Raw genomic sequence first — 72,089 nt, 5'->3', positions numbered from 1 at the left:
ATTACCAGTAAGACACAAGTTTTTTATGATATTCCTGACACTCCTGATGATGTTAGAAAAGGTAGCAATACATGTGAGCATTGCAGAATTTATTGTAGGCCAAGTGCTCTTGTGAATTCGAGTAAATTAAAATTCTCCAAACCACATCTGAGGGCCATATGAAGGAGAGATGAAGAGGCTATGTTGGAGTATTAAGATAGATATGGTACTAAGGAAAAGGACATATTGCTAATAATTTTTCTTCCAATTGCAAGTGGTAGCTTATAGAGATTCTCTTGCATTGCAAATGCATCTTCTAGCTTTTTTAACTGCTCATAAAAATTGATTATTCCATTATGATGTACTATTTCTACTTATATATTCAATTATAAGCTTTTCATGTTGTGATTATTTCAAATTTAGTTATTTAATTACCTACATATTAAATATTATAATTTTCATGATTCAGCAATACTTATACAAATTACAGTATAGTTCAATGTTAGGCCAAGATAAATATGCCTAATCAAATAATCAAGTTTTGATAAATAAATTTAAAAAAATAAAAAAACTAAAACCAAACATATCACATGATCGAATAAGGTTAATTTAGCTAGTCTTTTAAAAACAAATAAGTACCTTATGATAATAAGGTTGCTTCCTATGAACAATATAGTGTCTTACAACAAACGTGAAGACTATCTATATATCTATTTTTGCATATGCAACAAAATGCACAAGCTTGTGCATCCCCAAGAGCTTTCTATCCATAAACTTAAATTACTTGTCAAATATCCTACATCAAAAGATAATGTATCAATTAAAACTTTTGCAGATCTAAAATGTAATCACTATATAGAATGTTAGTAATACAAGCCTAACCTTATATTAGAGTGTTGCTGTATTCAATTCCATTATTATCCATCTGAGTTACTGTCGGCAACATCCACAATACTGTGCTCAACTTCTTCATCAAGGATCTCCCTCCACTAAGATACCATTTAATTAAGTGTAATTCCATCTATATCAGTTCGTATGACCTCCTCATACACATCCAAACTTACATCATCCATGTTTTGGGTGCACATGCTCATCATAGACAGCCACCACAAGATCATATAGATCACGATGTTTGATTCTATTACAGTGTTGCTGTATTCAATTCCATTATTATCCATCTGAGTTATTGTAGGCAACATCCTAAATACTGTGCTCAACTTCTTTATCAAGGATCTCCCTCCGCTGAAGTACCATTTGATTAAGTATAATTCTATCTATATCAGTTTGTATGACCTTATTATATATATCTGAACTTACATCATCCATGTTTTGGGAGGCACATGGCTCATTATGGACAGCCACCACAAGATCATATAGATCATGAGGTTTGGTTCTATTTGCTACATGTCATTAGTTTCAATGGGATCCTGAACATAAAGTACTTGTTCTGCTTGGGATGCAAGTATATGTGTGTCACCATCATGTAGAAGTTTATTAAAGTTAACCAATATTAATCCATACTGGTCAGTCTCCAACCCTACAGAGTTTCATTTGCTGTTAACCCAATCACAATCAAACAGTACGATATTTCTATCATTTTGACAATCCAGATGATATCCTTTACAATCCTATAATAGTCAAGAATTCCATGATTTTAATTATTGTTATGCCTAAATGACTAGATGATTAATGTTGATCGAATTAATACACCACTGTTCTAGTTTTTCTTCCTCTTGTCAATCCAATGTATACGGACTCTAAAACCATTAATGACGAAAAAATTGTGCTTTCTACACCAAAGGTCTGGACCCCTAGCTAAAGCATATAAATCCTTGTTAACATTGTTATCCGGGACCATGTTCAACTGCATCACCTGATATTGAAATGCATACATCAATTACAGAACATTAATATGATTGAGCAAAAGCATTTATAAACAAGCAAATGATAGATATGAATTTATAAAAATTAAATAATAAATATGAAACTGATCATTAGATAAAAGGGGCTGCCTATATATTACTTTAACCAAGCTAAAAAATTATTGTGAGATGCTTGGTCACACTCATACAATGCTCGCTTTCCTTTCCTTCTTCGGGCATTTAGGACAAATTGAAGGAGTTGTGTCCTAAAATAATCATTTTGATGTAATTATTATTAATCAAAATTGTAAGTTTATTGTTCATTGCTTATATTTAATATCTGATTGAATGAGGTCCAAAGAATATGAATTAAAGAGAAAGTGATCGAAAGAGTTAGATGTGTGAGACCTTTACTCTTTTACACTCTTATCTTAAAAGGTCCTAGTCATAAGATTATCATTGGGACATTGATAATCCGGAAAAACTAGCACATACTGTGTATGCTCAATATGGAGGATGATATGTCTCTTTTCATTCGTGTAGAGACAATAATACAAGTATGCGGGTGCTCTTATCTTAAAGAGTACACTAAACTCGATCATTAGAGTTCTTGTATGGAGTTTTACTTACATGTCAAACTTGAACTCTAAATTGCAATAATAATAATTAGTCTTTTGACCTGAGACATCATGGTTGTCTTATGAGTTAGTGAATTAACTCTCGATGATACAATAATATTATGTCCCTTAATGGATATGATTCATGCATTCATTGGTATAATCAATTCGGTCATAGACACATTTGAGTGTACAATAAGGAATCTCTATCCTTAAGTAAATAAGGTGCATGTTCAAAGATGTGATCCAATTAATTTTTTACCAAAGCATTGAATGAGATTAAAAAAGAGTTTCTAATTACATTCTAAAAATCACATAAGATAGAAATCACATTAGGGGATTGATATATCAATTCCATACCCTATTGATATGATTGAGAATATCGTATAAGAGAAGGGCCGTATTGTATTGTAATTCCAATTGAATAGGTTCTTTGTTATTCTATATTAACTAGGGTAATCATGATATATTTCAAGACGTCACTCATGAATTGTGAAGTCCAAGAGGATTAGTAAACATTTACAATCCTAATAACAAGGGAAAATCAAAATGGAGTTTTGATTCGTAAACAAAATAGAATGGTTCTACAAACTTCACTACCTTGTTAATTATAACCTAAGAGATCGCACACCATACAAGTGGATCCTTGAGATTGTACATGAAGAAGATTTAACAAGAGTTGGTCATGACCAAATAATTAATTAGATTTATTATTTGGACATAATTAGGATTTTCGGGTAAAACCGAACTTATTAGCCCTAAACGATTGTCGGATACGTTTTTGGTGTGGTGAGCTTCACTAAGTGAGACTTAAATGAAAGCCCAATACACATTTGTAGTGCCTAATAACATGTCTAGACCATCCAACATATTGTCTTTGTGAATGTCAATATTTTACTTTTAGTACTTGGAATTGTTTCTTACTATATATAAGGTGAAAGCATGGACATAAGAAGTAAGTGTCTTCACAATACTATCTTTAGTTGGTAAGAGAGAGTTATCTTAGAGGCCATATCCTTTTGTGGCTCTACTTATTACATCAAGAAGAAGTATAAAAGCACAAGAAGGAGTTCTAAATCTAAGGTGCTTCAAAGTGGAGGAAACACACACAAGAAGAGATCAAAGAGAGAAATTTGGGTGGTTCACTTGGATCAGATTGAAATCACGCTCCAAGGGTGAGTAGAACATAAACTCTCTCTTTGTTCTTCCTTACTTTGCATGCTATGTTTATATACATATCACAACAAGCCAAGTCAAAGGTTAAAGGAATGGGTTTTATGTTTAGTTAGTAGCTTAATTGTTAAACTAATTCCACACTAATTAAAAAATTTTGAAATCCATCCATTCCTTCATAAATTCTCTACCATAATTAAAACACTGATAAGTACCAATCTATAAACCATTAATGTAGTTGTGAATATGATGCATCTCGACTTCCCTCATTGAATTTGGTCTCTCAAAACATGAAAAGTCAAAAATGAAATAAAACAACCAATTTGAACTATGGATAACTATTTTTAGCATCCAATAAATCTTCTTTGATTGACAGAAAAAGATTACCAAACCAGTTAACTAAAACCAAAAGACTTCCACCTTTAGAACCAAAATAGAAAAATACACTAGAATCAAGTTGGTTTAAGAAATCAAAATATATTTGCTTAGAAGAAAAGCAACCCACACAGCTCAAAACAATAGATAAAAATTGAACCACTATGAACACACAACAACCACCTCACTGCTCATGAACTCAAATATCATGAATGGATTACTTGAGCCAAAGTAATACATAACACATAACCATTGCATAAGATCATGATTTTAAATCAAAGCATACCGAACAGAGCAATAAAGAAACCAAAGTAATATAAAATAACGAAGTCACTCACATCTAACTTTCAATATGTTTAAAAATCAATTGAAAGACAGTAACAAAAATAACCAAATCAAATTAATTCTAAAATCAAGTTAAGGAAAAGAAACATTAGACATGTTATGATAAGTTCACTTAGAGAATGGGGGTTTTCATGGCTCATTTGGCTTATTCATTATGGATAATTATACCTTACATCCAAACTATTCTTTAAACCCTCAATCCATACCCTGCATCTCTCATGTACAAAATCAATTGAGTTGGTATAAGCCACATCATTTGGTAATTAATTTTGTTATAAATATTTGGTTTTTTAAGCATTTTCCAAGAGTTTATTTTATTTTTTCTTATAAGATGGAGACATAAGAGCAAGTCCAGCGGTAGTGCAGTGACCGGCAAGAACCAAAAAGAAGGCTCCACCAGCACAAGATTGACCAGCCAAAGTTTGGTTTTCCTGACCAAGGCCAAGAAATGGGCGAGGCCCGTGACTTTCTTTTTGACCTAGGCTTGGCCGGCTGCCAGCTCGGCCCAGTACCCTCATGGCTGACGTCAGGTTATTCGATAAAGAGAATGACAAAATGAAAGGTTTGCGTCTTGCCCAGATGCTTGTCACGTAATGCCGAAATCGGTTAAAACGCGTGAAACACGTTATTTTGTCGCGTAGCAACAATTATAGGGATAGAAGGCTGCGACGTGGCAGAGGACCGTTGGTGAATTTCGATTTTTGAAACCAACGATCAATTAATCTGGGCCGTTGATTTCAATTAAGATGGAAACCCGACGGCAAGCAATTAATATGTATGTATACATGCATGTAATGTTAACAAACGGTAGCAAAAAAAAATCTAAAAATTTCTCTATAAATACATACCATTTATTTTACATCTCACACCCAAAAAATTATCTTTCATAGTAACCCAATTTTGTTCTTCCTCCTCTTCCTATAGCTCTCATATTCCAAATTTTTTTATTTCCAATATGGCCGAACAAAGGGGAAACACACGTCCAGTGGCCCGACAAGGGAGATCAAAGTGAAGATGAAAATGCAGAATCCGGGAGGAGATGGACGAAAGAGGAAGATGTTCAATTGTGCAAGTCTTGGAAATATGTATGCCAAAATCCGGCTTTGGGCAAAAATCGAAAAAAAAAAAAATACCGAGATATGGAGGGGTGTGAAGCAACACTTTGCCGCAAATTGGAGTGGAAAGGGCCGATATTCTTCCTCTTTGACCAGAAGGTGGAAAATTTTGAAGATTGAACTCTTTGAGTGGCATTGTGCATTAAGGCAAGCTTGTAATTGGTACAAGAGCGGTTCGAATGCGGTTGATGAGGTATGCATTTGTTGATAAATCATTTAATTTGTTGATACATTATAGTTAAATATTACTTGATAAATAATGTAGTAATTATAATATCGTTATAATTGTAGTAATTGTTTTTCATTGTCATACGACATACATTATAATTAAAATAATTACTTGATAAATAATGATGTAATTATAACTGTGTTTATATTTGTACTAATTGACTTTTATTGTAAAACGGTGGGATACTTTGTTATTAAAATTATTACTTTATAATAGAAGACCCTTCATAATAGCGTTTATATTTGTACTAATTGAATTTTTTATTCTTTTTTGAAATAACATAGCTTGAGGAAGCACATAAATTATAACATGTAAGGATGAAGAGAAAAGGGAAGACCAAAAGATACAATTTTCAGAGTTTTGATTGTTACGCTGTTGTGGAGGGCTTTGCACAATTTAAAAACATCATTAGCCATACATCCGAAGGAAGTCAACAGACGCACACACAACCAAATGCTAAAAATTCTCCCATCAACTTGGACAAGGATGTAGATGAGGTAATTGTCGGTGAAACTGCAGATCCTAATGTGAGGCCTCAAGGAAGGAATACTGCGAAAGAAGCAATAATTCTGAAAGGAAAGAAGGCAGTGAATGATCAAAGTCCTTAGTTAACCGTTGTCGAGAGTATAGTGAGCAACCAAAAAGAGGCAACCGCTGACAAGAAAAAGTTCAATGAGGAATTTGCTCGAAGTCTCCAAGACAAAATCAACGAGCTTGTATTCGATTGAAAATGGATATGCGAAAAGAGGCATTCCGAGTACAAGAGATGGAAGAGCGAATTAAGGAGAGGGAAGAGCGAATTATGAAGATGGATACAAGTCAGATGACGTCATCTAAAAAGCGTTATTGGTCAAGAAAGTAAAAGAAGATAGCGGAGAGAGAAGATCTTGGTGAGCAGACGCCGCCTTCTATGGGTGGATACTATCTGTAACCCAATTTTTGTGGTGCATTCCCACAACCAAATTTTGGTGGTGGATTCCCACAACCACCTTACCATATGATGGATTCCCACAACCTCCCTTCACCGGTAGATTCCCACAACCTCCTTACCCCGGTGGATACTATCATCAACTACCTTACCTCGATGGATATCCTACACAAACACACTTTTCACCTTTCTCTACGGGTGATTCCACCAACCCTCACCCTAATGATGACCCTTCAAACACAAATTGGATTCCTAGAGAGGATGAGGATCATGTTGAGAATAATTATGTGATTATGCATGTTGTGTACACTACAAAAAAGAATTCGTTTGGCTTCATCAGTTAGCGTCAGCGTCAGAATGCCACCGCCATTGGTCTAAAATTCGCTACGGCAAATGTGGCGCCGCAAAGAGAAAAATTATTTGCCACGGCATGGCGTTGCCGTCGCATAAATATGCCCTCAATGGCTACGGCATATTCTTTCCGTCGCCAAATTTCTTTAATTTTAGCTACGGTATTACGTGCCGTCGTGTATTTTCATTTTAATTTTCTTTTGTTTTATTTTTTGACGTTTGGGTGGATATAGGTGCCAAAATTAAACATGTCGGCAAGCTTTTTATGTTTTTGGGTTCATAAACTTTGTTCTTGTTCCCGCTTCCTCCATCTGCTATTTCCCGCTCACTCCATCCAGTCCCAACAACGAAGTTGACCATAGCAATCCGCAAAATCGACATCTGCTAGTTTAACTCCACCACCTTCCTATTTTTCTTCCTTTTTCGGCATATTCAATCCGTTGCTCAGACCCTAAACTCTAATACCCAGAAATCAATCAGATCTGTCTGTCCCTTGCATTGTGGCCTGCATCTTGTCTTGTGCTTTTGAGTGGGTATGTATATTATCTCCCTTGTTAGTTTTTGGAATCAATTTTGTTTATTTTGGAGTTGTGGGATTCAGGAAAGTTTCTTTCTAAAATATGCTATTAGAGAATCAACCATTGGTTATCGCTTTTCTGAAGTTATAGCTGAATCTGCAGTATTGAGTACTCTAATACCCAGAAATCAATCAGATCTGTCCGTCTCTTGCGTTGTGGCCTGCATCTTGTCTTGTGCTTTTGAGTGGGTATGCATATTATCTCCCTTGTTAGTTTAATTTTGTTAGTTTGTGGAATCAATTTTGTTTATTTTGGAGTTGTGGGATTCATGAAAGTTTCTTTCTAAAATATGCTATTAGAGAATCAACCAGTAGTGATAGCTTTTCTGAAGTTATAGCTAAATTTCCAGTATTGAGTAGAACAAGGCAAGAAAAGCATCGCCTTAGAGTCACATTGAAATTGATTGAGTGAAGTATCCAGTAGAGATTGTCCGAAAAAGAAAGAAGATAGATTTTATGGACTTATAGACTCTGAGTGCATTTTGTATTGCCAGCATTTCAGAATCTAATTTACATCTCTGTCAAGCTGTGGTAATGTTGTCAAGTATTAAACTTGTGGTACATAAGGTTACAAAAAAATTGTGAAACATTTGAGATGGGAAGTAGAAGAAGAAAAGTCAGTTGCTGAAAAGATAGATATGTTCTCGTGAAGACGTGTGAGAGGTAGGTAATCACCTTGGTGAGGAAATTACTGTGAGAGATACCTCAAACCATAATGTAAGCATCCTTTAATAAATAGACTGAAAGAAGTGTCTCCCTGCTCAATATAAACTTGTGTCATGTTATTTCAGTTATGCTTAGTGTTTGTATTAGCCTGATTAGTTCAAATGTGCCTACTACTGTGCTAGACTCTGGTTGTTTTCATTTCTTGAAATGTTTACCTAAACTCAAGTGAACAGGAATTTGATACATTTAGTTCATGCTTGAATTGCTAAATTGGAGAATTCTGTATGAAGTTAAATTGGTATTCAATAAAACTACATATTTCTGACTTCTTCTTTTTTCAACTTTCTGTCATTAGGCTTCTCACTCCCCCAGAAACTCCACTTTTCCCTTCATCAGATGGAAGTGAATCTCAACCAATCTTAGCTGCTGCAAGAAGCAGTGCTTTTGTAAGACCCCGGAAATTCGTTATTAATTTCTAATGGTTTCCGGGAATTAATAAAGTGTTTGTTTGTACGAGTTCGTGGTTCAAGGATGGAGCAGAAGTGTTTCGGATGAATATTTATTCGAAGAATTTGGTTTTAGGGGGGGTGTAAAGGTTGAATTTTTATACGTTGGGTTTATCCGAAAACTTTCTTCACGAAAGTTGTAGAGCGCGTCGATACGAGTTCGTGGACATATGGAACGTGAGAATCGGAGTTCGTATGAGAAAGTTATGATCGATTGAAAAGTTGAGAAATTTCTATAAATAGCGAAAGTTCCGGATTTTTCATTAAATCCCAAAATTTCCAGTTTTTGTGTTTTGGCCCCCCCGGCTTTTCTCTCTTCTCTCTCCTCCGTGCCTCCTCAGAACTGACGGGTCTCTGTCTACCTGACCTATGTTTTCCGACTCCGTCGTGCGTCCTCCGGCCGCGGACCCAGACCAGACCAACTCGGCTCGGCCTGATCGTCCTCTCTACGGTGTCAGCTCGCCCCGCCGTCGCCCCCAGACCGAGATCGAAGACCACAGTTGAGTCGATTAGACCCGGCCGGAAAACCCTTTTCCGACATCCCCTCGGCGATTGATTGACATTTTTGGAATCGTCTCCTCATGCTGATCATCCCCATACTCACCTTTCATCACGATTTGGAGTGTATAGCGCTAGATCAAGCGTTGAAGATTGGTGGGCCGTGTTGAATCTAGAAATCTGATCGTGTAGCTGAGATTAATCCAACTTCCAAGCTTGATTTAGGACGATGTAGACCGAATCTCACTTAGCTCCAGGTATGAAAGTGGCTCATCTCTTCATTTTGAACAAGTTTGTAGTTGACGACTTTTGCATCGGAGGTGGTTGACTCGGTGTTGACCGCCGCCTGCTAACCCGTCGCTTGTGGCGGTGCGTGGTGGCGCGTCGGTCATCCAAAATGTGTTTTGTTTTCAGTTTATCCATCTACACATCGATACGATCGTTTTGATATATTATAGGATCTTATTGGAAAAAGGTTGATGCATGCTAGATTTACGATTTTACGTGTTATCTTCGGTTTGCGATCCGAGAGGATCCGACCGTCAGATTTACTTCAAATCGTGTTATGTTGATCGTCGAGTTGTTCCGATGAATTTGTGTGGTCACGGATGAGGATCCAACCGTTGGATCGCCGTTTAAGTGTGTTTATTGAATCGGTTGCTAAGTTAGGATCGTATTTTGATTAGGTGATTGACGGTTTTGGTTGGGCGGACGGTTGTGATTGTGATTTTGGGCTGGATTGAAGACGCAGCTGGATTTGAGGTGAGTAAATCTCACGGTGTTTCGGTCGATAGATTAGCTATGTTTAATTTAGTAGATTTAATTGTTAGTATGCAAAATCATATTTATCAAAATAAATTATTTGTTTTAAAATATATGAACTTGATCAACAATGGTTCATGGGTAAGTTAAAACAATGTTTTGATATAAATGATTTTCGATAAGTATATTTTATAAAACTATAGTTGGTATTAGTGGTCATTCCTGCGTGAATGACTACGTATATATATATTTACGTGGAATATATATATGGATGGTGTAGCATTGTGTGAAGTATAATAATTGTGATTTTATTCGGATTATTATATTGGAGCATTTATTCTTGTCGGAAATGTGAATTGTTGATTTATATTGTTGAAAGAGTGATTTGGAGTTGTGGTGTGACAATTGTGAGTCGGAAGGTTTCGGTGGTAAACCTGAGTTTGTTCTAAGGGCCGAATGGTCCGAAGTCCGAAGGTTACAGTGGTAAACCTGGGTTTGTTCTTAGGGCCGAAAGGTCTGAAGTCCGAAGGTTACAGTGGTAAACCTGGGTGTAAAGATATCATAAGGTTGAACCTTGGCCGAGGTGACAGGTTACGATTCAGTTAGAGCTCTAGTCTGTCTGCAGTTGTACTTCTTGGGGGATAACTTTGTGTTATGGCACTCAAGGGTACATGTTTTTAAAAGAGAGTTTCGAGTGTGAGTTGAGATAATATGATTTATTGGGAGTTGATGGGTGATCATTGACTTTAGTTTGGAGTTGATGGGTGATCATTGACTTTAGTGTGAGTTGTTTGACTTCTTCATTGATTTTCCTTTTCTTTCTAATTGTTGAATTTTAAGTAATCTCCTGAACTAAGTTATATGTAGGGATTACTGCCTTTTGAATTGTTTGTTTTAATGTAATTTCCTGAACTAAGTTATATGCAGGGATTACTGCCTTTTTTATTGTTTGTTTAATGTAATCTCCTGAACTAAACTATATGCAGGGATTACTATAAATTCTTTTGTTTGTTTTCATGTGATCTCCTGAACTAATTTTCTATGCAGGGATTACTGATTTTACTTAATTCTTATTGTGGGTACAGTTGTGGGTTGTGATCTGTAGTGATTGGAAAATGAATTGAGAGACAGAGCATGTGGGTTTTTAGTTGGGTTGAAATTATTGAGCATGTTATTGTTTAATTTGAACTTGACGTTTTGTTGTGATAATTAAATATTGTTGCTTTAATTCTTCTCACGAGTTGAGAAATTATAAGCATGCGTGACGTGAGTCACTTTATTTGAGTTTACTCATACGAGATTAAAAAGCTTACCAGGATTGTTTTGTTCAACCCGATGCACTATTATATGGTGTAGGGTTTATTGTGCAGGTTAGAATATCGATTAATCGTCGTCGAAACTGAGGGGTATGTTCGGTATCGTGGACGTCGAAGGGTAATCTTAGTTTTAAGTCTTCCGCTGTGTAGTGAGTTGTGGTGGGTGTGTTTACTTATTGAATTGTCATTCAGTTTGATCTGTAAACTATCTGTAATGTAATATTTGACTCTAGAGAACGAGTCGGTGTTGACATCGTGAGTTCAGTTTGTTTGTTGCTTAGTTTAAATGAAAAAATTTCTAAGTGTCTTTTTGTGATTGTTTGTTCTTGCGTTTCGGATTTGAATTCCTTTATTCAAAATTCGGGCGTGACAACTTTAAATAGATCAACTTCCTCAGCCAAGCCTTCAAGGGTATGTGTTTCTAAATTGACTTTATCCATGTTCCATGTCAGTTTCGAGTTAGATATTAGATAGACTTCTTTAAATGAACAATATTTTATGTTGTAGAGTTTAGAAAATGTACTTAATTATTTTCTCGTCTTATGTCATGAAAGTGTTGACGTAATGAAAATTGCATGGAAGTAATTATAGTTCTTAATCATCTGACATGCTTCTACTGCATTGAACGAAATTTGGGATCTAGTACTGATATACATGGTTTTGTCATAGTTTGATGTTTGCGGTTACATACTGTTGGCTTAATTCATACTCTTGTTGTTTAAAATCACAGTGTTGTTGCGTGGTGTGGGAAGCTAAATGCCATAGCTTGTGCCTCAGAAACTGGTGCAAGAATTCCAAGGTCAGTATTGTTTGTCACTCATCACCCTGTAAAGCTATTGTCTCACTACCTGTGATATGTTGGATTTCTTTTATTATGAGATTATGAGATATGTGTGATTACTGGAAGCTACAATTTTGTTTTATTGTTTGCTTCTAAGTTTTAATTGGATATGAGAAAGAACTATTCAAGGAAAAGGGAGGTTTTCTCTTAGAAGATTTAAGAATCGTAGCCAACTTTTTAAGATTAGAGAATTGTCTTCATATTCTTCGAAATTAAAGTTATCTTAGGTATATTTCTGGTTTCCCCTGCACTTTATCTTGCTTTAGAGTCCTATATTCATCTGACTATGTGATTGTGTCATACAGATGCGGTTCATGATGTGTCTCAGCATATGGAAGAGGTGAGCCATGATATTTTTATAGGAACTGAGCTACCAGAAACCAATCACATGGGCCTCTTTGCCATTAACTTTTTTGGGACATATTGTGCTCAGAGCATTAGAACCAAATGATAGATAATTGAATGTAATTTGAATTATGCTAATTTCATTATGCAGGATGGTCTGGTAATTTGTTTGGGTCGTTTTTCTCAAATTCCTTTTAGATTAATAGGCATGGCTTAATTATTGTTGTACCTATAGCTTTGTAGTTGCTTCTACATTTGCAAGGCAAAAATTATTTCTGGAAAGAAGTTTCTGAAGAAAACTGTATGTATTTTTTTTCTCTGTCTTTTAAGACTCTGATATCTAGGTAGCTTACTCTACTGCTGGGAAAAAGATGATGTAGGCCATCATAAATTTTTTTTTTTTTTTTAATTTTTACTGCCAATAAACCTTGCCTTAAGAATAAGGATGACTGAGATAAGCTCTTTAAAAGTTTTGCCGTTTCTTGGATTTCTTTTTCATGCAACTGATGTATTATTGTTACTGGTCTCCAGCTTTTTGGTCTCTAATGCCTCCTGATCAAGGTAGAATATATGCCCCAGTTGAGCTTTCGTCTTCTTTGTCATTCAGGTCAGTTCACGTCACTATATTTGAACTGCGTTTATCTTGCTTATAGTACAACTGCTGTATGTACGATGCCTTTTATATTTCTCAATTGTACTTATGTAATCTCTTATGTTAGATATCTTACTTGTCAGATTGTCAAACTAACTGGTTAATTAAGTGTTCAATCTATAGATTGTCTACTTATGTATATTCCAAGTTCGAAAACATATCTTTTTTCTTGTCTGGACATTATTCTGCCATGTTAAAAGAAAAACCTTAGTTATCACTCTTCATCATATGTTAGTGTTTTTGATTTTGATGAAGAGACTTAACCAATTTGGTTTTTCCATACATATGACTTTGCCTAAATTATTTTTTATTGTTTTTGGTTACAGGTTCTTTGCATTATAATCTCTTTGAATGGTGGCATTTGTCTTTCTCTTACCATAAGCTCTATCTACTGTGTTTTGATTCCATGTAAGGCTCCTCTTTTTGTTATATTGTTGTCCATGACAATATTTGGTTGTAAATGTGGTGGAAAGTTATGCCCTTGATCTTTCTCTGTTGTATTTTGTTTTAATTGGTATGTTAGGTTTTGATATAAAATCTATGACAGGAATTCTATAATTCTTATTATTATTTTAAGACAAAATACTGTTTACTCCCTATACTTATAGGGAGTCGACGTTTCAGTCCCTCACCTTTCAATTTCACCTAAATACTCCCTATACTCTCCAATTTCATACAATAGGTCCTTGCCGTCAAGCCACCGTCAGAAAAACCGTTATCTTGCTGACGTGACAGTAATTTCACGCCAAAATGTCTATTTTACCCTCTATGACTTCTCTCTCTCTCTCTCTCTCTCTCTCTCTCTTTTCACGCCAAAATGTCTATTTTACCCTCTATGACTTTTCTTTCCCCCTCTCTCTCTCTCTCTCTCTTCCTTCCAGCTCTTTTTCCTCCTTTTCATCTCCTCATCACTCTCCTTCTTCACCTACAGTCGCAGTGCTCTGTTCCTTGGAGATAACCAGTGAATGAATGGCCTCCTCTTCAAGCTCAACACCAAAACCAACAACATCCACATCGCAATACCCGACCCACTTTCGATCTTAACTAATTCCCACAACCCAGATGCAAATATCCGGACCCATTTCACAAATCCATTTTCAACACTTGAACCTCACTTCTGGAAATGATGAAATCTACAGTAACCTTAAATCCCTCCATCCTCATCTTCAAACGGCAAAATCCCTCCACCCTAAACAAAATCAATACCAAAACCACAACCCATCAACACCTCTAAGTCGCCAAAATTCGAGAAAAACACACACCACCACGAGCTCCTCCTCATCCTCCGCCACGACCCAGATCGCTCCATAAGAGCTGTAACCGCTGCTGCCGGAGTAACAGAGATGCGGAGGCACGCAGGTGGTGTTGAGCGGCGGGCGAGTCTACTTCCGGGTCGACTCGGTCAAATGATGAACCGAGGCTAGGTGCGAGATCAATGGAGATCTGCAACGACTCGGAGATAGTTGTGGTATCGACCCGGCGACTCGACGATTGCTCGATTAGCTTCTGCTTAAGAGGAATTAGGGTTAGCATGGGGTCAGCAAAGATGAGCTTGGGGATGGAGAGCAGCCCATGCTCGAATGGCTCGCGCTGTAGGTGAATCAAAAAGACTGGGTTTTCTAGACTCAGATTTGTGAGTTGCATATCTTCCAGAAATGAATAATGAGAGAGAGGTTGGGGAAAGAGTGAGGGGAATAATCAACTGTGGCCAGGTGCTTCGGGGTTTCACTTCGAATTAGAGAGAGAAGAGATCAGAGAAGAGGAAGAGAAGGCCGAAGAGCAGCAACATGGTGGAAGAAGAAGAGGTAAAAAAAAAATAAAAAATCATAGAGGGTAAAATAGACATTTTGGAGTGAAATTACTGCCACGTCAGCAAGATAATGGTTTTTCTGACGGTGGTTGGACGATAAGGACCTATTGTATGAAATTGGAGAGTATAAGGAGTATTTAGGTGAAATTGAAAGGTGAGGGACTGAAACGTCGACTCCCTATAAGTATAGGGAGTAAACAGTATTTTGTCCTTATTTTTATTCCTCATTGTCTTCTCCAAAGTAATGAGGCTCCCTTATTGTGCATGTGTTTTATCAATTTGCATATACCTGTGCACATTGGATTAATTAGATGTTAATCTAATATACATGCTGTATCATTATGTGATAGGTTCAAGATGCATCCAGTGGCCATGAAATTAGAAGGGAGTCCATAGGAGAAGGAGTTCATCCAGATTCAACTATTGATCAAGAAATTGAGCACGCTCCAGTACTCACCAAGCCCTCTAGTTAATGATAAATAGTATTGTGGTCAAGTCTGCTTTTGAACAATATTAAGTTTGGGAATGTTTCTTCCAAAGTTTCAGTTATCTAGTATGGTAGATTCTTATAATTATGAAAGACTCTGGTTTGTTTGGTTAATTTCAATTTGTACTTGGTAATGAAATATAAATTGGCACATATCAGTTGTGAGATAGCTATGAATGAAAGGATTATTTTGGTGCTTTATATTGTTTTACTATATCTTTTGATTGTGTGTAAAATGGGAGAAAAAATTGGGTAGCCAATTGGTTGTCGCTAAAGCTTCATATGGAAAATACTTGGGGTGGCGACAGCAATGACGCCGTCGCAATTATGGAGGGAAAATTAATTTCCCGATTATTTCTAATAAAATGTGGAGGGAAAATTTCATTAAAAAAAAAATACATAGTTTATTACAAGCGATGGCATCTGCCGTAGGTTACTTGCGACGGCGTTTTCAGTCGCTACATGCCGTCGCCAAATAAGCGACCAAATCATTACTATGCTCGTTGCCATCGCTAAATACGGTTGCGATGGCATTTTGCCGTAGCCATGAGCAGTGGCAACGCCACCAACAACAACGACGTAATTGCCGTCGCCATTGGTCTTTTGCGACGGCAAACAGACTTTCCGTGACAGCACAAAGCTGTGGCCAAATGAATTTTTTTTTGTAGTGGTAATTCTATTGTACTTATTCCTAGTTTTTCATTTATGTAAGCATAAATTTTATGAAATAAAAGTTGTATTTGAAAATTACATTTATTAAAACACACACCTTACATTAAAAATCATAGCACATAAAGAACATAATACAAGCCAAATTAAAAGCACACAAACATAAAAAAACATAGACATTAGCCAATTATTCAAACATCTACCAAATCTAGATCTCCAAGTTGCCTTGAATGTTCCAAAAACACTCTACTTGCACATCTAATGGCATTGTATCGATCCATGAATCCGTTGAAATAATAACCATCTCTACCAACAGGATCAAAGTCATCACCGGTCGGTCCTTCCCAAACCGTAGCCAACTTGGGCCTCATATTGTTATCCTCTTCTTCATCGGACTCCAATTCCTCATCGCTATCCTCTGGTCTTTCATCTTCGATTATCATGTTGTGTAGTATAATAAAAGTCAACATGATGTATCGAAAGTCTTTTCTATCCCACCCACGAGCCACTCCTCTAACAATACTAAAGCGCGACTGTAAAATACCGAAACATCTTTCCACATCCTTCATGTTCCCCTCTTGAGCCTGGGAAAACTTTAGATGATTGAGTCGTGTAAGCCTTGTAATTGATTTCTCGAAAGTCTCCCATCTAGGATAGATACCATCAGCAAAATAGTAGCCTAAATTGTGAATTCTGTTATTCACTTGAAATTGGATCTAAGGGGCTCGGCCAGCAGTAAGCTAGTCAAACAACGGGGACTTTGCCAGCACGTTGAGCTCATTGCATGACCCATGCATTCCAAAGAAGGCTTGCCATATCCATGTGTTGTAAGATGCGACTACTTCGAGGATGATAGTGGGGATACGTTTTCGACCGCTGTATTCTCCAGCTCTCCAACCCAACTTGTTGGGCAATTCTTCCATTGTCAGTGCATGCAGTCGATGCTTCCAATCATCCTAGGAAAACCTCTTATCTCAACTTTGGCGAGCAATCTTCTGAGGTATGCCGGAGTAGGAGCCCGGAGGTATTCTACCAAGTACAAATTAACGATTCCTCTTGTAAATCGTTGAAGAGCCTCGATGGAGGTAGATTTCGTCATCCGACAATACTCAGCGCATTGGTCTACCCCAACACGATAAGCAAGCATTCGTAAGGAACATGTCAGCTTATGCTTGGGAAGTAGTCCGACTTTCTTAACAGCATCTAATTTCTGGACAAAATACCGGCCGGTCATAGCAATAAAGATCATTGGAGATGCGGTTAAAATATTATGACTCATCTTGTAGCGTGTCCGAAATTCCTCATATTGAAAACTGGACGCTGAACAAAGTAACCTTCCATCATGTTTTTGCCTCTTGATTCCCTAATCACTCCTCATTCAATGCACGCCCCGGTCGAGAACCCCCTCGTCGTGCTTGATTAGAAGGTTCAGCTTCAGCGACTGTTGCAATCACAAAGGTATTAGTCGTACACATCTCTTTATAATCTTCATCTCGAGATTGTCGAAACTTAGCCCACAATCTCTTCATTGAAATGAGGGAATGAGAGGAAATGTGTTGGATCTGGAGATATGAAAAAGGAGGAGATTTGCTACTATCAGATTGTGTGTGAATGAAGTGCTACCTCTTTCTCTATTTATTTTCAATTTTCACATTAAACATGATCAAATGATAAGGACACGTGTCCACTCCTAGTTTTACGTAATCTAATCCAAAATCTTAGATAAGATTACATCGACAATAACCGTTAAATTGAATAGTATGCAAATGATTTGGTCCGTTCAAAGATGTCGGTGGTTGTTTCAAGCTTTTCAAAAAAATTGTCGGGGGTTGCTTCACTCATTTCAAGAAAAATTGTTGGTAACTGTAGGTGGCTCATAATTTGTCCACCGAAAATATCAGAAAAATAGTAAATTGCAGTTTTAAGGCCCAAAACGATCCCAAAAGCCCGAAAAATCCCACACGTCGTGGTAAAGTGACGAGTTCTCTTCCTAACATTGTTTCCTTTCTGAAAAGCTAAAGCAATCACAATTCTGACATTAATTATCCATAAATCTCCATTATTACCATCTATTTACATCAAATATATTTCAATTTTACAACAAACAAATTTTTTTTAAAAATTCAATCAATAGTAACTGACCGGTCAAGAAACAGAACGGGTGGAAACTCATGTCCAGTGGCAGTAAACAGTTTCTTGACCGGTCGACCCAATGACCCAATGACCTTGACATTTACCCCCAATGGGTGGACTTGCTCTAAGTGATTTCAAATAACTACCTTCTAGTAGTAATTTTAAATTCTTAATAAAATCGAGGTATAGATTTGAGTAAGATGATTTGAAATCTAAATACACCTAAAAAAATATGCCAAACAAGTTGATTTGGTTCATTAGGAATTGAGTAGATCTGGGCATTTTAGCCAGAAAACCCGGATTGGATCGATCTGGACAGTCGGATCTGGGCCGGGCTTTGAGAAAATAAAAACACAAAAACATAAGGCCATGACCGTTTGAGCCATGACCGTTTGAGTTTTAACGGCTAGTCCCAGATCCGGCTCGTAACAGTCCCTAAGAATGAAAAACTAAATTGGAACCCGGCCAAAGATATTCGGGCTTGGTCTCGGGCCCTGCAAAATCTATACCGGGCTTAAACCGTGCCCAGGCCTAGAATTGAGGAGTCCAAATCCAGACGGCCAAATCTTCAAATCCAAACAGGCCCCAAGTGTTGAGATGGTATTATTACCCCCACGTCAGTGACTTTGGACGCAGCCGTTCAAACGGAGAGTTTTATCCTTCCGTAAAAGAAAAAAACAATATATTTTCTTTTTCATTTATCATCTCAGACAAAAAAAAAAAGAAATTAAAATAGAATTGTCTATCAGTGTTGTCTCCACCACCTCCATAGTGGGTGAGAGCTGAGAGACCAACACGGTCCAAAACCTCCGGCACACAGCATAACTTTCTCCAGATACTCTCTCCTCAAAACACTCAGTCACACTTGTTGCATGTATTCTTATTCAATTCAATTCCCCAAGAGAGTATAGCAACAAGGAAGAGGTAGTGGAGTCATTCATTTCCTCCACAATGGCTTCCTCCTCCACCCTTGTCCTCTCCACCCTCTTCTCTTCTCTCCCTCTCCAAAAAACCCTAAACCCAAAAACCAAGAACCCCTTCTCTCTCACTTCCCACAAACTCCCTAGGCCTCCTTCGTCCCCCACCCTCAGTTGTTCAACGTTTCCGAAACCCAAAACCCATCACAATCAGATACAACTGTGCAGGAGATTTCGAGCCCGCACCACCATCAGAGATGTCGATAAGGACGAGGAGGAGGAGCAGGCAGTTGTGGGAGAAGACTCGGCTGAGTTTCTCTTGTCAAAGCAGAAGCTGTCTTCCTGGCTTTATTTCACTGCTATTCTCGGGACTGTGCTGTTTGTGCTCAACGTGGCTTGGATTGATAATTCCACCGGATTTGGGAAGCCTTTCATCGAAGCGGTTTCGGGACTTTCGGATAGCCATGAGGTAAATCATCTTTTACAATCTCATTGTGCTCGTTTAATTACCAAGCAGTCAATTTTTGAGAATGTTGCATGATGCTCAAATGCTCAAATGTTGTATGTGGATTGAAGGTTTAGATGGGTTTGTGAAGGGTATGTTGTTTGAACTTATATATGAGTGAATTCAGATTAAGCCGAACCGGGAATTGCTATAGAATTTGTAATACCTGCTGCAGAGAGAGAGAGAGAGAGAGAGAGAGATTCTCATTTCCTTTTAGATTCATGGATAACCAACATGCTGGTTGTTCAATGGAAGGATTAGGTGGCCATGTCTTTTCTTCCTTTTCATGGTTATATAACTTATTAGTAGGTAGAGATGTAAAATTTGATAGGGTGTAGTTACAAAGCTGAGTTTTGAAATGTTATCCTGCAGGTTGTAATGTTGCTCCTGATTCTCATATTTGCCATAGTCCATAGTGGTTTGGCTAGCCTACGAGACGCTGGTGAGAAGCTTATTGGAGAACGTGCTTTCCGCGTTTTGTTTGCAGGGACATCTTTACCATTGGCTGTTAGTACTGTTGTGAGTTCTCGCTCTGTTGTTCTTTCTTTGTAGCTAGCTTACTTCTTTATTACCATATGTTTGAATTCTTGTCCAACAGTGCAAAGGAAAATTTATCCAACCTTAGTTTCTTGACTTTAAGGGTTTGTGATTCAGGTATATTTCATTAACCACAGATATGATGGAGTACAGTTATGGCAGCTCAAGGATGTATATGGTGTACATGAATTGGTGTGGTTGTCTAATTTTATTTCCTTCCTCTTCCTTTATCCATCGACTTTCAATCTACTAGAGGTAGCAGCTGTTGACAAGCCCAAAATGCATCTTTGGGAAACTGGGATTATGAGAATCACCAGGCATCCACAGGTAACAAAATCGTTTTCTTAATGTGGTCATTTTAAAGTCATTTATGGAGCATTTGGGATGGAATGCTAGTGTCGGTTCCAATGATCTGTGTTGATTTAATTGAAATCATTTTTATACAATCAATTGTACAAATAATATTAGGACCATTTTTATGTTGAGATTTGATGTTATGCATTGGTCTTTCCAAAATCACTGGACTGTGTTAGTATTGCATGGCGTGATGATTTGGGATTTTGGATAAATATGTGGAAATGAAGCAATTATTTATGTTTTCCACTTTCTTAGTGGTGGCTATAAACGTAACTACCAATATGATAATTACGAGCATCTGTATTTGACTATATGTTTTCAATCTGAAATTAGATTTTCTCTCCGTTAGGATCTCTGAAAAGAAGTAACAAACATTTTACTGAGATGCTATAATTTTACTAAGGTAATTTGCTAATGCATTTGTGTTTGTTTTAGCTTGTAGGGCAGGTGGTTTGGTGCTTGGCTCACACAATTTGGATCGGAAACTCGGTGACAGTGGCAGCTTCTATTGGTTTAATTGGGCACCACCTATTTGGTGCTTGGAATGGTGACAGGAGATTAGCTATAAGATATGGGGAAAACTTTGAAGTTGTGAAGAAGCGAACAAGTATTATACCTTTTGCAGCCATTATTGATGGCCGTCAAAAGTTGCCAAAAGATTACTACAAGGAATTTATTCGGTTGCCTTATTTTGTGATCACTGCATTGACGTTAGGTGCATACTTTGCACACCCCCTTATGCAGGCAGCCAGTTTTGGGCTCCATTGGTAGGAATAGGTTTTAGAGGAACAAGAACGGATGCTGGAGAGTAATTGTTGTATATATATTTTGTACTGTATCTGAGAACATTTAGGTTCCTCTGCATGTTGAGAACCTATATAGGTTCATTTAGGCACAAGTATGTTGTATGTTGTATGTCAATCCTAAAAGAAGGTATAAAATTGATGTTGCCGAACCGATAGGTATCTTAGTTTTGAAGTAAAGACCATGGTTAGGGTCCGTTTGTTATGCTGGATGCTATTAGCTCTCACCATTTCCATAGACGGTCATGGACTCTCATGGCCTGGCTTAAACTGAACTATGTTTGGTAGTGTGAGAGCTAAAAGCAACTCCAGTGGTTATGTCAAATGCCAACCAAGATATCCTATGTTTCTACCTTGATCAAGAGCTATAATTTAACGCTATGAATATTAAGAAATTTCAAACAAAGCACATGAATAAAAGCGAGCAAAATTTCGTGACCTGATCTTTTGGGCACGATAAATAAGAGCCACTACTTAATGAAATTTCACCTTCGACCTGTAAGAGATCGGAAATCGGCTCTTAGTATTCAGTCGTCTGCAACCTGCAAAATAGAATCTAAGACCAGTGTCATATCGGACACAGATCCTCTGACGATCAAGTCAGTAACAAACTCAGAGCAATGGGCCAGTTTGGTAGAATTCGTTATCAGAGTTCGGTGCGTTGTGCCTCCTTATATGGGAGATATAGTATGTAGGGGTAAGATGGTCTTTGCGTAATCTAGCTCTGGTTAGGTTATTTGTCATTCAAGTACAGAAAATAGAATTGAAGTCTATTTTCCTTTACTTAGGCTATACGAGGTTAATTCAAACACCACAAGTCTTTAGGGTTAATTACATATAAGTGCATATTTGAATGTTTTTTTTAATCATAAGGCCACCAACTAATTTTTTCCCTCAGAAGGCCACTAGATTAAAAATGGTGTTATATCTTGAATATAAAAACCAACATATTTACATAAATGCCACTAGAGTAAAAAGTCAACAATCATTCTCTCTCTCCTCTCCGGCGAGGTCTCCGGTCAACTCCGGCGGGACTCCGGCCGACCTCTGGCTAACTTCCGGCGACCACAAAAACTACTGTGGCTAGCAACAAAAGCTACTCTGATGAAATTTCCGGCAACCTCTAGTGAGATCACAAAAGCTACTATCACTAGCAATAAAAGCTACTATCACAAGCAACAAAAGCTACGCTGGTGATATTTCCGGCGAGGTCACAAAATCTACTATCACCAGCAACAAAAGCTATTGTCACAAACAAAAACTACACTGGTGAGATTTCCAACGAGAACACAAAAGCTACTGTCACCAGCAACAAAAGCTACTGTCACCATCAAAAACTATACTCTCCAAAACCAAAAGCTACCATCCCCACCAACAAAAGCTACTGTCACCAATACCAAAATTTACTCTCACCAGCAACAAAATCTACTCTCGCATCACCAAAACTTAGATCAACGCCAAAAGCAATAATCAAGTAGAACAAAAGCTACTTTCAGAGACTGAGAAAGCTATTCTCAGAGAATAAGCAAAACTATGGAAATATAAAGGATACAAAAAAAAAAAAATACTACTAGAATCGAGAAAACAAAAAATATTCAATGTTACAAAACGTATGCAGGGTTCAACAATAATATAACTATATAAAAAGCTACATCCATAGTTATAAAAAGCCACTATCATGTTGTGAAAATCTATTACAATAGTTGTATAAAGCTATTGTCAATGTTATAATGTTACTGTCATTTTTCAATGGTGATGCTCTAAACCCATATGCATCATTTGCCACCTTCAGCACGAGCCTTCATTTCAACATTTATTGGTTGGCCGAATGATCTCTTGGTCAATGGAGGCTTCAATATCCAAATTCACATGATTTTCGAAATCTACTACTACAAATGCAAAGGGGCAAAACTCTGCAAGAACAAAGATACAACAAAATATTAGTACTTGAAATAAAAACCAAAAATAACAATGTACCGCTGCGCCGCAAACATCGCACTCTTTATCAACTAGATAAAAAAAAAATAAGCAATCTAAAAAGCTACTGTCATAAATACAAAATGTTACTATAACGCACATACAAAGCTACTGGATCAGTAATAAAAAGTTACTGGCACAGGTACAAAAAGCTACTATAAAACATGTACTACTGGACCAGTAATAAAATCTATTGACATAGGTATATAAAGTTACTATAACACATGTACAAAGTTACTGAACCAGTAATAAAAAGCTACTAACATAGATACTGATTGCACAAAACCAACTTATTATACATAGTGTAACACAAATTCCAACAAGAAATGCTAGAGATACGAAATCACAACAAGAAGAAAATTGAATTTCATTCAGAATCATGCTTTTCCAATTTGATAAGCTATTGACAAAAGACCATTTGATATCAAGCAAAATGAAAACAAAAAGTTACTAACATCAAATTTAAAAGATACTAACATAGAGATAGAAAGTTACTATCACTATGTTAAAAAGCCACTATAACACTTACGGAGAGCTACTGACTTGAAATCAATGAAAATGAAAACAAAAAAATTACGGACTTCAACGTGAAAAGATACTAACATAAGGATAAAAAAAAAAACTATCGCTGTATTGAAAAGCCACTATAACAGTTATAGAGAGCTACTGACTTGAAATCAATTAAAATGAAAACATAAGCTACTGACATCAGCTTAAAAAGGTATTAACATAAGCACAGAAATCTACTATCATTGTGTTGAAAAGCCACCGTAACAATTGTTACTAACTGCAACAGAAAATAAAAGACTTTTAAAAGATTAATTTCTAGAAACACTCACTTTTTGGGAGAGTGCTGTTATCTAGCATGAATGTCATTTATTGAACTGAAATGAACCTACACTTACTATGTTTCAAGAACTATGGTCAACAAAATAAAAAAAGGAAAGAATGGTTCCGCCAACATGTTTGATCCAAATCACATAACCAGATTATGGAGGAAAAAAATAAACAAAACAAGATGGGATTACTTGTAATGAGTTCAATAATCAATTTCCAAAATAACAAACAAATAGCAAACTATCACTTAGATCCAATGCCCCCACTTCCTTACACCAAAATCCAATCTCAGATCCCAACCACCAAATAGGCAAATAAGCAAAACCTTCTACACAAAGATAGGCCCAAAGAACATCAAATCTGATAAAAAAAAAATGCTTTCTCTTCCTCATCATACAAGTTTAACTCTAAGCAAGCCACATTACCACAACATTCAAAGAAAGCCACATTCCGAAACCTCATAAATTCCAAGATTCAATTCAATCCTAATCCAAACCAAAAGGAAAAGAAAAATTTCAAGGCAAGAGTTACCGGATTAGAGTGAGTGGATTCTAGATATCCTGATCCAGCAGCGGGCTTGGACCGCAATAAACTATTGAATGTCTCCGAGCTTGTTGACTCGCCCATTACCGGAAGATCACGATCGTCCGACTATTAATCGAGCTTGAAGATCTCGATACTTGCGGAGGAGCTGAAGGACAAATCCACCGCTCCCGCCATCGTCACGGTCGCCATGTACGATGCGTTGGGCAAGACCGCCACTGACGCCGATCTGTTCACACAAAGCTTAATTATCAGAGAAATAGAAAAATATAGGTGGATGGATCTGGTGGAATTGGAAATCTGGCTTTTTCTAGGGTTTGGTTTTGAACCTGATCTCCCAAAGCGTACTCAACGGTGCGCTGGCGAAGACGCATGATCGAGCAATTGGATGCCGGCGGAGACTGGATGGTGCGCCGGCAGAGATGCATGGTCCTTCCAGCAAAACGTATATAGAGAGAGAGAGAGAGAGAGAGAGAGAGAGAGAGAGAGAGAGAGAGAGAGAGAGCGAGATCTGTTTTTGAAAAAATCAGCAGTCAGCTCTATCGAAGAAAGATAGAGAGAGAGTTGAGGGTAAAATAGGTATAACAAAAAAGGAGCTTATGGTTTTGAGTCATAAAGTGGCCTTATTTGTACAAAAAATTTAGGTGGCCTTATGACTAATATAAGTCTCAAAATGACACTTACATGTAATTTTCTAAAGTCTTTAGGGAACCATATATAGGTCCAACCCATTAATTTTCTCGAGGTGCCCTTGGGGTATTATATATGTATTAAAATTCTTTCCCTTCGGGGTATTGTATAGTATACGGGCCGTGTATCTCTCTTCGGGCTTTCTCTTAGGCCTTGTTTGGTTCACGGAAATAAAATAAATTCCTTTGTATTTCATATGGAAAGGAAAGCTGGTGGAAAGTTTGTTCTCATTTCCGCTGTTTGGAAACGTTTGGAAAACAACAACAAAATGTATGTGTTTTTCCAGTTTAGTGTTTGGCTTGTGCTAAATCATATTAAGATAATCGTCATGTATTAAAATATAGAATTATACAAATCTCATAAATTTTTTGAATAAAATTGTCAATAATAATTTTCAATGAGAATATAAATGTAACTATAGTATGTAATTAATGCTGGGAAAGTAGAAGGGAAAATGAATCATTTGGAGGATGGGAGGATTCAGTTTCCCTCATATTTTCCCTTCTTAAAGGAAAGTTGTTTATTTCCTTGTGCACACCAAACATAGGAAAGGAATAAATTTCCTTTCTCAAGTCCTCAATTCCGCGAACCAAACAAGGTGTTAGGAGATCCCTGCTCGTCATGGGCCTTCTTGTTCCTTAAAGTATTCTGACTCAAGTAACCTTCTTACTAAGAACCAAGATGAATTCTGAACAAGCCAAACTCCAGTTTCACAAACAAACTAGCATTTGAGACATCCTACTAAAGCTAAACCAATAATTTAGATAGACTGTTGACTCAATCGTTTCACCGTAAGTGAAATTTTGTTAAAAGATTTAAATCGATTTCTGTAGGCAACCATTAAACTCTTAAGTTAATTTTTATCAAGGGTAGAGTCTATAAGAACCAAAGTAAATTAATCATGCCTGCAAATTCGAATGTATGGGACAAAAACCCTAATATATTTTGTTTATTGTAGACTATTGAGATTCTGGTAAGCATGCAGGCTCCTGGTTGCTCAGGTTGGCTTAAATATTATAGAGGTGTTGAATTTCTGTGTTCGTAAGATTTTTGGTAGTTAATTTTAAGGGCAACGTTGCTGAGTTTTTGGTAAGATCTCACCTAAGGTAGGTCCTACAGAGCTATTTTAGATTACTTGGTGAAATCTAGGGCGGGTTTTGTCATAGTTTCCACTTGTACGATTTTCAACCCCCAAGAATTTATATACCGTCTCAACATGAAAACGTTGTCTTATACTAGTACCTTTCTATGGCAAGTAATCACCGGATGTCACGTCAACATCAAAGGAAAAAAACAAAGAGTCGAAGAGCCAAATGGATGCTTAAAATATATGATCCAATAATTAAATGACTGTAGGACGAATGCACAGGATACCCTCCAAACTTAGATTGGAGACAAAATGAGAATCTTGTAGGCTAGAAGATTCAGTGACTAATAGAAGATTCAGTGACTAATATAGCATTGTAAACTTCCTACCTAATTAAGTTTTAGAATTAATATGTTGTTCACTTTTAAATTTAATAAATTTTAATTTAGTTACATCACTTCATGTTCCACCTTAAAATTTCAATCACCTCAAAATCTCATCATCTTGAAGTTTTTTAGAATTTTCATATCTTTTTCCCACACGCTTCCTCGGTATACTTGTATCCTGATTATGTATATCTACAATGTGTCTAACACATGTAACTCGAAACTAAGAGAAACATAGTGGAATACTTACAATTTTTTTTTTTTTCTAAATATTCAATATTCAGTTAACTTTCTAAACACTCAAAGTTTCCAATCACCTTAAAGTTTTTTGAAACCTTCATGTCCCTTACTCCAACACTCCCTTAATATACTTGTACCGTGATTACGTATATCCACCACGTGTCTAAAACATGTGGACGTGTCAAAGATATGTGGCTCAAAATTAAGCGAAACTTAGTGGAATATACATGCGTAATCCAAATAATCCATGAAAAACAGGTGTCTTTAAGAACATCGTTTAAGGAGTAAAGATGTCCTACATTTGTTGATAGCATATCCAGGAAAGCGAATTTAGGGCTTGTTTTTTCTTCAAAGTTTGGATTAGATATTTGATTTTGAAAAATTGAAACGTCCACGTAAGACGAGGTTCCGCACCAATTCCATTTTCCTCTTTGGCGAGTCACTGCCAGCCAAGCCTAAAACCAAATGGCTTCTTCTTCTTCTTCTTCTTCAACTCCAGCGACGACCACGACGACGACCGCGACGACGCCGTCTTCCGCCATGAAAAGAGTCGCGCTCATTCTCACAACGTCGTGCCGGGGCTTTCCTCTTCTCTTCCTCCTCCTGATTTCCACCAACATCACCGCCGGCGTCGCTCTCGACAACGCCGTCTTGAGCGTCAAGTACAAATACGCCGGCCGGGACCGCACTCTCAGCGCCCTAAAAGCTCACGACACCAAACGCACTCTCCGATTTCTCGCCGGCGTCGATCTCCCTCTCGGCGGCTCGGGCCGCCCTGACGCCGTTGGGTACTCCTCTCTGATATATGAAATTGTCTAAATTTGCGTTAGAATTTAGCGATTGGTTTATTGAATTCTTGTTCTTGTTGTGCAGATTATACTATGCTCAAATTGGAATAGGAACACCTCCTAGAGACTACTATGTACAAGTTGATACTGGAAGTGATATTATGTGGGTCAACTGTATTCAATGCAAGGATTGCCCTCAAAGAAGCTCACTTGGTGTATGGCATTGACTCCTTTTCCTGCTTCTTTTTATGCTTTCTTTTTCGCAATCCGAATTTCGGTAGTTGTTTTTGCTTGTTTTGATTGTTGGCTATATGTGACAGTTTGAGCTATCACTATATGATATCAAGCAGTCTTCCACTGGTAAACTGATTCCTTGTGATCAAGAGTTTTGCATGGCGGTGAATAATGGTCCATTGGCTGGATGTACGGCCAATATGTCATGTCCTTATTTACAAATTTACGGAGACGGCACCTCCACTGCTGGTTACTTTGTCAAAGATATTGTGTTGTATGACCAAGTGTCGGGTGACCTCAAGACTAGCTCTTCCAATGGGAGCGTCATTTTTGGGTAACTTCTTCCTTCTTGGTATTGCTGCTTTCTTCTTTATTTTAGTTTATCATGTTCATTTTAGGGAGGTTTAAGTTATCTGAGAGGTTTGCATTGGTATCAATCTTGTCTGTGCTTAAGTATGCTCTTTGTATGCTCTTTTCAGCTTTAATTCAGCAATTCGGTGTATAGATATTATTGTCCAACTAGACTGATCAAATGCTCTCATTTTTATCTTAAATTTAGTATTGGTAGATTGTTTTGATTACTTAACTACCCGAATGATCAGTTATGTTGGGACATGGCCTATTGGTTGTCCGGTTATTGGACTATAATCTATATGACTTGATTTCTTCATAATGTGATAAATAAAGACTAGAATTGATTCAAATGGACTGGTGAGGACTGTCACTGGGTTTCGTGATAGTTTGGGCAAACTCAACCAGAGGATATGTGTAGTTTGAGCCCCAACTACCCCTCTCTAGCCCCCCAATTGTTTAGTATTGGTTTTAGTGTATTCAATACTTGCAAGAAAGTGACATCCATTCTGCAGGATGCTACCATCTTTAGTAGAAAAGGTTCATGGTGAAACGATTAAGCAATGTAAAGGAAAGTGAACACATAAGCCTTTTGCAAGTGACAAGATACCGCTGGTAAATGCGTAGTGGGTCAGGTTTAGGCAATGTTTGGTCTGTGGACTGACTTGGACTAAACCGTCAAAACACACTTCATTGGTGCACTATATTGACTAATCTTTTTGTGCAAAAGGAACTACTCGTATCATCACTCATAGCGGTCAAAGTGAATAAACAGCAATTACTTTGCTATCATGTATTTTCCGATGTAGTTGCTTGTAATTAGAAGGATAGGATAGTTTATTTTTCTTGTATTTTTTGGTTATTTTTCCACTGCTGGAGAGTGATATTTTACACCACTCTCGTTATTTTTATATAAATGACTTTGTATTTTACACCACTACTGGACAGGTGCATGTGTATGAGTATTTTGTTGGTATTCATGTGGTGGTTCTGATGTTTGTGCAATAGGTGTGGTGCTACACAATCTGGTGATATAGGCTCATCTGGTGAAGAAGCACTTGATGGAATTCTTGGCTTTGGAAAGTCCAATTCATCCATAATTTCACAGCTAGCTTCATCAGGAAAAGTGAAGAAGATGTTTGCTCACTGCTTAGATGGAAAGAATGGAGGCGGTATCTTTGCTATTGGGCGTGTTGTGCAGCCGAAAGTTAACATGACTCCATTGGTACCAAACCAGTATGTGATCTTTTTCATTATACTGATAGTGTTGTGTGTTTATTCATTTTGTTAGATATAGCTGGTATTTTCTAAAAGATATGTTTTCTTTATGATTAAGTGGTCTTTCTTTCTTTTCTTTGCATGTTAAATATAAGCTTCACTATATGCTATCACAGTAGAACTTAAACATATCAAGTGTGCTATGTATTCTAGTTCTAGTAACCAATCCTTGTTGAAGGCTGTATGTTAGTGTATGTGTTTATCATGAAGTGAACGGAACTTGAGGAATATTATTAGCAAGCAGTGAGCAGAGAGTAGCTATTATATGGACCGGTTCCCATGAGTCTGTGAGAGCAAGAGAGTGATTTTAAATACAAATGGATCATGCAATTTTTTTCATTGAAATGTTTGGAAAAAAAAAAAGTCGTATGAAGTTCACTCTTTATCGTCAAAGATAGGATGTCCTAACCATCCAACAGCAATTCCCTAAAGGTGGCTTATTTAATATATTTAAGTATTAAAGAATTATGACAAACAGCTGACCATAATTCTGAAGAACTGCCTATGAAATATCTTTACATATTTGGAGACTAGATGGTTGCAAAATGGGTGTCATTCCAGGGAGCTCATGTTGAATCAGTTGGTCTTGAATAGCCTTCTACTTATTTCATTTCTTTTTGATTGCCAAGGTTTCTAGTAGCATTCAAAAGTAACAAGGATTTTTCTATTACAAGGTAGTAATGACAAAAGGAAAGTTCATGTAATAAACAATGTCAAAGGCCAAAAATGAGAGGGTTAGTCATTGGTAGCTTTATGTTTTCCCATCAGCCATACCTAGCTGACTAAAAAATGAGTAAGGATCTGTTGGGAAATGGTTGTGCCATTCTTCTCTCTAGAACATGACCCCTCGTGGTATGCTTTACTATGTTTGAAATGGTGTTGCATTATTTTTCAAATCCTCACTCTGTGGCTGTTGCTTTTTAGGCCGCACTACAATGTCAATATGAAGGCAGTTCAAGTTGGCCATGCTTTCCTAAATATTTCTACAGATGTATTTGAAGCGGGAGATAGAAAAGGGACTATAATTGACAGCGGTACAACTTTGGCCTATCTTCCAGACGTGGTGTACGAGCCCTTAGTAAGTAAGGTATGTGATGTATTAAACTTCATTCTCTTGATGATTATCATAAAAGTTTTCCATTATACATTTCTTTTGTATCTCTTTATCACTATTAACAGAAATATTATCTTGTTTATAGATCTTATCTCAGCAGCCTGATTTGAAAATTCACACTCTTCGTGGCGAGTATACATGCTTTGAGTACTCGGGAAGGTAACAGATAACTGCATTCTCGTGTGTTAAAAAAATAAATAATAAAATTGTTTATCATGTCTTGAGTGTTTGATTCCTTAGTTAACAGCTTGTATTGCATGATACAAAATTCTAGACTAAATTGAGCGTAATGACTAACTGGAATTTGATAACAGCAATTACTGTTTCAGAAAAGAAACTTCGGCCATAAATGTTAAGAGATCATAGATGTGAATTTCATATTGTTTGCATGTGAACAAATTTATATATAACCGTCTTGCTAGTTCATTGCAAAAGGTATCTATAGCTATATATAAAAATCATCAGACAATAGGTAACTCCTCTCAGATGCTTCCGTGTAAAATTTATTCAATAAGTGACTGGTATTTTTTTAGTTTTGATAATGATGTTACATTACGCTTATTATGATTTTGAGCTGTACAGTCTGTCACCTGAATCGCTTATTTCCAGCTTGATATATGTCTTTGTGATCTCTTCATTAGATGGTACATTGATCTGCAGTACTACAAATTGATCAAGTATCATTTTAAATTGTCTAGTACAGGATGCTTTCCTGATATTTGTACGGTTTGCTTCTACTTGCAGTGTTGATGATGGATTTCCTGCAGTCACCTTTGATTTTGAAAATTCACTTTCTTTGAAGGTTTATCCACATGACTACTTGTTCCCCTCTGTAAGTATTAGGAACTGCAAACATAACCGTTCATTATTATCCTTTCATATTTCTTATGGACCAAATTAGCACTTTTAATATGTAGTTCCTCCGGAAGAGGCTTAATTTTGAAATTCACTTTATTGAAAGTTTATTTGTATTGGAATAAACACGTTGAAATGTTTCATGAAAATTAGAGAGGAAGAACAACTAAAGCTCAAGAACACCAAACTTTTTTGTGTTGCACTTGCTCTACTAAAGCTCATACCTTGGATATCGCTTATAATATATAATATGCCTCAGCGGAATTTGTGGATTACAGCACTTCTTTAATTATGATTGACTGGAGGGCTTTTGTAGTCTACGCTCAGTTTCTTTGGGCGTCTTATCTGCTTCAATAAAGAGTTTCTAGTGTTGTTCTTTCTAGTCTTTGGTGTTTTTTCCTTGTTGCTTGTGCTTCTTGTCCACCTTTATTGTATCATTCTACTGATTGATCAATAAATTTGTTTCTTTTAAAAGAAAAAAATAAATTTTATGCCTCAGAAAGCCTTCTAGAACCCCAGACGTCATTAAAAACCTATATGCTTTTAAAAAAAGTTACAGCTTGTGTCCTTAAATTATTCCCATATTTCCTCTAGAAAATATCACTGGTATTTTTTGCAGATGTATAACTACTTGATCAAGTATAATTATCCTCTTCCATTACTTGCTCTTTCTTCTTGTAAAAGCATCTAAGTTTTCTAGTCTTACGCTTCAATTTCTGTTTTGATAATTTTGATTACTTTTACTACAATGTTTTAATGTGGATGTACAGGAAGGCTTTTGGTGCATTGGTTGGCAAAACAGTGGGTTGCAATCCAGGGATACTAAGAACTTGACCCTTTTGGGAGGTAAACCTCAACAATATATGTATGTCTCAGCATTAGTTTTGTGTCTGGTGACATCTAGGGTGTTACTGATGATATAGAACTAATATAATGTTTAGATACCCCTTACAGTTTTATTGATGCCGACATTTAAGGACAGGCTTAATTGGCATGGTATATGATGGTTATCTATAATAAAAGCATAAGAGCTTGGGATTTGATCATTTCAAGTGTTCCTTGCAGATTTGGTACTTTCGAATAAGCTAGTGTTGTATGATCTTGAAAATCAAGTCATTGGATGGACTGAGTATAACTGTGAGTATCATGTTATTTTCATTCTTTTATATCTTTATAATTCTTACCTGCAGCTTGTATCTTTATGTAATATGAGATATTATGTGGTCTGCTTTGTTGTCATCTGTTTGTGCTGCATTTCCTTGTCACCTTAAGATTGCTGTCATTCTTCTATTTTCAAGATCACTTTCATGTACATATTGCATGGATTTTTTTATAATCTATATATAAGACACATTGTATGAATTTTTCAATTGTTAAGCTTACTTAGCATTCTTTCATGCTTGGTAGTTAGGTTACAAAAACTTCCCAGTTCTTGGTTAGCAGAGACTATCTTTACATATGGTCTGTACTCTATACTAACTACAAAGGGTAAAACAATATGCTCAGTTCTCGACCTATGTAATGGATAACAACTGAGAATTAGAAAATTTCCTATTGGGTAAAGCAGACACATTTGCGGGCTTAACTCCTTGTAGGCCATTATTCTACTTTGGCAGTCCTAAACTCTGAATTATAAACCTTCAGTCTAGAAGACTTGGGAGTGAAGGGTTACGAGTTTCATTCTGAATGGGACAAAAGTGCATTCTATTGAGAACTTGAGCATGTAAATAAGAGAAGCTGCCTGGCATGCATCAAAGAGCAAATTTCGCTCTTCCAGAAATTATATTACCTTCTTTTTGGGGGCAGGCGAGTTATTTAGTGTTTTCTGCAACATATCCATATCCTTTATTGTTTTCCAGATACTTTTTAGCTTAAGTCTACATCTTAGAGTGTGGGCAACATGCAATGACTCCTATAGCATCTGCTTCTGATCCCTATAACTGAATCTTTGTAGCCAATACATCACCCTAACCCTAAAACTCCCCTTGATAGCCTACACGTCTACTAATACAACCCCAATTTAGGCACCGATGAAATTAAGGGCAGACTGCAAAATAAGTAATCTGATGTAACAATAGTTTTCTTTTATCATCTATATCTTATGCCATTGATTAATTAAATTCAGAAGTATTGCATCAATATTTGCCATGTGCATTTTTCTGTTTCTTTATTATTGTCATAATGTAATTCAATTTGGTGAAACTGAACTGGTGATTATAAGTGGTTGTCCATCTAACAATTAATGTAAAGTGACTCCGTTAAAGGAAATATCTTGAACATTTGAGAGGAAAACTAAATGGTTTATAGTCACGGGTTTCTTAACTAAATATCAAATTGAAATGTTGCCTCTTCAGTCTTCACTGAAGTATGAGTTTTGTCTGCACTTTGGATTTACTGAGAAAATTTTAGAATGTAAGTGGAATTTGTTATATACTGTTGACAAAAATGAGTTGTTATCTGCTTGCTAATTGTAACTTTCCTGTGGATATTTTCAGGCTCATCAAGTATCAAAGTACAGGATGAACAGAGTGGAACAGTGCATTTAGTAGGTTCCCACTACATCCCTTCTTCTGCTTGCCATTTGAATCACCAATGGACTATAAACTTCTTCCTTACGCTGCTGCTGTACAGTTTACTTTACTGAAATGGAACAACTAAAACATACTGACAGCCAGTTCAACTTATAGGAAATCAACATAGAGAAAATATCATGAGAAGTATTGTCGAGATGGTGCATAGAGTAGCTTCATATTTGTGTATCTATATTCACTCCCAAGGTGAAAACAAAAGCTAGGATAGACTTCCTTATCTCTTGACGCTTCACTATGGGATATGTTTTTCTCCCCATTGTGAATTGATAGAAATATATGAAAGCTTACTAGCTTCAAAAGCTTCAGAATTAATTGTATATGGTTTCAAATCTTGAATTTTTTCTAGGCTTCGGTCTAGATAAGATTGTACATAAAATCCCTAGTATATATCCTTTTGTGGCTCCATTGGTTCAGGTGTTGCACAGCATGTCCGTATCTAATGATAGAAATATTTTACATTAAAAAAAAAATATACACACACACACAGAGCAACGATCAGAGGCGGACGTCTGCGAATTTGAAAACTGCGGATCAAACACGTGTCATCCTTTGGATGGTTGTTGAAATTTCAATGGAGTCAACTTGATTTTCAGAGCTTTTATGTGGGTCCCACCCATATCATCTTCTCTATCTTAGGCCTCATCAAAAAGCCCGCGGATCAAGTGGGTCAATGGAGGTCTGCCGGCCCGCAGGGCTTTTGGCCCGGCCCGGCCCGTCAAAAAACCTGCAAAAGCCCGCCTTGGTGGGCTGATGGAGGCCCGCAAAAACCCGGCCCGGCCTGCCAAAAGCCCGCTAGGCCAGGCCCGTAAAAGCCCGCAAAATATTATATATATATATCTGTGTGTGTGTGTGTGTGTGTTTATATATATATATATATATATATATTAATATATATATGTATGTGTGTGTGTGTGTGTTTATAAATATATATATATAGACACATATAGATATATATTTGTGTGTGTGTTTATATAGATATATATATAGTCATATAGATATATATATATATATATATATATCAATATATCATATATGTGTGTGTGTGTTTATATATATTAGATATATATATATATATATATATGTGTGTGTGTGTGTGTGTGTGTGTAGAGAGAGAGAGAGAGATATATATATATATATATATATATGTGTGTGTGTGTGTGTGTGTGTGTGTGTGTGTGTGTGTGGAAGTTCTTATACTATTATACTTCTATATAAAATATGTGCATATATATATATATATTATATATATCGGTTGACCAATCCGATCGGATTCGAAAATATGGTGAAATTGGCTAAATTTTTTACCACACTCATAATTTATTGTAATAAACTCATCCAACGGTCGGTTTTTCCATTTTCTTTGAATTGATAGGGGTTGCTCTTTGGAGTGTATGATATATAAATATAGATTTATATGAGTAACTACGTTTGATCTAGTTGATCGAATTCGAAACGATAACCAAATTGGCTGGATTTTCTACAATCACCATAAAACATTACAGTCTCTTCATCGAGCGGTTGGTTTCTCCGAATTCATTTTCTACTTCATGGTTTCTTTAGAATGAACCTAAACAATTTAAATGCAATGTATAAGTCATACAACTTTAGGAATAAAATTGGTACAGACCAATGTGTTTGTAATTAAAATTAATTTTTTTTATCTTATGTCCACGCACATCCATTGATGGAATATATACAAACGTCATGTGAAAAAATAAGCACGTTTCGCGGTTGTCACGGCATCGGTCAACCAATAAAACATATAAGTGACTACGGTTGACCAATCCGATCGGATTCGAAAATATGGTGAAATTGGCTAAATTTTTTACCATACTCATAATTTATTGTAATAAAATCATCCAACGGTCGGTTTTTCCATTTTCTTTGAATTGATAGGGGTTGCTCTTTGAAGTGTATGATATATAAATGGTTTATAAGAGTAACTACGTTTGACCTAGTTGATCGAATTCGAAACGTGAACCAAATTGGCTGGATTTTCTACAACCACCATAAAACATTACAATCTCCCCATCACGCGGTTGGTTTCTCCGAATTCATTTTCCACTTCATGGTTACTTTAGAATGAACTTAAACAATTTAAATGCAATGTATAAGTCATATAACTTTAGGAATAAAATTGGTATAGTCCAATGTGTTTGTAATTAAAATTAATTTTTTTTTATCTTGTGTCCATGCACATCCATCGATGGAATATATACAAACGTGATGTGAAAAAATAAGCACGTTTCGCGGTTGCCACGCCATCGGTCAACCAATAAAACATATAAGTGACTACGGTTGACCAATCCGATCGGATTCAAAAATATGGTTAAATTGGCTAAATTTTTTACCACACTCATAATTTATTGTAATAAACTCATCCAACGGTCGGTTTCTCATTTTCTTTGAATTGCTATATGTAGCTCTTTGGACTGTATGATGTATAAATATAGATTTATAAAAAATTAGTGTCTTTAAAAATTTATTTATCAACCAATTAGTATCTATATATAAATATAGATTTTTTTTGGTACAATATAGTTATATAGATTGTTATCTTTGGTTGTATTTGATCATTATCCATTGAATTTCCAAAGCTTGATTAAAACAAAAAATACTTGTGTCTTTAAATATTTATTTATAAATAAAGCCCGCAAGGCCCGGCCCAAAAAAGCCCATCCTTTGATTTTTAATAAAGCCCGGCCCGGCCCGGCCCGTTGACGACCCCTACTCTATCTCTCTTCCTCTTCCTCTTGAAGGATCCAGAACTAGTCGAACTCGTGCTTGGTGGCCGGTTCAATCCCGGTCTTTTTCTTGAGGCAAAGCGATGAAAAAAGCAAACTCATCTCAAATTTCAGTCCTGCCATTAAGTTTCCATGGTCGCATCTCACTGATGAAGCTCGACATAGAAGATTTTTTTTTTCTCTTTTTTCTTTTCTTCTGGGTTCGTAGTTTGGTGCTGATCTCCTCTAGACTTCTCTCCTAATCTCTATCTCTCAGATACAGGTCCTCCCTTTTGAGTTTTAATCTTCGATCCCAAAATCAAGGATTTTACTTCTCTATTTTATGGGCATCAGTTCCTCAGTTAAATGACTTTTCTAATTTCTGAGATCAGTTTCTGGGCTCTACTCTATTAATTGAAAATTCATGTTTGGATTTACGTACAAATCTGTTTGGGTTTGCTTGATTCAATCAATTAGAAAGCTTTACATCAGTTACTCCCATATTAATTAAAAACTATTCTATTCTTGTAGATGTTTGATGCTCGCAAGGTTATATCATTTGATTAAAGAACAAACATGATTTGGGACGTTTTTGGTGTTCTTTCTGGGCTATGAGATCCTTGGGTGTTAGGAAGATGACTCAGTAGTGCGTGGGGCAGCGTGCTGATGAGTTTAGCAACTCAACCAATGAAGACTGACACGTCATTTAATCCACAGTTTTCAAATTCGCGGACGTCTGTCTCTGATCTTTGCATATATATATATAGGGCTTCCACTAAGGGACCCCTATTTTTGGTTTTTTATAGGGATAGGCATTATACCAACTTTTAGATCATATTTTCACATCTTAACCGTTCCCTTTTTAGGTCCTAATGTATAAATCACTTCTGCAAATTTTCAGCCAAATTGGTGATCGTTAAGGCATCCAAAACTGCAATTTACACGAACGGACCGAATTTGTCGAACCGGAACCGTTCGTGTTTATAATGATAAATTACAGTTTTGGATGCTTTAATAATCATCAAATTGGCTGAAAATTTGGTAAAGTGATCTATATATTATGACCTAAAAACTGAACGGTTAAGATGTGAAAATATGATTGAAATGCCTATCCCTATAAAAAACCAAAAAAAAGGATCCCTCACTAGAAGGGCCCTGTATACACACACACACACACACATATAGCAAGGTTCCAAAGAGGACGTCCTTGCTATACATAATCTGCGGATGGGTTGCGGACAGCCGTCCATTTTTTTAAATGAAAGCCAACGGCCCAGATCGATCTCCTTGAAAACCAAAACGCGGGTCGAAGTACAAAGCCTCCTCAGACGAACTGTAGACTCTCCACTTCGATGCAACCAAGGACGTTGGTTCTCCATCTCATCTCCACCCAAAATCCAGGTCTTCTCCTCTCCAAATACTAGAAACTCATCTCCGGAGTGATTCCACCGGCGACACCCGATATCAGTCCCCACCGAACCTCGTCATCTCCTTAGTCCTCCTCACTGCTGGCGTTTGGGTTCGACGATGACGTGGTCAACGGAGCTCATCACCAGCACAAACCCCGATGAAGGTCCTCAAGTCGCCATATAAGGTAAAGCTTTGAGTTTTCTGAGTTTGAAGATTTGGGATTACCGATTTGGGATTATTGAAGATTGGGTAGAACTGATTTAGGGTTTACTGATTTTGGGAAATTTAATTTGGGATTACTGATTTTGGGATTACTGATTTTGGATTACTGATTTGGAATTACTGATTTGGAATTACTGATTTTGGATTACTGATTTGGGATTACTGATTTTGGGATTACTGATTTTGGATTACTAATTTGGGATTACTGATTTTGTATATAGATTTGATTGAAGTGTTTGGTAGAAGGAGAAATTAAAGGAGCAATTCAAAAAGTATGGAAGGAAGTTCAAGCAAAGTTCAGTTGGTGAATATTGTTATGAATTTTGTGATGTGTTTGATTCTTCAAGTTTGGGATGCACCGGCAGTGAGTGACGATCAAATGCGAGGGAGGTGGATTGGTTGGTTGCTGCATAATGTATTGGCTGTGGGATAGGAAAACTATGGTCATTGGTGGAATGTTTGTAGTAGTAAACACTAAATGTAATGTGCATTTTCTGGAATCACAGTGTATAGAACATGTGAATGTAATGTGCATTTTCTGGAATCACAGAGCTTTGCTCTTGCTAAGCTATTTCTCATTTGTTGTACTCTACAGAAATATAGAACGAATGAAATGGCTTTAGTCTTTGTAGATTGTATCCGATTGACAAATGTTGCATATTAAGTCATTTTGCTCCACATTTTGGTCCACATTTTGAGTCAATATGCAATGTTAAAGTCATTTTGCTCCACATTTTGAGTCAATATGCAATGTTAAAGTTTTGCTCCAGATTGGAACATTTTGAGTCAATCAAAGTATATATCAAGTCATTTTGCTCCAGATTGGAACATTTTGAGTCAATCAAAGTATATATCAAGTCATTTTGCTCCAGATTGGAACATTTTGAGTCTAACATTGCATATTAAGTCATTCCACACTTCATTTTCTGGAATCATTACAAATCATCTGTAATCATTACAAATCAGCAACAATTGAGTATCCACAATTGAAACCATTACATAATAATTCACAATGATCCTCACTCTACCATATAATCTTGAAATGATCCAAAATGTCTTCCAAAACCTGCAGAATGCAAAGAGACCACCAAAACACCGCCTTGCCATAAACTGATCACTGCATCCAAAACCTGCAGAATCAAAGAGACCACAAAATCGTCTTCCCATAAACTGATCAGTGACTGACCAAAACCTGCAGAATCAAACCTTCCATGAAGATTATAAATGCATCCAAAACCTGCCGAATCAAACAGACTCAATAAACTGAAAACCAAACTTGTAAATGAAGATCACAATAGCTGTTTCTCAACAAATCAAAGCTTACACAGTAGCTATTTCTCAACAAATCAAAGCTTACACAGTAGCTATTTCTCAACAAACTCAAAACCAATCAACAAATGCTATTTCTGAACAAATCAAACACAAGCACAGTAGCTATTTCAAAACAAATCCAAACCAATCTACTACAGTTATTTCTGAACAAATCAAACACAAGCAATCTACCTATTTATCAAGAAACTCAAAACCAAAACCAATAGCTATTTCTGAACAAATAAAACACAAGCACAGTAGCTATTTCAAAACAAATTCAAAACCAATCTACTGCAACTATTTCTGAACAAATCAAACACAAGCAATCTACCTATTTATCAAGAAACTCAAAACCAAAACCAATAGCTATTTCTGAACAAATAAAACACAAGCATAGTAGCTATTTCAAAACAAATTCAAAACCAATCTACTGCAGCTATTTCTGAACAAATCAAACACAAGAAATCCACATATTTATCAAGAAACTCAAAACCAAAACCAATAGCTATTTCTGAACAAATAAAACACAAGCACAGTAGCTATTTCTCAACAAATTCAAAACCAATCAACAAATGCTATTTCTGAACAAATCAAACACAAGCACAGTAGCAATATCCCTTAAAACTGACCAAATCAGATGCAAAATCCAAAAAATACCAAATACAAAAAACTCAAAGCTTACCTTAAAGAGCATGTTTTCTGGTAGTGAACTGATATTTTTGAGACATTATTCTGCCAAATGAGATGATGAACAACTATCCTCATCCATACTAGTGGAGCTTGAATCTCCATTTTCATCAATAGCAGGTCTACATAAATAAGCAAAAATAAAGTCATCAATATCAATCGATAAAAATGTTGCCATGAACAATAATATCAAACACAGTTATCTTACCTTCCATGAAGTGTTGGACAATTTCTTTTGTCATGTGACTGACCAAATAGTCCACATCCATGGCATTGCCTACCTTGACTGGCATTTACATTAACTTTCCTCTTCTCTTTTCCTTTCTTCAACCTACTCCCACACCCTTTTAATTGCTCTCACTTGATGTGGTTCATTAAAAACATGCCGAATAGTAGCATTGTTGGTCTCGGTCTCCAAATCTACTGTAGTTTGTCCACCTTCATTACTAATTAATGGTTTAATATTCTCCAAAAAAGCATCCAATGCTTCCATAAACAGCTTGGTAGCCTCATCACTCACCATAACCTTGGTAGCCTCATCACTCACCATAACCTTATCAATTGCATATGTAGCATGCTGGAATAGTTTAGTCCTCCTTGCAAGTAAAGCTTTGTTATCTTTTATCTCCATTCCATTACAATCTAACACAACTCTATGTCTTGTAGCTTTAGTCCATCTATTCAAGATGTACTGAATTGGCAATTTATCAACATCTTGGATCTTAATCAAATATGCCAAAACATGCCGACATGGGAAACCTTGACTGTCAAACATTCTACAGCTGCATGATGCAAAATCAGATTCCTTTTCATAAGTAAGTTCATGAGACTTACAAGTATCAATGTTCTTTCGTATAACCTTAAACTGTTCTTGAGTGACATTTTCAAACACAAGTTCAAGTTTATATTTGAAGCTCTCTCTCAACTGTTCTTGAACTTCATCAAATAGTTTACGTGTATAAACCTTGGCCATATGATCTTCTATGTCAAGGGACATGACAGTTTTTGCCTTCTCATCAATATTAATATGATCCTCCTCTAACTCATAATGTCGTTGGTGAAGAAGTCCCCTTTTAAACTGAACCATAAATTCCACCAATGAATTCCACTTAGAAACATAATTCTTGAAGAAAGAATGTTGACTCTCTGCTCTTTGACTACTTGACATTCCAGCTGAGAAAACATGATTGACATATGCTGGTATCCATGATGAACGAATTTCGTATATCGACTCCAGCCACTTGTTATCACTCAACCCACTCTTCTCAATAATTTCAATCCATCTTGAGTCAAACTCCTCTCTACTACTTGAATTCCATATGCAGCTATGAAAGTCTTGGTAGAAATCCCGATATTTAATCGCGTCTAACTTCTCAGAAAATTTATTAAGAATGTGCAACTGCAATATCTATGAAATGTTTGTGGGAGTGCTTCTGAAATGGCTTTAGTCATAGCAGGATCTTGGTCGGTAATGATCATCTTGGGGTCATTTTCTAGTGCATCTCCTGGCATAGCATTTAGAAATTCCTTGAATAACCAAACAAAAGTATCGGCTGTCTCATCATTCAAGAATGCACAAGCAAAGATGATTGTCTGCCCATGATTGTTAACACCAGTGAATGGTGCAAAAATCATTCCATACCGATTTGTGTTGTATGTAGTATCAAAGATAAATACATCTCCATAAAAGCTATAAGCTCGTCTTGAAATTGAGTCAGCCCAAAAGCACCGTGTTACTCTGTTTTCCTCATCTCCATCCATTGTATAGACAAAAGAAGAATCTTTTTCTTTCTCATTCTCAAAATGCATGTATAGTAGATCTCCATCACGCCCCTTCTTCTCTTCACGACAAGTTCTTCCATAATTATATAGATCACACTGTATAAAACCAATATTTTGAATGCCACCTGCCTGAACACCAAATAATTCAAACTGTTTATGTTTCTCCACATTCACCAAGCTTAGTTGCTGTGATAGAACTGTGTTAACTTCTGAAACACAACGGTGAGATCTCAACAAATGTACTCTAGGCGGGCTTGTTAATGGATGGTTGTGAGCCTCAACAAATACAGAGATTGCAAATCTTCCAGACTCCTTCTTTCTCACAACTGCAATTCTCGCTTTACAACCCACTTTTGGTAATCCTCTCTTATGCTTTTCTCCTTCAACTTTGGAATCTCCTTGCTTATAACAGACATACTCCTTCCTCATAAGTTGTTTCTTATCTTTGCTGGTCGCATTAGAATGACTTCTAATACTAAACCCTGCTTCTTTTGCGTATCTATTCTAGAAAGCAGCAACATCATCTATTGTTCCAAACTCTTGGTATAATTTAGGCATCAACTCTGCCTTTACTTGAGGAATATAAACTTGATCATCCTCTGACTCCATTTATTTGAAACTGAAAAGCACACATAAGATCAACAATTGAAACAAAAACCAAACCCAAAAACAGAAAGAAGAAAAGTCCCAAAATATGGAAAAAAAACCCTAGATTTTGTAATTGGAAATCAAACAAATCAGAAAAGAGATAGAATCCATACTGTAGATGTGTTTCTCTGCTTCCAAGTTTGCAACTTTTGGCGCTAAAACTCCAAGGGATGTCGGGACCATAAGAGAGATGCAATTTTCATGAGAGAAAGGAAAAAAGAAAGCTTCAGTTGCAACAATCGTGCAACTTGAGTTCTCTATCTAGTATTTGGAGACGAGATGAGAAGAGATTGTGGAGAACTGATCGAACCAGAACCAGAGACTTCGATGAAACCAAAGTGGAGAGTCTACAGTTGATCGTTGTGGAACAGATTAGTTCGACCCGCGTTTTGGTTTTCAAGGAGATCGATCTGGGCCGTTGGCTTTCATTTAAAGAAACGAACGGCTTTTCTCAACCCATCCGCAGATTATGTATAGCAAGGACGTCCTCTTTGGAACCTTGTTGTTTGTGTGTGTGTGTGTGTGTACGGGAAGGATCTGAAGCGGATGTTCAAAACTCAGAAAAAGTGCGGACGTCGATGCAACAGGAGACAGCGGCTCGAGGCTGGCCGGCTGAAGGCCGAAGGAGTCCCAGACCTCTTCTGGGCAGAAATCGAGGTCGAAGGAGGTCGGGGTTGCAGGTTTCTGGGCTTCCATGGTTTCCGGCGAGCTCGCTGCACACCGCCGAGTTTCCGATCACTTTCGCCGTCACCACTTGATCGAGGCTGTCTGGGATGTCCAGAGGGTGCGTCTGGCACCCGCAAAGCAGCGATCGCCGCCTTCCCGATGCTGGAGGAGGGACATCCGCACTTTTTCTGGGTTGTGGACGTCCTCTTCAGAACATTCCCGTATATATATACACACACACACACACACACATACACGGAGTGATTCTAAAGAGGATGTCCGCACTGTTGTTAAAGTGCAGACGTCAACGCTGCAACTCGGCCCGGGGTGCGAAGGAGCGGCTGGGCTTACCTGACTGACGCCAGGGGTCGGACGGACCGGTCTGCAGTCGGTGGATTCGCCGGCGACGTGGTTGCAGCGCTGCCCAGAAACCTGCAGTTGCAGGTGAGGTTGCTGCCCAAAAACCTACAACTCCGACCTCCTCTGACCTCGAACGCTACCCCGAACGGTCCAGGATGCCTCCGGCCTCCGTTCGCCAAGCCCAGAGCCACCGTGGCCTCCTGGAATGCCGCTGCTGCGTTGCCGTCCGCACTTTAGCAAAGTGCGGACATCTGCTTTGGAATGGGCTTGTATATATATATATATATATATATATAGGAATAAATTCAGTTTACCCCCCTAAGCTTTCTAATTTCAGTCAGCCGTGTCCAATTTGGACCGTTAAGTCTGACTTTTGAGGGCTAAAATGGTCATTTCATGAAAAAAAATTTTAAAAAGAAAAGATTTTTTTTTAATTTTTTTGTTTTTTTGTTTTTCAAAAATTTTGTTTTTATTTTTATTTTTTCTGTTTTTATTTTTCATTTTTTTCCATCTTTTTTTTTTCATTTTTTTTCCATCTTTATTTTTATTTTTATTTTTATATAAATTTTGTCTTCAACCTATACACCATAAGTTATAATAGGTTTATAAAAACAAAAAGATACTCTAGGTGGTTGAAAGTCGCTCGCTGATCTACGATATTTATGATATATCTTCGAAAAAGAGAAGAATTTTAGGATATATCCCCAACAAAGTGAAAAAATGTCTGTGTAAAATTATTTTTACAGATAAAGTGTAAAATCGTGAAGAAATATCTGTGTAAAATCATTTTTTACAAATATTTATAGATAAAGTGTAAAATCGTTTTTTACAGATATTTCTTCACTTTATTGGGGATATCTCCTAAAATTCTTTACTTTATCGGAGATATATCACAAATATCGTAGATCAGCGAGCGGCTTTCAACCACCTAGAGTATCTTTTTGTTCTTATAAACCTATTATAACTTGAGGTGTATAGGTTGAAGAAAAATTAAAAAACAGAAGAATTTTTTTTTTAAATAATAATAAAATTCCTTTTTTTTTTTGTCTTGAAATGACCATTTTAGCCCTCAAAAATCAGACTTAATGTCCAAATTGGATGGAATGGACACAGTTGAGGAGAATTGACAAGCTTCGGGGGTAAACTAATTAAATTGAAAGGACAGAGACTAACATAAAATTACCCCCAAACCTCAGGGGGTAAACTGAATTTAATCCATATATATATATATATATATATATATATCTTACACAGCAAATCAACAAATATCATGGAAAGCATCACAACACATAACAATGGTTAAAAATGGCAAAGCAGCCAACTTGTGTTTAAAGTGCACTGAAGGCAAATACATTCTCAGATGAACTAAGCATCAATTGAGAATGCAAGACAACAGATAATAACTAGAAAATGCACAATGAAACTGCAGAGGCAGAGGAACCAAGTGCACATACCGACTTTGTTTTAAATGCTGTTTTTATTTGATCTAAGACAACCTCTAGCTGCGCACTACCATTTGGTCTAGTGACACCCACAACATTAGGGTTTCTTTGACTCCTTATATATATATATATATATATATATATATATATATATATATATATACACGAAAATGTTCTGAAGAGGACGTCCGCAACCCATAAAAAGTGCAGATGTCCCTCCTTTCTCCTGGATCAAGCTCCGACAGCAGCGCTCCTCTTGTTTGCAGTGAAGACAAAGGCCAACGAGATCGAGGTCGGAGGTCTGGGCAGCGTGGTCAACTGCAAAGTGGTAGTCCGATCAAGGTCGATTGGAAAGTGGTTACCGGCGAGTCCACCCTACTGGAAAGTGGTCTGGGATGTTCAGAGGGTTCGTTCGGCAACCGCAGCGCAGCCATCGCCACTGTCTTGACGCCGGAGGAGGGACGTCCACACTTTTTATGGGTTGCGGACGTCCTCTTCAAAACGGTCCTCTATATATATATATATATATATTTTTTTTTTTCATCATTGTTGATAAGTGTATTTTGATATCCGTTTTAACTGAGGCAGCACCAAATTCAGAAAGGAGTTAAAGAAACCCTAATGCTGTGAGTTTCACTAGACCAAATGGTAGTGCGCAGCTAGAGGTTGTCTTAGATCAAATAAAAACAGCATTTAAAACAAAGTCGGTATGTGCACTTGGTTCCTCTGCCTCTGCAGTTTCATTGTGCATTTTCTATTTATTATCTGTTGTCTTGCATTCTCAATTGATGCTTAGTTCATCTGAGAATGTATTTGCCTTCAGTGCACTTTAAACACAAGTTGGCTGCTTTGCCATTTTTAACCATTGTTATGTGTTGTGATGCTTTCCATGATATTTGTCGATTTGTTGTGTAAGAGGTGAAGAACTGTTGTCATTGTTGAAGCATATTTGGACAACTTCCATCATTTCCACATTTTTTAGCCTTCTTCGAATTAATGCAAGTTGAAAGCTCAATATCTAGTATATGTTTGCTCAACTACCTCTTATCTATCCATTAGATAGTTTGGTCCATAGTGCTTTTTATGCTTGTTTCTTTTACGGATCCAAAATGTTGGTCATAGTCTGTTGTTTATGTACTCAATATATCCCTCTTCTTTTGCTACTTATCCAAAAGATTCTTTGATTTGCAGAACTGGATTTTCATGTAATGAATTTGCCGCAAGTCTGCAAGAGACCTGATTTTGAACACTGGCTAAATACTCTTTTACATTCCAATTGGTGGTTGGGATGATATGAAACCTTACCCTATAGCCTTAAGGCATCTAAATCACATTAGCTGACCAACAAAATACAAAGCAAAGGATAATAAAGGTGCTAACGGTTAGTGATAATCACTCGTCTCTCACTCATGCACACTGAAAATACCAGATTTTAGGAGACATCAGATACATTTGGTGAGAATAATTGAAGGAAATCTTTTGCAGAGGTGCCAATGGTAAACCACTATTAACCACACAGTCGTTGTTGCTCAAAAGTCAAAACCTTGAGTAGCCTGGAATTGACCAGAGCTTGAGGAAAGCTTCCGCACTTCAAATGAAGGTTGATAACTGGACACATTGGGCAGTTGTTTTGCAGTTCCACCATGAATGTTGGAGAGCTTCCAAACCCTAATTGAGACTAGGGCTGGCCTCGGGTCGGTTCTCCAGTTTCAAGTAGTGAACCCGGAACCGGAACCGACAAGTGATCATCAGTTCGGGTTTGATGTTTATTTTTATTTTTATCAAGAACCGATATAGAACCGAACCGATCATTCTCGGGTCAGTTTCTCTGTTTTTCGGTTCCAATATTAGTTCGGTTCCAAGCTCGGTTTATCGGTTTTTCTGTTCCAATCTCAGATCGGTTCCAAACTCTGTTCCTCTGTTTTTCCATATAAAAACACTGATTTTCAGTTTTCAGCAGTTTCTAGTTTCCAGTTTTCCTGATTTCCATACATACATTCAAATGATTCAATATTGCACAATCTATTCAATCATTCAAACTCAACATTATCTACAATCTACATATTCAACAATCAACATCAACATAGCAAATAATCATTTTCCTGCAAACTCCCAAACTGTCAAAGCATGAAAGATGAAACTGATGAAAGCATTAAACCATCAAACACTCAACACTTAAGCAATTGGATCATTTTTTCTGCTTTTTCTTCTTGGTTGTAGGGGCTGAAGCCGAAGCCTCAGAGCTCTTGGTTACTCGGACACTTGGTGCAGATCCAGATGCAACAATAGTGTTGTTGGCCTTCTCAGCTTTCTTTCTTTCCTTTTTTTCATGGTCTGCACAATGTCAAAACTCAAAACAATAAATCACATAGATTTTGAAACTAATTGCTTGTACCAGATTCAAAAACAGTAAACTAAAAACACCAAAAACACATACCAGCCTCAATCTGCTCATATGTCTCCATTTCCTCTATAGTTGGAATGTACTCCAACCCCATAATGTCATTAGCCTTCAACCAATTTTGAAGACATATCAGTTTTTAAACTATTTTTGGGTTTAAAGAGCTTCTGTATGGATCTATTACCCTTTTCCCCTTGCTGAAACTTGACTCATTTGCAACTGTGGACACTTGTATGGCTAATATATCTCTAGCCAATGATTGCAAGTTGGGATATTTACCTCCATTCAGCTTCCACCAATCCAAAATCTTCCAATAATCATTTTCAGCAGGTTTTTCTATGGGGTCCAGCAAATATCTATCAACTTCATGTCCCACCACAACATCGTTATTTTGTTCAAGCTGCCTATTCCAATCTTCTTGCATAACAACCCTCTTCCCACTAAGAAGTTTTGCTCTATTTCTAGTCTTACTAGTAGCTGTGTCACTAGTAATTGGACCTTTACCTTTAGCCTTGGTTTGTCCACTATGTGAACCATTAGACTGCCCATACAAGTCACAAAAGTCTACCATAAGCTGCTTTACTTCATCACATTTCTTCTTGATCTCCCAATCACACAAATTCAACATTGTTTCACACAACCAACTAATGTTTCTCAATTTATACCTAGGATCTAAGACCAAAGCAACTAGGAAGAGTTGGTTCATGTCATCTAAGTTCCCAAAATACTTGGAATACTTGGCCTTCATCTTGACTGCCATGTCGTACAAGACTTTGTCTGCTTCACTTGAATCAGGCCGTACCCCAATAGAACTGAGATCTTCAAGTTCTGCTTCAATAGTGACAATATCATGGAATGCCTTGTGTGTAGTGGGAGTAAGTGAAGCACTAACATTAAGAGTCACATCGTAGAAGACTTTCAAGAACTTCACAAAAACTGCTGCATTGTCCCAATCAACATCACTTGGTGGCCCTACCCTTTTTAGAGGCACTTTCTTCTTACTCTGATTTTCAGTTTCATCATCATCTTCAACTTCCTCATCTTCATCAAAGTATCTTTTGTACCTTGAATCCTTCTCATCCTTCAATCTATCAAATGCTTTTTTCAACTCCAAAGCTGTTTCCAACATAAGAAAGGTGGAATTCCACCTTGTTGGAACATCTAAGATGCAAATCTTATTGCATTCAACTTTCTCATGCTCTACACAGCTTTTAAATTCATCTAACCTTGCACCCGAACTTCTAACATATCTCACAACATTCCTTATGCTAGCCACTGAATCCTCCATCATATTCAGTCCACTCCTCACAATTAGGTTTACAATGTGAGCCAAACATCTCACATGCATAAACTTACCGCCACAGATCGGTTTTATGTCCCAATTGCACATTTTCTTCCTAAAATAATCAATGGCATGCTTGTTGGCAGAGGCATTGTCAACATAAATTGTTAAAACCTTCTCTATTGACCAATCAATCAAACACTTCTCTAAGATTTTTCCTATGGTTACACCTTGGTGGTTTGGAACCACACAAAAAGCAAGCACTCTTTTGTGCATCTGCCATCCTCGATCAATAAAATGGGTAGTAACCACCATGTAGTTTATATTCTGACAAGAAGTCCAAGTGTCTGTTGTCAAACAAACACAATGAGACGTCAATTCCCTCCTCAACTCCTCCTTCTTAGCATCATACATGCCTAGAAAGGTTTTGACTATGACTTTCCTACATGGGACTTTAAACAATGGTATAGCAACACTGCAAAAATAATTAAACCTCGATTTTTCAATGAAACTAAATGGTAGCTCATCGACAATTATCATACGAGTTGCAGCTTCCACACAATTGTCTTGTGACCAATTCACACTAACCAAACTACTCTGACCTCTTCTTCCATCACTAGTCAAAACCTGTTGGCTGGATTCTACATTAACTCTACCAGGGTATTTCTTACATACTATCTCAATGTGTTTCCTAAGAGATGATGTACCATTTTCATATGAATTTCATACTAAATGAGTCGTACAATACTTACATTGAGCTCTCTTAGTATGGCCAACCACTTTCTCTACTCCATCGACAATCTCAATTAAAGGATGATCTTCCTTCGTGAAGTGATCCCACACGTCCGACCTCTACTTGCTTTTCTTCTTCTCTCCTCTTTTTCTCTTGGTAGCAGAGCTCCGAGCTGTAGAAGCTTTCCTTGGTTTACTCAATTTTGGAACAGTGTTGTTGGCTGCTTGCTGAGCTGTTTCAGAACCACAATTTCATTGCAAGCGGATGGTTTAGAATTGGAAGCGGATTCGTCAGAGGAGCTAGCAGATGCTTCTGACATGGTAGTAGATCTCCAAGGCAATAAGCAAGAAGAAATCTGTAAGAAAAATCCAAACAGTTGTTAAAAGTATGAACTATGTCAACAGTTACAAAAAAAAAATGGCAGAGCCAATGAAGTTGGTGTAAGATAGGATAATATCAATGAAGTCCTAGCCTTCCCACTGGGAACAACAGTCATCTTCTTAAAATCATATCAAACCATCTTTACTTAGTTTTCTGTTATAGACAAAACTGACTCAAGCTAAACACCAAACTTGACCTGAAAACCAAACAAGTTAAAGAACAAACATATTGAAAAATGAGTTAACTATTGAAACATCTAGTTTTCAATAGCCCAGAAAATGGTCACAATTGTACCATTACCAAGCCATCACCTACGGGAAAGATGCTTAAGTAATAAACCGATACAAAGACTAGATCTTCATTACCTAAACCAATACAAAGACCTCAGTCAACAACATATCCAAAACAAAGGAATAACAGTGTATTATTTAGCAATACACCAAGCAGTTCTGAATGCAGAAATGGAATACTAAAGACAGATTGATCGATCAACAATATTCATGGACTCTGGAGCTTACCAATTTCACTCGAAGTGCTCACGAGAAGAAATCAGAGGCTAAAGTCGCTGGACTACACTCACTGCAAGACTGGGTTCAAACGAAAACGAAAAAGTGGTCAGATTTCACGGGCAAAGAGTCAATTTGAGACTGTTGCTCAGTTGGAGCATGATCATTTGTAGTACATTTTTCTCCCCATCCTGAAAAGAGAATTAACACTTGATCGAGTTAATTAATCAGAACAAAAACCCAATCAAACTCTTGTGAGAGAGAGAGAGAGAGAGAGAGAGAGAGAATCTAGGGAGACCATGGCAAAGAAGAGATGCAAAAGTAAGAGACGTCCAAAGAAGAAGGTTAAAAGCTGTTTGGCCTTGCATTCTGGGTTAAAATGTGTGGTTGGAAGTAGTTTTCTCAAGTTTCTGCAGCATGAAAGTGGTTCATATAGAAGAGACGGAAAAAGGAGTAGATGGGGTTGAGTAAGTTGCAAGTTTTTTATGTGGTTGGGGAGAGAGAGTCACATGGCTGGAAGAAGAAAAGGCAAAGGGAAGGAGAAGTGAGAAGGAGATGTTCCAACTACTTTCACATGGACGATGTCTGAAATCCCAAAAAGGCCGACAACAATTCCACTGCTAATCAGGGGCGTATCTATGTATCTGGGCTACAACCCACTAATTCAATATATATCATCTACGTGCACACTTGAGCAGATGTTAGCTTTGGTTTAATTGACAAAGCAGCTAAGTTTGTTTGCACTTATTCAAGGTTTGGGTCCCGTTACATGTTCTTTTTTATGTTTTTCACCCATTTCTTTTTTATATTTTTCACCCATTGCCGTTTTCTCCTGCCTTACTTTTTCTTTTTTTTGTTTTTCACCCATTTTCTCCGGCCTTTCTTGAGTTTCTTTTTTCAGTTTTGGAAAATTCCACAAATGATCACTCAACTATGACTCATTCGACACTTTGGTCACTCAAGTTTCAAATATATCACTTTGGTCACTCACCTATTACACTGTCAATCACTTTAGTCACCCAAGGAGTATTTTTTCTCACTTTAATCACTTCTCCCAATCATTCTAATACATATTTCTCAATTTTTCACAATTGGTTGGATGAAAATATCATTAATATTGTGGCAAATAATTTTTTTTTTAATGAAAAAAATTAACAAAGTGACTAAAGTGATTGACAGTGTAATAATTGAGTGACCAAAGTAATATATTTGAAACTTGAGTGACCAAAGTGTCGCATGAGTTATAGTTGAGTGACCATTTATGGAATTTTCCCTTTAGTTTTTGGTACAAAAATACCAAGAGTCGAACGCGGTACCAAAGGTGTGTAACTTGGTTGCATAACTAACTAGCCAACCACGCACTTCATGTTTTGTTCTTCTTGGTTTGTTTACTTACTGAATCATTATTATTATTATTTTTTTGTCAAACTAAATGTACCCAGCAAATATCTAACTACACCCAGCCCTAGTATATTTTGTTATAAATTTCCAATTTTACCCATAAAATTTCAATGTTAAATTTCATAAAAAAATTAAAAGTAAAGCACCGCTAATTAGCATGTTGATGCTAGCCAGAAAATGGCTCCTCCTCCCCTCATCTGACTGCTCTCTCTCTCTCCCTCTCTCTCTCTCTCTCTCCCCCTCTCCCGCTCCCTCATCTGATACATATGTTTCAATTATGGTGGTGGTGAGGGTTTGCAACTTTGCGTTGATGTTGAACTGGTGATAGGTGAAGTGTTTTTTTTCCCTTTTTTTATCACAATGGGGATAGAACTGGAAATAATAAGATGTATGACTAGGGCTGGGTGTAGTAAGATATTTGCTGGGTACATTTAGTTTGACTCCCTTTTTTTTTTCTTCTTATTTTTCTTCTCCCTTCCTTCTTTGGTTACAATATTTCTCATTTTGCTAATCTGCGATGCTGAGTTTTCTGTGCAGCAACACGTACATATATTGACTTGTAGACATCTCTCTTTCCCAGTCCGACGAGACTAATCACATGTGCTTGTTCATCTTCAATTATATGGGTTGGTTTATGCTCAAACTTGGAAACCTTTTTTTATTTTTATTTTTTTGATGACCAAACAAAAACAGGAAAACAAACTACAAAAAAAGCCCCTAACTACTCCCCGACCAAGCTGATCTAACTGGAACGCTTGGGACAATTTTATTGGGAGGCAGTTATGCCAAACAACAACATCTCTATCCTTTAGATCAAACTAGCTAATTTGTCAGTAATAAAATTAGCTTCTCTAAATACATGTCTAAATTTGATGAAAGAAAATGAGGTAGCAGTGGTCTTAATATCAGCCACCAAAACTTTGATTCTCCAAGGAACATAGGCTTTTCCCATAATACAGTCAATAAGTAACTTGGAGTCCCCTTCCATCCAAACTTTTAAGAAATTATAAAACTAAGCTGAACTAAGAGGATCTCTGAGAGCAGTGGCTTCAACAACAAACTTGGAAACCTTTTGCATTTCAACCTTTCTCACTCTATTCTCCTTCCTCTCTGCATTATAGTTATAGCTAGAAATTCAATTAATATGATTGCCTTTTAGAGGAAAATCGACCATAAGATACTGGTGATGGTAAGAGGTCTCTAATTGTGGATTAATCAATAGAAAAATTCTACGATACATTAATGTACCTAAAGTTCATCATGGGCCGGGCTAGGGGAGACCCTAACATAAATTTTAGGGGTTAGGGTCGGGCTTGGCCTAGTCAAAGTCAACAAGATTTAGGGTCGGACCGGGCTAAGGTTTAAATATGCTAAGCCTTACCCACCCATTGGGGTTGGGCCGCTAGGGCTGAAAAAGGCGGACTAGGGGAACCTTCTGAATAGGGCCGAAAATGGCCTTATTTTGTTTAACAAAATGAACGACATTATTTCTATTTTTTTTTCCTCAAAATGTGGCTCAATGGTTATATAGGTAATCCAAAACGCTTTTCTCTCTCTGCTTTTTTTTTAATATATATGTATATATATATATATATATATTTTTAATTAACTTAATAACATTGACAAATATTAGTTAAGGTGGTTATATTCACTTAACTATCTCTCCAAATCTCCAAAATTAATTACTGTTTAACAAAGAAAATAAAACTAAAGAAAATAAAGTTTACAAAATCAACTATAAAGAAAGAGATAGGTTGCATGGTGAGCCTTGGTGGCGGTGTGCGACGGGTTGCAGCGTTGTGATGATTGGAATGAACCTGGGCCTTAGTTGGGCCTAGGGTTTGGTTTTCTTGTGGGCCTTAGATCTCTAGTTTAGTTTTTAATTTTTTTTTTCTTTTTTCTATATAATTCCCAATTTTTTCAAGGACCTATTCTTGTTAGTTTCTGTACGAGCGCTAATGAGTATAGTTTTATTTGGCCTATTTGATACCATGGCTTATAGGATTGCTTTTATTAAGTGAGCACTAATGTGTAATAAGTGTTCTGTACCTATGCACCACCGTTGTACCCCCACAACCTCTTGCCTGTCTACCTATTGGCAATGGAGTGGTATGTAATGGCCATTTAGGTTTGAGATTAATATATTGGCTATGCCTTCATTAAAAAAATAAAAGAGAAATATATTCAAAATAGCTGGCTAAAGAACCAGACCGGACTTCATTTGCATGGTCTATACCCTACCCTATTTAAGAAAGGGTCGCGAAGGGTCGCCTTAAACTCGCCCTACCCAACCGTTACATTAGGGCGGGCTGAGTGGGCTTGGGGCCAAAGGGCCAAATGATGATGTTACATCCCTTATCTTAATTTATCCGTTTACTAGTCATTTGGACAGTAAACAATAATTCGATTCACTTTTAACTTCGTTTCGTTACTTTTAGGGGCTCCAAAAGTTGACTTTTTCTTAGGCTCATTTATTGAGAAAACTTCATTCAAGAAAGTTATAGAGCACGTTAAACCGAGTCCGAAGACATATGCCATACTCAAATCGGAGTTCGTATGAAGAAGTTATGACCTAAAAAGTAAAAGTTACTGTTTCAAGAAACTACCTATAAAAGAGAATTTCACGTTGTTAAGTTTCCATTTTCAGAAACTTACCCCGAGTCAAAATTCTCTCCAGCCGACCAGTGAACCTGACCCGATTTGGAAATTCGGCTGGAACACCACCGACGGGCGACAAATTTGGATTTTGACGCCACGGGTCCCGTTTGAACCCTCTGTCCTCCCTCCGTCGATCTGTGGTGGTCTTGTGTCTAATTTGAGGTGTAGAAGACGCAGCGAGGTAAAGAAGGCTAGCGGTGGAACAGTTTGGCAACCCGGCCAGAACTTCATTTTTCCGACCACCTCCAATAGCTATCCCTACTAGGTTTTGGAGATCATTTGACGCTAATCAACCTCTCCAAACGGCTTGGGTTGATTCGAAGCAAGGAGAGAGAATCAAGTTTCGGAAGTTTTTGGAGAAAATCAGACCCGTTTTCTTTCGTGGTAAATTCCGATCTATATGTTTTGAGTTGGACTTTTTTGTAGTTACCAAAGTTTTTGGGGATGTTGGGATGAACATTTTCGCATAGGTATTGTGACCCAATTTGGGGTCGAAGTAGCTTTGGGTGGCGCGTTGGAGCTCGTGCCGCAGATTCTGGCCTTCTAATTTGGCTGGTTGTGATGTTGTTAACGTGTAGAACTTGTAGATATGATTTTGGTGGAAATCAGAGAATGTTGGGTATCAATTGGGAATTTTTGAAGTTTTGGATTTTCAAGGGTTGATTTTCGGAAATCCTACTGTTGGTATACATATACCTCCTAGGTACAAGTATCGGAAACACAAGACTCGTATCTCCAATACAGAAGTAAGGAAAGCTCCCAGCTGAGGGTCCCGATACCCCTCTAGGGGATATTGGGAACCCCGATCGTCCCACACCGAAAGAAACGGAACCAAGCTTCCACAAACCTGCTACATTAAGGTCATCTCCAACAACCCAAAGAGGTAGCTGTTTACTATCGCTTTCCATTATCATTATTTTATACGATACTGACTTAGGCATTGGAGAGTTGAAGGCCGGCACACCAGTCTTCCCTCTGACCTTTGTTTGTTTTACAGACAAGTGAGACCGATAGTGATAGTAGCAGACCAAGACATCTCGTGATTTAGTTGGATTCTACCCCTCCGAGACAGCTGAAATATTTGACTCTAGAAGGAGGGCTCGAACCTCCTACCTTTGTTTTCGTTGAATTTCCTTCGCTTTTCCTAGAATGTTAGAATCGATGAAATGATATTGTTGGTAAATTTTGCTTTGATTCCAAGGAGTATTGAAACTTTTAGGCTTTTAGGTTTTGGAGGGTCGAAGATATAGGTTTTTCGTTTATTTATTGTGAATTTATTTCAAACCTTACATTCGGTTATTTAAGATGTATTGTTGTATATAGGACAACGTATCGAGCCACTGCTCGATGAGGAAATCCTTACGCGTAACTGCCTGAGTCGTACTGTGAGTGGACTTTTGATTTTAAATTATGCATGCATTGATTTTTCTGAATTAATTATTTATTTTATTTATCGAGCATATAATTCAGTTTCAGATTATGAATTGGTTTCGGATATGATTCGATCTTGATTTATTTGGAGATTCTTATGCTCGGATTTGAATTTATGATTTTAGTCAAGACTTATGGTTTTCGATTTATATTTGAGACTTGAGTTCAGTCATGACTTATATTTTTTGAATTGTTTTCCGAGGAGCATTTTGGAATTTCGTACAATTTATGATTTTTAGTGGTTTTGCGACAAATTGTGTTCCAATGTGATTTCCGGAATTTATTATATTTTTTATTCATCGATTTTGATTTTTTCAAAAGATCTTCGAAAATGGGATTTTTGATGGAATTATTGACAGGACCCGCCCCGGATTTCACCCCGAAATCCGGAGTGGCCCTGCGGGGCCCACCTTAGTGATAACTCTACCGAGAACTGGTCGAGTCACCCCTAAAGTGGACTACCCAAAACAGTAACCCACAATAGATCAGAGCCAAACAAAGAAGTGCGGAAGCTATTCGTCAACTATGCCTCGAACCACGTACGCACGACCTCAACTAATAACGCCTGCAAACTGGGCATTAGAAACCGAAAGGCCCAGGGGAAAGTAGATGAAAAACGTTAGCGTGAGTGGACAAAAATAAACAAATTAAAAAGAAAAAGATTTCATACTTTCCCACATTTATTTCTTAAAAAAAATTCCCGATGCATGCAACATTTATAAAACGTATGTCTTTAAAACTCGGAGTCTCGTGAAAACATACCAGTCCCCGCTGGCTAAAAGAATCGGACTAGCCCCACTAGTCAAGTAACAAATAGTAGAATATGGGGAAGGGACGTCACCATACGGGTAAAGGAGCCCCTTAGGCTCAACCTACCCTCGACTACCACTCACACATAGATTGTGTGAGGAGGAGAACTAATAACCTCGACTGCCACCCACGTGAGGAGGAGAATAAATCACCTCGACTGCCACTCACAAACACAAAGTAAGTGAGGAGGAGAATAAGCTACCTCAACTGCCACTCACAAACGCAAAGTAAGTGAGGAGGAGACCTAATCGAATGACCCGAGTATGGTGAGGAAATCATTCAAAATCCATAAAATCCGAAAGGCTTTCCCAATATCTCACGAGAAAACAAATAAATATATTCCAATGACGTGACCCCGCACGCCAAATACTCTCAAATTCAGAACCAAACCCGGAAATTAGTACGAGCCCAAATTCCTTCGGAAAAATCTCATTTCCAATAATATTCCAGAATATCTCAAACTTGACTACTAAATATAATATGTAATCCAAAAATCATCTCGGTAAAATAAGTCGTCGAAAAATCTCGTAAATCATATTTCCAAATAATAATCATATATTCCAAAACCAATTCCGAAAGTCATACCGAAATAAATCATAATTAAATTCCAAAATCAATTCATATGCTCGGAAAGTGATAGGTTAATTAAATAGAACGTACTTTAGTAAATAAATGCATGCATCACTTATTTAAAAAAAAACAAAAGTCCACTCACAGTACTATTGGGCGACCACGCAAACGAGTTCCTTCATCGAGCAATAGCTCGGTACGTCGTCCTGTACACAATTATGTTTCCGTAAATGGCAATCCGATAAAATAAATACGAACCTAAACGAAACTCGAAAATCCCTATCTCCATTACTTCTCAAATTCCACCCAAATCTCTTCCACAACACTACTTCCTCAATTTACATATTCCACAATGAAAACGAGGGAAATCCGACGGCCGGATTTCCCACAATTCCATCACAAAACTCCAAACTTCGGAAATTCACAAACAATTCCAAACTCCTCCAAAATTCACCAAACTTCACATACAAGCTCTACAACAATATACAATTTAATGGGCTAAAAACTGAAATTAAAACACTGCCATATAAGCCTCCACGCGCCACCAACAGTGGCAGCGCGTGGGCCCACGCGCCGGCGGCCACCACCTCCGATGGCCATCAAACTCCGGCACTAGCATCTACACAACAAGCCCAACCAACTTCCCAACTACAACATCATCCAATTTTACCTCGAAGTGGTCGAATCAAGCTGGTGAAGAAAAGCTCGAAACTTCAAGAACCCTAAAAATGGAAAATTGTCAATTTGATATCTACACTGCAAATTGGATTGAACTACCTTAGGGGAAATGATCACCATCAAAAACCGAACCTTCGATGCTAACCTGGTGGCCGGAGGTGGCCGGAAATCGGCGCAACCCCAAAACTGCAACCGGAGCAAACCTTGCTTCGATCCGAGCTTTTCCGGCCAAATCGTCGAAAACTAAGGGCACCAGCGTGACCAGGGGGAGGAGGCGACCCTGTGGTGGCCGGCTTTCTGCCGGGTGATGGCCGGACGGCGGCCAATCAAAGGGAAGAAGGATTTCCCGAAGAAGAAAGAGGGGAAAATCGGGGGAGAGGAGAGAGAAAGGTGGGTTTCCGGTTTTGGAAACCTACCACAGTAATTTTCCTTATATATATAATTTTCTTACCATGAACAATAACTTTAATCTTTCGCTTATAACTTTCACATACGAACTCCAATTTTTACACACCACATATGCACGCGCTCGGTTTAACGTCCTCTACAATTTTCGTGAAGGAAGTTTCCTCAAATTTTGATCCGAACGAAAAGTCAACTTTTAGGGCCACTAAAAGTACGGAAACGAAAGTAAAAGTGAAAGTAGTTGTCATTTACCGTCCAAATGACTAGTAAACCGGTGGATTCAGGTTCGGGACGTTACAATTATATTCATCTATTATTTAACGAATTTTAGTTTTGGCGTAGGGAATGCCTTAGTGATGATTTCAAATTTTGATATTGTTTGTGATCTATGATTTATATATAATGTAATCAGGCATATGAACTTTATTTATGAATTGTGTTCTTATTGAGAAATTTTTGGCTTGTGAGGCACGTTGATAGGAGCATAATGTGCGACATTTATATTAATATTTCCTTGCATTTTGTCACGCTATTTCTCTTAATAGAAAGTATTAATGTTTGTTTTATTGTTTTAGGATTCATGTGGAGTAAAGGAGAAAAGACGCATGAAAGGCGAAATCAGGAAATATGCCTGTGCAGATCAGTCAACTTTAGTAGAGCACTAAGAGCAGCTCAGAACGAACCAGATAATGATCTTTATATTTTTGGAAAGCCTCGGATGTCTAGTTTCCACAGCTTTTTACGTTTGTCGATATCATTTTTCTAGAAAAAGTTATGGCCGATTTAGTACAGAAAGGTCAAGCTGCGCGTGAATCTGGTTTTTGACGGGAATTTATATTTAAATAAAGATTTTAAAGTTTATGACGTCCAAAGGCTTCCCCAATCATACTTGGATACGAATTGGAGATGACGACTCAATCTTGATGACATGAAATTATTTTATTAGCTTGAAAGTAATTAAATTGTGCACCAATCGAATGAAACCTCAAGCAAATTACAAGCAGAGTTGAAGAAGGAAACTAGGGCTGTGTATCCCTTATATAAAGAGCCTCTGCAACACAATGAAAAGGACCGCACCCTTCACCTTCTCTTCTATCTCTCTTTCTTTTTCCTCCGCTACCATATATTTCTTTTTCTCTATTTTTATTACACTATGACAATGTATAACTGAATTACTTTTATTAGGGGCGAGGTTTGAAGCCCTAAGACATGTTTTTGACATTGTTTTGATTCTTAGTTTTGAAACTACTTTGTTGTGAATTTGTTTATGTGGTTTTGGTTTATGGATATCTCTTACTTGTTTATGTTCATGAACGCGTGCATAGAACATTATGAACTTGTAAGTAGGCCTAGAAATAGATGTTTTAATCTCCTAAACGGTTAATAATGCTTATTTCAATAGTAGTAAAACCTATAGGACAATAGGTGAAACCAAATAAAAAGGATTGCATGCTAGGTAGGCGTTCCACACTAGTTTTGCATAATTGTTTCGATCAAACTACCACATATGCTTAATGCTTAGAATAAGTTGTTGATAGGATAACATTCTATACTTAGATTGTTTGCTCTAAAGGGTTAGTAATGGTGCGTTCATCTTGCTTAAGTAATCTAGGGAAGTAATAAGAACTTATGCAGTGCGTTTCACGGTTTGTTCTTGATTGAAATCTTTTTCGTGACTTAGTAATTGAAACTAGGATAATAAATTTTTCTTGAGCATGTTTTGGTAGTGGATTTCTAAATCTCTAACATCTTCATTCATATCATTGTCAATCCTGCATTGTTTTTATGTTTTACTTTAATTTTCAGTGTTACAAAACCTATACCCCCCTTGTTACGATTTCATGTTCATACATTCTTTCATTATTTTCATACATTCTTATATTCATACTTTGATTCTTTATTTGTTACATAATTACTTGTATACCTTCAATCCCCAGCTTGAACAATCCCTACTTATTCTATACTAACAACTATAATTTTACAGGGTTAAGTTGAGCGCTTGTCTTTAGCGTATCACACGTCGTTTATTTAATTGATTTATCATGAGATTTACAGGACCATACTCATACTTTTATTTGCGAGATTTTGGGGAAGCTTTTTTGGTTTTTGATTTTTGTATGTTTTTCTTCACCATACCTGGATCATTATATTTTATTGCTAGCTATCTTAGTACTCCTCCTCACTTACTCTGTGTTTGTGGGTCGCAATAGAGCCTAGCACCTGGGAGGCTCTGACCCGAGCTTGAGAAGCTCTCTTTATCATATGGGGGTAAATTCTTCTCCATACTTCTATGTTTATGCTTAACCAGCGGGGCTGGTATGCTTCTATGAGATTTCAGATTTAAAAGAAAATGTTTTATAAACGTTGCATGCCTCGAGATTTTATAAGTTTAAATACATGGAAAAGTATGAAAGCTTACCTCATTTAAATTATCCTATTTATTTATTTTTGTCCACTCATACTAACATGTTTTCCAGAACTTTCTTCTGGGCCATTCGGTTTCAAATGCCCAGTTTGCAGACTAGATTAGTTGAGGTCGGGCGTACCTGGAGTCGAGGGATAGTCAACAGCACAGCTTCCGCATATTTATCTTATTTCTATTTCCTTGTTAAAGTCGTTTATTTGAGGTCGTAAAGGAAAACTTAGTCCAAGGAAGAGTCGACAAGTTTAGGGATTCTAGTAGCATCGAATGATGCATTTCTTTGATGAGTCTTTAAGGGACTAAAGAATTTCTTCCCTGCTTGTGGACTTCATCGTTGCTTCAATATCTCATTTTTCTTGGTCCACAAGTCAATTTTTTTCTTTTATGCGGTATTCAAGGTGTCTTATTCCCACATAACCGAACTCAGTTAACCTTGAGTCTTTTACTCCTAAAATTCTAACATACATTTTGGTTAATCATTCAAAGCATTTACAGGCTGTTTCGAGCAATTGACACTTACGATTTCTTCTTCAGTAACAATTAGAGGCAAATCTATCTCTTAGGATGGTTGAGTTCAGCGGGGACACTGTGGGAATCGATCAAATTACAATGGCTGGCCAAATTTCAGCATGAAGATTGTTCCTTTCAAGTGTTGATCTCCCTGTTCTAATTGGCCAACTTTTGGATCAGTTTTAAAGCTAACTTCCGCGTGTCTTAAGTAGGCTTGCACATCCATGCACTATCATTACCACTTTTATATGATCAATGTTTTATCTTCTTTGAGAATATTGTACTTTGGATTGATGTATTGAGCCCTACCTCTACTTTGACAGTATGAAATTTCATGGACGAAATTTTTCTAAGGCGAGGAGGTTGTTACATCCCGTACCCAAGGTTCTAAAAACAGCCTAGGCGGCTCCATGCCGTTCTGATTATGGCCTAGTCGATCGACCTGGGCACGGGGGTGAAAGTCGGTCGCCTAGGCGGTCTAGGCGGTTTCTAGGCTGGCTGGGCGGATCTGACTAGGCGATGGGCGGTCGCCGATTTGGCGTTCTGGTCTTTTTTTTTTTTTTTTTTTGACTCGTCCATCAAACTTGATCATAATTCAGAAACCCAACCACAAACTAACCTCGCCTCTCTCCCTCTCTCCTCTCTCTGTCTCTCTCTGGCACGGAGCACGGATGCCTTCTCTCTTCAACGGTGATGTCGTGACGGATTGACGATGGTAAGTCTTCAATCTTCCAGAAACATCGAGATAACAATCAAAACTTTGGTGAATTATGAAACAGAGAAAAGAAGAAATATGAATTGAGATTTGATTTTGGTTTCTGGGTGTTTGAAATTTCAAATAGAGCACTGCAAAGATTTAAAGTTTATGATGAGGGAAAGACAATATGGATTGGTTTTGTTTCTGGGTAGGCTATTGAGATGCCGTTGGGGATTGGAAATTGAAAGATGGCACCGCGTTTGAGCTTTCCAGGAAGAACATGAGAGAGAGAGAGAGAGAGAGAGAGAGAGAGAGAGAGAGAGAGAGAGGTGGTGTGTTTACTTTTGCTTAAAATAAAACATGGCATAATGGGAAATAGGAAGTTCTGATCATTTGGTGGGCCAAGGGAGTTGATGCCTAATTATAGTCTAATAGATTTTTTTTTTTGTAATAATTATAGTCTAATAGATGAGAGGTCCGGTTTAATTAGATGGAGTTATTTTTTGTTTACTTTGACTATTTTTAATTAATTGTTGGACTTTAAATATATTTATTTATATAATTATATATCATAAAAATAATTAAAAATTAAAAAATTAAAAACCGCCTAGTCCCCGCCTAGGCCCCTAGGCGCTAGTCTCTGGATCACCGCCCGACTAGCGCCTAGCGTTTTTTAGAACCTTGCCCGTACCTTAATTTGCTCGTTTACTGGTCATTTGGACGGTAAACAATAATTCGATTCACTTTTAACTTTGTTTTGTTGCTTTTAGGGGCTCCAAAAGTTGATTTTTTTTTTTTAGGCTCAGTTTTTTAGAAATCTTCCTTCACAAAAGTTATAGAGCACGTTAAGCCGAGTCTGGGGACATGTGGCATTATAGGAGCATAATAATGTGACGTTTTAATAGTTAACTCCTCATACTTTGCTAAGTTATTTCCTTTACCTAGTCATTTTTAAGGACTAAATTCAGTTTGCCCCCTTCAACTTTGGGGCAAACATCAGTTTGGTCCCTGACCTTTTTTTTTAATCATGATGGTCCTTGCACTTCTATTTTCCATCACGCAAGTCCAAAAATCATATTTAGCTTGAAAGGTGACGTCATATGCTGAGCTGGACCAGACATCCGGGCCCACTTTTTAGCTTTGTCTAGGGTGTAAATGAGCCAAGTCGGAGCGAATACCAAGGTGATCATGTTCGGCTAATTTTGTTTTTATCTAGCTCAAGCCGGGCTAAAACTTGAATATTTTTTTGGATTAATTTCAGTTTAGTACCCTGTGGTTTGGGGGTAACATCATGTCAGTCCCTGCTCTTTCAATTTGATCAGCAACACCCCTATGCTTTCAATTTCAATCAGCCGTGCCCAAATTTTACTGTTCCGTCCAAATTTTACTTTGTCAATCCAGTCAAAGTTAACGTTCAAAACGCTAGGAATTTGATGTATTACACAGCTTCTTCTCCACGGTTGAAAACGCTGAACTAGAAGACTAGAGAATGGAATCTGGTTAGGGGTGTAAATGAGCCGAGTCAGAGCGAATACCAAGGTCATCATGTTTGGCTCATTTTCTTTTTATTGAGCTCAAGCCAGGCTAAAGCTTGAATATTTTTTTCCATGCTCAAACTCGGCTCGGCTTGAATATTTTTCTTAAGCCTGAGTTGGGCTCGGCTCGGCTCGATTTATTGGACCAACTTGAGCATGAATAGACTCAGCTTGGCTCATTTGACTTTAAATTTAAAAAATAAAAAAAGGAAGAAAGAAAATTTAAAATAATAATCCAAATATTTAAGGTAATAAGCCAAATTTGACTATTATAATATATTTTACTTAAATTCCAGGTTATCTTCTAATTGAAAAGGAAGGTAATAAAAACAATTAAAGTTTTGAGATTAGAAAAATTTTATTTTTATTTATATTATAAATTTTGAGTTTTAACAAACGAGCCGAGCTTTAACAAGCTCCAATTATTTATGAAAAATACGAGCTACTCATGAGCTAGACGATTCGAATATATCCTAGTTCAAGCTCGGCTCGTTTTTTTGTCGAGTTTAATATTGAGCTCAAGCTCGGTTCATTTATCTTATGAACACGAACCGAACGAGCTAAAATCGAGCCAAATATGAGTCGAACATGAGCTGTATCGAGCCTATTTACAGCCCTAGCTTTGTCCTCTCATTTTGTGCGAAATGTCCTAAGTAACCCTTGTTACTATTTTGAGTCAATTATGGCCCCATTACGGCATTACACGATCGAAAACCAGTAATCAAAAACTAAACCCTCCTTTCCTTTCTCTTCCTTACCCATAACCCTCCCACCGCTGCTTAGGGTCAATTGCAGCCATAACTTCATGACCCCGAACTCAAATCTCCAACTTTCAACAACCTCTTTCCACCACCCTTTTCATCACTTTTGGGTCACTAGAACCCATTACCACCACCTGGACAGGTCTGGGAATGTCACACCCCCCATCTGCACACCCAACAAATTTCATCACCAATTTCTTGGATTTCTTACCCAAACCTTGATGAAGTTGAATATGCGAAGATGAAGATGATGTAGGCAAGAGAGGTGAGGCCGGATCTGTGCAAGATGAAAGGTGGTGGAGGAGGGCGTGCGGAGGCTGAAGAACTGAACCAGTGCCCACTTCTTTCTCCATAAGCTCCGGCGACGCGTGCGGCGGCTCTGGTAGCAAACAAAGGTCAGGACCAAGGGGTTTTGATGAATTGTGAGGCTCTGATTCCAGCTAGGGTGGTCGTGCATCTCGGACGTGGCCGGAAAAGACGAATCGGCCCTTGCATAACCCAGATTCTAGCAACGGCACATACGGTGTCGTCCGGCTTCTGGTGGCGATGAAACTTCCGGGTTTTCTTCTCCATTGCTTGCTGAGTGCAGTGGTGATGGTGGTGTGGTGAGGAGATGGCCGGAAACCGTTGAGGGTCGTGGAACAGTGGCGTCACAGGTTTGGAGGTCGTGTGCGGTGACCGGAGGGTCTTGATCGACGATGAAAAGACTAGGTCTTGGTCGGGTTTTCAGTTGTGGTTCAGATGATGATGGCTGTGTAGTGAAGTGGTGGCTAGAGGTGGTGGTCTCCGGTGATGGCAGTGAGGGCAGAGGAAGAGAAGAAGAAGAGAGGTTGGGAAGAGAAAGAAAGGCTGTGCGGTAAGAGAGAGAGAGAGGCAAAGTGAAGCTAAAGAGAGAGAGAAAAAAAAAAAGAAAAAAAAGAAAAATAGAAATTAGATAATAAAAGAAAAATAAATAAATTAAATTAGAAATGTCTATTTTGCCCTTATTAATGATTTAAAATCTGAAAAGTGGGCCCGGATGTCTGGTCCAGCTCAGCATATGACGTCACCTTTCGAGCTAAATTTGAATTTTGGACTTGCATGATGGAAAATAGAAGTGTAAGGACCATCATGATTAAAAAAATAAGGTCAAGGACCAAACTGAATTTAGTCCCATTTTTAACTTAGTTTCTATTTTCTAGGTACGTTGGAGCACATGACAAGGAAATGAGCTTAAAGGCACATGAGATGCATATGAGACGTTGGAAATGACAAGTAGAAGGCATAAGGGACATAGAAATAAGTAGAAATGAAGTATTCATGATCCTATTAGAAAAAAGGATCTCAGTGAAAGTAAGAATCCTGAGTCAACTAGGAAATAAGCTCGGAGAAATGGCAAAAAATGCAGAGTTCTAGTTGGACTATGAAACCTACTTCTGCCAAGAAAAATAATCCTAATGAGACAAGGAGTCCCAATTGAACAAGGAAAGCTCAAAAAGGTTCCAAAAAATCTAGAAAACATTTCGATAAAAGAGTCCTTGTTGGACTAGGAAACCTGATTGCATAAGGAGTCCTCATGACACTAGGATACCTGAGTAGACAAGGAGAGCCCAAGAACATTCAAAAAGCATCTAGAAGAAGTCCAAAACATCCTAGAGAAAGGTGATATAGATTGGAAGTCGTTTTTGACATGGAAAGATGAATAAAGATCAGTTTTGGAGTCCGTATTGGACACATTGATTTTGGATGAATTTTCAAGGATTTTTCTTGATAATGATGTCTCAATCTTACCCTGAATGAATCTAGACCTAATTGCGGCCAAGAGGGTAGTCTTAGAGATAATGTTGGAATTAAAAGGTGATATTCAAGGACTTGAATTCATTTAAATGATGTAGAAGAGATGACGTGGAATAATTTTATTGTCTCTTGTTATGTGGACCAATGAATTAATTCCATGTTCACTAGATGAAGTAGAGATGGAATCAAACATCAAGGATGCCGTTCTCCTATATATAGGGGTAGCTATCAACATAAATCATACCTTGTACATACCATTGACCATTCTTTCTACACACAAAAACCATATTTAGGGCTGTAAATAGGCTCGATACAGCTCATGTTCGACTCGTATGTGGCTCGATTTTAGCTCGTTCGGTTTGTGTTCGTAAGATAAATGAGCCCAGCTTAAGCTCAATATTAAACTTGACAAAAAAACGAGCCAAGCTTGAACTAGGATATATTCGACTCGTCTAGCTCATGAGTAGCTCGTATTTTTCATGAATAATTAGAGCTTGTTAAAGCTCGGCTCGTTTGTTAAAACTCAACTCATGAAAATTTATAATATAAATAAAAATATAATTTTTCTAATCTCAAAACTTTAATTGTTTTTATTACCTTCCTTTTCAATTAGGAGATAATCTGGAATTTAAGTAAAATATATTATAATAGTCAAATTTGGATTATTACCTTAAATATTTGGATTACTATTTTAAATTTTCTTTCTTCCTTTTTTTATTTTTAAAATTTAAAGTCAAATGAGCCAAACTCAGTCTATTCATGCTTGAGCTGGTCCAATAAATCAAGTCTGGCCGAGCCCAACTCAGGCTTAAGAAAAATATTCAAGCCGAGCCGAGTTTGAGCATGGAAAAAAATATTCAAGCTTTAGCCTGGCTTGAGCTCGATAAAAAGAAAATGAGCCGAACATGATGACCTTGGTATTCGCTCTGACTCGGCTCATTTACACCCCTAACCAGATTCCATTCTCTAGTCTTCTAGTTCAGCGTTTTCAACCAAGGAGGAGAAGAAGCCGTGTAATACATCAAATTCCTAGCTGCCATCCATCCTTGTGCCGTCCCTAGAAGCAGGTTGCTTGCTTTCAAGGGTCATCAAGTTCAACGTCTCAAGGCTTTGTCATTCATCTTTCACGATGTATTTCATCTTTTTCTTTGTAAACTTTTTAGTTTTTCTTGGTTTGATTTCGTAAACTATGAATTCTAGTTAAGGGCAAAGTTTAAAGCCCTTTATAGGATTTGAAATATAATTTGTGATTTCTTTATTGTTGATTTCTATGTTGCTTATGTGAGATTGCTTAATTGATTTTGGATTACAGAAAACTTTTCCAAGTTTATTTTCTTTGAGTGCACGCTTAGAATTTATGCATGTAATTGGAACTAGATTTAGGTAAACAATTCACCTAATAGTTCTGTTCATGTCTAAGATTCAGCGGTAGCCGAACCTCGATCAACGTGGGTTCGAGGGGCGAACCGCTACTTGTGATATTCTTATTACTTTCGATTCCGGTTAAATGAAATACAAAGGACGTCGGAGACCGCGGTTGGTGGTCTTCTCTTCTCCGATGCCTAAGTTAGTCAATGTATTTACGTTGACAGAGCAACGGTAGGTAAATAGTAAATGCGTAATTAATTAGGAGAGAGGAGTGGACCTTTTATTGGTGGGGAAGAGACTGATCTCTTCCTTGTTTTCGATGTGGGACTGATATGCTTCAGTTCCAGCTTCTGATGCTTCAGCGAGGTGACCTTGGAACGGCTCGTCAATGGTGATCTAGGGATGAGCCGGGGTTCAGGTAATAGCTTGCCTGGCTGTGTTTTCTTAGGTAACACACTCTATGGTTGGTGGTCCGCTGGCCGCTGTATGAGCGTTTGAAGAGTTACTAATTATGCTTAGGCAAATGCTCATGTAAGTACAAGTCGCCCAAGTCCCCAGTCAAGGAAGGCAATCTTGGTTGAGGAGTTGCCTAATGGTTTGAAGAGTTACTTCTGCTACTCTTGCGAAAGCATAATTAGCGTCAGTGCGTTGTCAACCATGGATTTTTTCTGAGAAAACGCTTTATACCCTTTCGGATGGGCCCTTGCTAGGCCCCCCAGGGGGTTTCCCACTCCCCGGCTAAGATAGGCCTCCGTTTGGCTGGTATATTGTTTGTTGAGAGGAGCTGCACTAAGCAGCGGGTGTTGGGTAGCAAGCCTAATCTTTGATACCCTAGTGGCGGGGGTCAACGTGCCTGATCAGGGCCGTCGAAGACTGTGTTGACATGTCCCCTTACTTGTCCCAGAGGAACAGAGCTTGACTGTAACGCCGCGTGGCGATAGTTGTCGTTATGAGGCGTTGCTTCAGAGTCGCCACTGGCGGAAATCCCTCCGCTAAGAGTCAGCGGTCAGAAGCGTCGTGGGGACCTTCTTGCTTACAAGATGAAGGGGAGAAGTTCTGCTAGCTGTATTGCTCTTAGCGGAGACTGTCTCACTTGCAAGATGAATGGGAGAAGTTCCGCTAGCGGTGTTACGCTTAGCGGAGATTATCTCGCTTGCAAGATGAAAGGGAGAAGTTCCGCTAGCAGTGTTGCGCTTAGCGGAAACTGTTGCTTGCAAGATGAAAGGGAGAAGTTCCGCTAGCGGTATTGCGCTTAGCAGAGACTGTCTCGCTTGCTTATTGGTATGCCTGCTTTTGACTGTTACTTTTGATAGACGTTTCGTTTGATAGCGCTCGACACGTGTCTGCCATGCATTGGGCTGGCATGTAGGCGCACGTCTTCTCAACACACCCGTCGCTTCACCATTAATGCTAGTAAATATCGTGTTGGTAACCGAGGCGACGCTTGGTTAATCTGGATAGTGGGTGCAATTGTGAGGCACGTGTATGGCTCTGGTGTGAAGTTGTTTTTTGGTTGATGGCCCAGATTTGCTTGATGTTGACATAAAAGAGGGGGAAACCAAGGGGGTTTGACACTTTGTATACTTTAAACATAAATCGTCGTCTTCAAGCGTTGCTCTTTGAGAGTTGAGGAGTAGTTTCTGCAAGTCGAGTGAGGGTGTTGATCTTGGAAGAAAGAGACTCGTTGAAGTAAAGACGAACATCCTCAAGCGCACACACTTCCCATATTTCAGGTTTGTGATCTGGCCCTTGAGTTTATATGATTGTTTGTTGTTTCTGCCACTTGATACCTTTGCCCTTTCAAACTAGCTGTTGCCATTCTGTGATGTGTCTGAGGGTCTAGAAGGGTTTGTGTATTAGTTTAGGCGTTTTTGGTGTTTTGGTTATGGGTTTGCTAGATGGTCGAATATGGGTTTTGGTGTATACATGTTGTTTTCTTGTTTTGGTGTTTTCTGGGTTTTCTGGGTATAATTGTTCTTGGTGTTCTTGGATGAAATCTGACATAGGGATAGTTTAGATCCTCTTGGAACTAGCTGACTTGGGTTTTAGGGTGTTTGTGATGGCTAGCGTCGTAGAGATCTCGAGCAGTGAGGATTCTGGGTCTGACGTGTTGCTCAACGGTTAAGATAGGATTTTTATTGATTCGTTGTGTCTGTCTGCTCTGCAGGAACCTCACTTCCGGAACCGCTAGACATCGAACCTCTATAAACCATATCATGGGAAGTAGCTATGGCTCGTGCTAGGAGCCACAGAACTTTGACGGCAAAGGAGGAAACCGCCGCCCGTAAGCAGCGTGAGGAGAGGATAGCTAGCAATAGTGCTGCTAGCGATTCCGCTAACGGGGAAGATGTTGACAAGGAAGAAGTAGAATTGGCCTAGGTCCTTCGCGACAGTACTCATGTTGATGAGGCAGGGGGTCCGATGACCATATCTGCTATCAACAGGCTTAACCGGGTGTTCCGCCTCCCTAGCGTGGTGAAGTTGCGTCCGCCAACGATGGATGAGAAAGCGTCGTTTCTACTGGCAGGTTAGGTCACTGTTCATGAGGCTGTGTTCCGCTAGGGAATCACATTTCCACTGCTGCCGAACCTCCAGATCCTGATTTGCTAGTTTGACCTCGCGTTCAGGCAAATTTCCCCTAACATGTGGAGATTGCTGATGGTACTGAACTCTCTCTAGCGGCTGTCTGGTTGCAAAGGTCCGACCATGGCGGAGGTTCTGCACTTCTACGAACTTGTCTATGTGAGGTGCTAGGGTTGTAGCGGACAAGTCAACCTTACTTGTCGTACGGGGGCACCCAAGTTGATTAAGAACTTGAAGGATTCAATGTCCCCCTAGCGGTCGACCTTCTGCATTGCGACCTAGGGATGGGAGTACGACGCGGGGGCGAATGAGCAGGCGCCGACATTTAGGATTAAGTCGGAGTTCCAACCTATTCGAGGTTGCCGCTAGCCCTGCTGACCAACGCGCTGTGATTTCTTAGTTTTTTTTTTTTTTTTTTAACATCGCTTCTGTTTTTGTGCAGTGTGCCTGCGTTTTACTTTGACAAGTAAGGAGCAGTGCTGCATAGCAAGGATTGAAGAGTGTTGGCAGAACCGCAACCTGCTTGATCTTTGTCTGTTGACCAGCTGAGAGCTGTTGGCTGACTTGAAGCTAACCCATACTCCTGGTAAGTGTCGTACGCGGACCTGTACTTTGACTATACTTCCTGACACTTGGCTTTTTAGTTTGTTTATGCACCCCTTCCCGGCAACAAGGCAAGTCGAGAGGCGTTTGGCTGGTTCCTTCCCTGACTCTCGCAGGTGGTGCCCCGGAGATAGTCAGGGAGAAAGTGGCCATTCAGCACCGTGGGGTCCAGTGGGAGAGGACAGTGCCGGGGAAGGAACCTATTACTATTAAGAGCTTGGAACCTCAAGACATGCCGAGGTCTGCCCCTGTGGGTGCTGCATAAGGTCCTCTGCAGAAGAAGCGGCGGCAAAATGACGCCGAAGAAGGTAAGGAGGCAGACGACACATTGCCGATTGGGGTCTGCCAACAGAAGAGGGCGAAGCAAGGCCCTCAGAAGGTAATGGTGGCCTCTGCCAGGGAGGTGCTGACGAGCGGGTTGGATTCCTTCACCTCGTACGCCGAATTTTTGACAGATCCCTAGCAGGAGTTCCTCTTTTATCTTTGCGAGCAGCTCGGGTTTGGCCGGATGGACGGGACAGTGCCCCCCACAGCCCTTCAACAATTGCCAATCAGCTCAGCCTTTGGGCACTTGTCGATCGGGCTGCATGAGCTATTCCTGGCGGCGTCGAAGTCGTCGCCTGCTGAGCGGTAACTGAGGGACGAAGTGGAGGGTCTTTGCGGAGTTGGGGGAGACGTCCAAGAAGCTGGTGGAGACCGAGTGTCTCCTTTCCAAGGCAGAGCTGGACCTAGTGGACTTTCGAGGCAAGCTGGATGTCGCCGTCGACAAAGATGTTAAGCGGAACAACCGGGTGGCGCAATTGGAGTAAGAGATGGCTCTCCTGCAGGAGCAAGTGGGGGCCAAGAGTAGGCGCGTCGAGAATCTTCTGCGCGAAGCCACCATGAAGGTCGCTGAGGTAAAGAAGTTGGAGAGCGAGGTTGCCATGCTGGGGGCTGAGAGGTGCCAGGCAAATGTCGTTGCTGTAGAGGCCTACAAGTGGTCGCCAGAGTTCAAGCATGCT

At 38.1% G+C, this 72,089-nt stretch overlaps 3 protein-coding genes across 3 annotated transcripts; 2 read left to right on the top strand and 1 right to left on the bottom strand.

The window, feature by feature from the left end:
* Positions 1–18,978: 18,978 nt before the first annotated feature.
* Positions 18,979–21,511, top strand: LOC112201141 (15-cis-zeta-carotene isomerase, chloroplastic). The gene is made up of 4 exons (XM_024342150.2): positions 18,979–19,622; positions 20,031–20,177; positions 20,313–20,522; positions 20,988–21,511. The coding sequence occupies exons 1-4, from the start codon at positions 19,188–19,190 to the stop codon at positions 21,321–21,323; spliced, it is 1,128 nt and encodes a 375-aa protein (XP_024197918.1). The 5' UTR covers positions 18,979–19,187; the 3' UTR covers positions 21,324–21,511.
* Positions 21,512–27,410: 5,899 nt separating this feature from the next.
* On the top strand, positions 27,411–34,731 carry LOC112200103 (aspartic proteinase 39). The gene is made up of 10 exons (XM_024341120.2): positions 27,411–27,903; positions 27,989–28,118; positions 28,224–28,471; positions 29,497–29,724; positions 30,691–30,853; positions 30,966–31,039; positions 31,625–31,712; positions 32,506–32,581; positions 32,801–32,872; positions 34,231–34,731. The coding sequence occupies exons 1-10, from the start codon at positions 27,581–27,583 to the stop codon at positions 34,377–34,379; spliced, it is 1,551 nt and encodes a 516-aa protein (XP_024196888.1). The 5' UTR covers positions 27,411–27,580; the 3' UTR covers positions 34,380–34,731.
* A 6,279-nt stretch (positions 34,732–41,010) lies between these two features.
* Positions 41,011–42,890, bottom strand: LOC112199155 (protein FAR1-RELATED SEQUENCE 5-like). Its single transcript, XM_024340213.1, has 2 exons — positions 42,111–42,890; positions 41,011–42,048 (listed from the first exon to the last, which is right to left on the bottom strand). The coding sequence occupies exons 1-2, from the start codon at positions 42,888–42,890 to the stop codon at positions 41,011–41,013; spliced, it is 1,818 nt and encodes a 605-aa protein (XP_024195981.1).
* Between the last annotated feature and the right edge of the window lie 29,199 nt (positions 42,891–72,089).

Source organism: Rosa chinensis, chromosome 4, assembly GCF_002994745.2.
Source record: "Rosa chinensis cultivar Old Blush chromosome 4, RchiOBHm-V2, whole genome shotgun sequence".
In the NCBI taxonomy this organism is placed as follows: Eukaryota; Viridiplantae; Streptophyta; class Magnoliopsida; order Rosales; family Rosaceae; genus Rosa; species Rosa chinensis.
Note: the sequence above shows the minus strand (reverse complement) of the source record. Positions and strands in the feature narration are given on the sequence as shown.

Bases quoted from the DNA above. Each gene is read 5' to 3' on its own strand.
- LOC112201141 (XM_024342150.2), top strand. From the start codon at position 19,188: ATGGCTTCCTCCTCCACCCTTGTCCTCTCCACCCTCTTCTCTTCTCTC. The intron at 19,623-20,030 runs GTAAATCATCTT...GTTATCCTGCAG, and splicing joins GACTTTCGGATAGCCATGAG to GTTGTAATGTTGCTCCTGAT. The intron at 20,523-20,987 runs GTAACAAAATCG...TGTTTGTTTTAG, and splicing joins GAATCACCAGGCATCCACAG to CTTGTAGGGCAGGTGGTTTG.
- LOC112199155 (XM_024340213.1), bottom strand. From the start codon at position 42,890: ATGAGGAAGGAGTATGTCTGTTATAAGCAAGGAGATTCCAAAGTTGAA. The intron at 42,049-42,110 runs GCACTCCCACAA...TTTTCTGAGAAG, and splicing joins TGACTAAAGCCATTTCAGAA to TTAGACGCGATTAAATATCG.
- LOC112200103 (XM_024341120.2), top strand. From the start codon at position 27,581: ATGGCTTCTTCTTCTTCTTCTTCTTCAACTCCAGCGACGACCACGACG. The intron at 27,904-27,988 runs GTACTCCTCTCT...CTTGTTGTGCAG, and splicing joins GGCCGCCCTGACGCCGTTGG to ATTATACTATGCTCAAATTG. The intron at 30,854-30,965 runs GTATGTGATGTA...TCTTGTTTATAG, and splicing joins ACGAGCCCTTAGTAAGTAAG to ATCTTATCTCAGCAGCCTGA.